The 72,089-nt window shown below is 35.9% G+C and overlaps 5 protein-coding genes across 8 annotated transcripts; 4 read left to right on the top strand and 1 right to left on the bottom strand.

Annotated features, from left to right (window-relative positions):
- The first annotated feature begins 13,345 nt into the window (after positions 1 to 13,345).
- On the top strand, positions 13,346 to 15,149 carry LOC121243901 (myb-related protein 308-like). Its single transcript, XM_041141962.1, has 3 exons — positions 13,346 to 13,768; positions 14,202 to 14,331; positions 14,421 to 15,149. Exons 1-3 carry the CDS (start codon positions 13,633 to 13,635, stop codon positions 15,100 to 15,102), a joined length of 948 nt encoding a protein of 315 aa, XP_040997896.1. The 5' UTR covers positions 13,346 to 13,632; the 3' UTR covers positions 15,103 to 15,149.
- Positions 15,150 to 26,615: 11,466 nt separating this feature from the next.
- On the top strand, positions 26,616 to 27,140 carry LOC121244832. The gene has a single exon (XM_041143046.1). The coding sequence runs from the start codon at positions 26,616 to 26,618 to the stop codon at positions 27,138 to 27,140; it is 525 nt and encodes a 174-aa protein (XP_040998980.1).
- A 733-nt stretch (positions 27,141 to 27,873) lies between these two features.
- Positions 27,874 to 34,347, top strand: LOC121244706 (phosphoribosylaminoimidazole-succinocarboxamide synthase, chloroplastic). 2 transcript variants are annotated; one of them, XM_041142883.1, is made up of 12 exons: positions 27,874 to 28,272; positions 28,382 to 28,483; positions 28,619 to 28,748; positions 30,007 to 30,099; positions 30,179 to 30,267; positions 30,856 to 30,936; positions 31,652 to 31,741; positions 31,861 to 31,950; positions 32,290 to 32,340; positions 32,431 to 32,477; positions 33,828 to 33,885; positions 33,955 to 34,347. In XM_041142883.1, the coding sequence occupies exons 1-12, from the start codon at positions 27,952 to 27,954 to the stop codon at positions 34,012 to 34,014; spliced, it is 1,212 nt and encodes a 403-aa protein (XP_040998817.1). In that variant the 5' UTR covers positions 27,874 to 27,951; the 3' UTR covers positions 34,015 to 34,347. The 2 variants fall into 2 exon arrangements, with proteins under 2 accessions (XP_040998817.1, XP_040998818.1); XM_041142884.1 differs by having other exon boundaries at positions 27,877 to 28,272; positions 30,007 to 30,063.
- Positions 34,348 to 37,097: 2,750 nt separating this feature from the next.
- Positions 37,098 to 49,858, top strand: LOC121244631 (clathrin interactor EPSIN 1-like). Of its 3 annotated transcripts, XM_041142792.1 has the most exons (12): positions 37,144 to 37,204; positions 37,305 to 37,356; positions 37,621 to 37,648; positions 38,098 to 38,177; positions 38,346 to 38,424; positions 38,560 to 38,643; positions 38,738 to 38,883; positions 38,999 to 39,250; positions 46,424 to 46,566; positions 47,705 to 47,901; positions 48,769 to 49,147; positions 49,387 to 49,858. In XM_041142792.1, exons 5-12 carry the CDS (start codon positions 38,359 to 38,361, stop codon positions 49,611 to 49,613), a joined length of 1,494 nt encoding a protein of 497 aa, XP_040998726.1. In that variant the 5' UTR covers positions 37,144 to 37,204; positions 37,305 to 37,356; positions 37,621 to 37,648; positions 38,098 to 38,177; positions 38,346 to 38,358; the 3' UTR covers positions 49,614 to 49,858. The 3 variants fall into 3 exon arrangements, with proteins under 3 accessions (XP_040998724.1, XP_040998726.1, XP_040998725.1); XM_041142790.1 differs by lacking the exon at positions 37,621 to 37,648 and having other exon boundaries at positions 37,098 to 37,204; XM_041142791.1 differs by lacking the exons at positions 37,144 to 37,204; positions 37,305 to 37,356 and having other exon boundaries at positions 37,455 to 37,648.
- A 3,836-nt stretch (positions 49,859 to 53,694) lies between these two features.
- LOC121244830 (protein EARLY FLOWERING 3-like) lies at positions 53,695 to 64,881 on the bottom strand. Its single transcript, XM_041143045.1, is given in 8 exon segments — positions 53,695 to 54,336; positions 54,338 to 54,705; positions 54,807 to 54,883; positions 57,154 to 57,189; positions 57,191 to 57,253; positions 57,255 to 57,684; positions 57,886 to 58,009; positions 64,648 to 64,881. Coding segments are annotated over 8 exon segments (1,974 nt in total).
- Between the last annotated feature and the right edge of the window lie 7,208 nt (positions 64,882 to 72,089).

Below are 72,089 nucleotides of genomic sequence, written 5' to 3'. Positions count from 1 at the left end.
GTAGAGGGGAGGGAGCTGAGAGAATGAGATAAAAAGAATGAGGGTTTATTTGTAGGGGTGGGCGGCGGGGCTCCACCACCCTGCCCACCATGTCCGGCCCTTGCTTGACTGAGGCAGTGGCCCCCGTCTGTAGATGGGGGCGTGCTAGTAGATGCTTGCACACATCTGTTAGGCACTGGGGGACAGGGCCCTAGCCCATTTACCTCATCCTCCCGTTTGAGTATATATATATAATATATATACATACATATATATATATATATTAAAACGATATCGTTCTATATTAAGTTGGTTTTTTTTTTTTTTAAATAAAACAACTCCCCAAAATGTTGTCTTGGTTAAAAATCTATTCCTACTGGCGGTCTCTCTCTCTCCCTAAGTTAGATTTTTATTTTTATTTTTATTTTTTGGTTGGTTGCTGGTGGTGGTTTGAGCAGTGGAGGGTTTCAAGTGGGCTAGAAGTACGGTCATGGGGCCAATCTAGCCCTCGGTGTGTGAACGGGGGCACCCGCTCATGGAGGTTGAGGTCGAGCTTGGTGCCCAACTCCACCCCCTATGCATTGGCGGAGCCGGCGGCCCTCGTCTGAGGGGTGCAGGTAGCAACCCTAGTTGTTTGTTTGGCTAAAAGGTCAACCACGAACTAGTTCCAAAAATCTTAATAAATAGTCCATGTAGTTTGATCTTTAGATGAGTTATTGTCTAATTTTAAGAGAAAAATGTCTATTAAGGAATTTCATAAAAATAAATTTGCAATCAATAAGGTGATAAAAGATGTTAAATTTACTATATAATTTAATGCGTTACATCAAGCTAAATAATATGCACCGAACATTTCTTGTTTTAAAAATGAAATGTTTAATCATTGTAGTCTTAACTATGATTTTTTTTATTCTTCTATTACATACGTGGCCAGGGTTTCGTTAAGGAGAGGTTAGGATAGTGAGTTGAGATGAAAGTTAAAAATTAATTAATACAATATTAATAAAATATTATTTTTTAATATTATTATTGTTTTGAAATTTTAAAAAAATTAAATTATTTATTATATTTTATATAAAAATTTTAAAAAAATTATAATGATTAGATAAGATGAGTTAAAACCTCATCTAAGCCCAGCTTTAATTATAATGATAAGAAAGTCTGCTTTTAAAAATTAGGAAGTATCTCTTTGAAAGTCAAATCACATGGCTTATTTTAACATCCAAATGAAGAAAGGTAAATAATTTAAGTATTATACTGTGTATTAATCTATTGTCTGACTCTCATCTTACTGTGTACACATTGCATTATATAAATATAAATATATATATATATATATATATATATATATCAACTGTGAAATAAGTTTTTATTTTTCAAAATAATGAATTTAAGGATTGATGGATGATATCATATAACACAATAATATAAGAATGAAATCATGAATGTGTACTATAAAGTAATGTTTTTCAGAACGTAATATTGCATCAATATCTAAGATCACGGAACGAGTTTCTAGTCTTTGTAAACAACAGTGTTAATGCATGTAGACTTCACCTCACATTGCAGGTTTGCGTAAACTTTTCTTTTCAGGTAATTCAACATGAGATATGTCGATGCAGCTACCACAATTTAATGTAATTGGTGTGCATGCATGCATGTATGTATGTATGCGTGCATATATATATATAATATAATATTTATATATATGTATATAAGAAATTACCTCCTTCTAGTAGTTTTTTTTTTTTTTAAACAGATAATATTATCTAGAAGAAACCATTACGTGATGTCAACTTCTCCTGTAAAACATGATATGCAACATATAATATCGTTAATCGGAGAATTATTTTGTTGAGAAAAATTCTATTTTCAAGCCGTTGTGTCGATCATAGCTAGTAAAATATTTATGTAATATAATTTGATTTGAAAGATAAATTTTAAAATCTTATAATTTAAATAATGTAAATGGTATCACTACAAGAAAAATAGATATTTATGATTTTTTTTTTGCGACGAAAACAAATTTATTTTAACTGAAAATAATCATTTTATTAAAAATAATTGATCGTAAATATATAATTTTCTTGTAATATATACGCTACACAATGACTTAATAATAGAATAACTCTTTTCTTCAAGCTGGTTCTCGTTTGTGGATTTTTCTCGTTCATAGTACAAATTAGAGCTTATCCCAACATTATCAAAAATGGATTAGTGTTGTTTGTCTACACGCGCACGTGTTATATAGACAGCATTGTGGAAATCTTCAATGTCTTTGCAAGGGAACAGACGGGCTTTGTAAGGGATCGAAATCCTTTTCATGGGACCAAACATTAATTGGTGTCGTTAATAAGTGTTGATTTTTCTTTTGGATGCCATCTTCGGCTCCACTTATCCTTTAGTCATGTTATGAGATGGCCAATGCTTATATGCGACGACATGAATATTGTATTTGGATAAAGATCGTTTAGGTTGTTGGATCAACATGTTTCCCCCTTTTTTTTTTTTTTTTCCTCTTGATCTTGTGATCCTGTCAAGGCTGGTGTAGCAAAATTAATCAAAGTCGCCATCAATGGGAGGACAGCCAGACCTTGTAGGGGACCTAACTTCCTTTCAACTTGGATAAAACATCATTGTTGTTATCCTCTCTAATGGTCAATCATACCCTACATTATTGAAACAAGTGGTTCACATCTCGATCAACAAATATCAAGAATATAATTTCTGAAGTTCTAAGATAAAAAGGTCAATTATCAAAGCGTAACGTATAAAGTAGAGGCGAGAAAATGGAAACCAACCCGTTTCGCTACTCTTCAACAATTGACCATTAGACATTTTCTCATTTCATATAAAATGATAATAAATTAGAGATCATGCATGGTATGTGAGAAGGTTTGAGTGAAACCATAACACGTCAAACATGGTGAGTATTCTGCTATATATGCAATATTTACAGATCATGGACATAACGTCTAATTACATAAAAAGGAAACTAGAATCAAGCATAAAAAGGAAACTAGAATCAATCTGTATAATGAATGTCCAAGTATTAAGGTGAAATATATGATGTCGAGAATTAAGGGATTGTTTTCTTAATGGCCCCGCAAGCTGAGTGTCGGATTGGAACAGACTTGAAGCTTGGTTCGAAAGAATTCAAAGAGACGGCGAGGAACACTCTTGGTGAAGAGATCAGCAACCTGTAGATGAGAAGGCACATACTGCGTCCGAAGTTTTCCAGCAACAACAAATTCTCGAAGGAAATGATAATATAATTCAACATGCTTAGCCCGTTTGTGAGAGACGGGGTTAGAACTTAAGAAGAGAGCACTTTTGTTGTCATATAAGAGAAGTGGCTTCTGTGAGAGGGGGATCTTGAGGTCCTGAAGAAGGTGCATAAGCCAAAGAAGTTTAGCTGCAGTGATTGCAAGGGCACGATATTCAGATTCACAGCTGAACGGGAGACAGTAGGTTGCTTCTTGGCACTCTAGGAGACCAAATTATCTCCAAGATAAATAAAGTAGCCAGAGGTAGAACGACGAGTGTTGGGACAGCCAGCCCAGTCAGCATCAGAGTAAGGAACGAGAGCACCGGAAGCAGCAGATGAGCGAAAGGTAAGACCAAAGTGAAGGGTGCCCTTGACAAAGCGAAGAATGCGCTTGACAACAAGAAAGTGATCTGTAGTAGGAGCATGTAAAAACTGACTGACAGAGTTGACAGCATGAGCAATGTCAGGTCGTGTGATGGTCAAGTATTGAAGAGCTCCAACAAGAGATCTGTAGAGAGTGGGGTCCGAGAAAGGGGAACCATTTCCAGTCAGGTGGTGAGAGACAACCGTGGGAGTGTGAACGGGCTTGCTATCAAGTAACTGCGCCCGAGTAAGGATATCCCGTGCATATTTTAGCTGGCTGATAAAAAGACTATCGGTAGTGGAAGTAGCTTCCAAACCAAGAAAATAACTTAGAGAACCCAAATCTTTAGTGGCAAACTCTGAATTAAACTTGCGAGTGAAGCTGTCAAGAAGAGAAGGATTGTTGCCAGTAATGATAATATCATCAACATAAAAAAGCAGATAGATAATGTCAGAATGCTGATGAAACACAAAGAGAGAGGTATCAGCACGGCTGCAAGAAAAACCAAGTGTTATGAGAAATGAACTGAAGCGCTGAAACCATGCTCGAGGAGCTTGCTTGTGGCCATAGAGAGCTTTTTTCAACTGACAAACATGGTTAGGGTAGCGAGGATCAACATACCCAGGAGGTTGCTCCATATAAACAGTTTCAGTGAGAGTACCATTGAGAAAGGCATTCTTGACGTCCAGTTGGCTAAGAGGCCAGTTGTTAGTAATAGCAAGAGAAAGCACAACACGAACAACAGTGGCCTTGATAACAAGACTAAAAGTGTTGGTGTAGTCAAGTCCACGTACCTGAGTGTAACATTTGGCAACAAGACGGGCTTTGAGGCGCTCAATGGATCCGTCAGGTAGATATTTGGTCCGAAACACCCATTTGGAACCCACAATGTTGGTGTTGGCAGGTCGAGGGACCAAGATCCAGGTGCGATTGTTTTGTAGAGCATGAACCTCGTCATCCATGGCAGCAAGCCAGGTAGGATTCTTAGCAGCAGATTTGAATCCTTTGGGCTCAGTGGATGCAAGAAGAGTAGAAAGAAGTCCAGAGGGTCCCAAAACACTGAGGTTTGCCGGATGACGAGTCTTGAAGATACCAGCTTTTGCTCGTGTGAGCATCGGGTGAGAACCCATCGGAAATGCTGGAACATGAGTGTGATCAAGAACATGAGGATCTATGGCAGTCTCAATAGAAGGAGGTCTAGAATCCAAGACCAGTGATGAAGGACCTGCAAGAAAATGGGGAACCTGCAAAGACTGATCCACTGGATCAGTACAAATAGCACACGTGATGGATCCGGATGGAGTAATATGTGAGGAATGGTGCATAGTGGAAGTGGAAAGGAGGTCGGTATGGAGAGGATGTGGTTTAAGAAAATTGGAAAAGTTAAGAGAGGATATGGGCTGAGCATGGGAGCTAGAATGAGAGGGAAAATAGGTTTCATCAAACTGAGCATGTCGGGTGATATAGAGCCTAGAAGTAATGGGATCAAGACAGCAAAACCCTTTATGAGAAAGACTGTAACCCAAAAAAATGCAAGGGATGCTGTGAGGAGAAAAATTGTTAGGCATATAATCACGTAGACAAGGGTAAACACGACAACCAAATGGATGAAAATTTTCATAATTAGGAGAAGAACCATAGAGAAGCTCGAAAGGGGACTTACCTCCAAGAAGCGGTGTGAGCAAGCGGTTGATAATGTAAGCTGCAGTGCTGAAGGCGTCGACCCAGAAACGAGGAGAAAGATGGGAGTGGAAAAGAAGGGCTAGACTAGTCTCGGTTACATGGCGATGTTTTCTTTCGGCGCGACCATTTTGGGCGGGTGTATATGGGCATGAGAGTTGGTGGTGAATACCCAAGGTACGAAGGTGTGCTGTGAAGCGATTACTGGTAAATTCGGCACCACCATCACTTTGAAAAATTTTGATACGGGTGGAATGTTGATTTTCAACAAATTTTTGAAATTGAATAAAAACATTATAAAAATCAGATTTTAATTTCAAAGGGTAGAGCTAAGTGAATCGAGAATGGTCATCAATGAAAATGACATAATAAATAAAACCCAAATTTGATTTGACGGGTGAAGGGCCCCAAATGTCGCAATGAATAAAATCCAACACATTAGAGGACCTATGTTCATTACGAGCATAAGGTAAGCGATGATTTTTTGCAAGTTGACATGTACTACACAACGCTGGAGAAGGCAATAATGACGTAAGATGAAGACAACATTTTTTATTCAAAAAAGAGATAATGGAATGGTTTACATGTCCAAGGCGAGCATGCCATAAATCATAAAAAGCATGCAAAGCTTTATTCTTAAGAATAGAAATAAAAGCGGAGTGTCCGTGCTCCAGCACATATAGGCCACCATCTCGTTTACCGGTTACCACCACCCTTCCCGTTTGACGATTCTGGACAGTAAAAAAATTATTAGTAAATGTAATAGAGAGAGGAAAATCAAATGTTAATTTACTAATGGACAAGAGATTTTTGGTAAGACGGGGAACAACTAAAACATCCAATAAATGAAGATTTGGGATGGGAGAGATGGCACCGGTGTGGGTAATGGGTAGGGAAGCACCATTCCCTACAATTACACTATCCTTACCCGTGTAGTTACTTGAGTGGTCCAAAGTAGAGGGGTTTGTGGTCATGTGGGCTGAAGCCCCAGTATCCAAATACCAGTATCGTTGAAGGCCTCGGCAAGGTGAGTAGCAGAGTCACCCCGAGCATACCTCTGGTTGCAGCGATCGGCATAGTGGCCCTCCTGCCGGCAAATCTGGCAACGGGGCTGACGGCGTCCCTGACCAGAACGATGGCGCTGGTTCGTTGGTCCATTGCTGCGATTAGAGGCTGAGTTGCCATGGCCACTGCGAGGACCCTGTTGTGTGCGAGAGGAGGAGTTCCTCTGGTTTGACCGAAAGTTGCCATGGTTGGTGGCTGTGAAAGCAGCGGTGGGAGGAGCCGATTGTTCAAGAGATTTCTGGAAAAGTTCAAAGCTCTCAGCTTTGGAGACTAGATCGGCGAAATAAGGCAGGGGGTTTGAGCCATTTGTACTGTTGAAAAGCTTGTGAAATCAGACCCAAGGCCTCGAAGGAACCAATGAGATTTGTCAGTGCCATTGACGGGCCGTCCGATGGCGTGAAGTTGATCACATAGAGATTTGAAGCTGCGGGCATACTCAGAGACAGTGCGTGTGCCGCGCTTCATCAACTGGAGATTGTCTTTGAGACGAAGTTCTCTGGCTTTGGAGCGATGACTGAAGGAGTTTTCGAGAGCAAGCCAAACCTCACGTGAGGTGGAGAGACCCACAACCTCAGCCATAGCTTCTTCGGTGAGGGAGGAGAGCAAAAGACTTAGAAGGCGTTGGTCAGTTTGCTTCCATGCCAGATGTTTGGGATTTGGTGTCTGAGAGGTGAGGGGATGAAAACGTGGGGGAGGTTCAAGGGTGCCATCCACATGACCTAATAACTCTTGGCTCTCAAGTAGGGGAAGTAATTGGCTCTTCCACATGAGGTAATTGGAGGATGAAAGCTTGATGGTGACCATGTGGATCATGGTGTTGAAGGGGAGAAGGATGTGGTTGGGTTCGGCAGCCATGAATAAAAGGGATCGAAGGATGCTAATCCGATATGGCTCGTGATACCATGAGAAGGTTTGAGTGAAACCACAACACGTCAAACGTGGTGAGTATTCTGCTATATATGCAATATTTACAGATCATGGACATAACGTCTAATTACATAAAAAGGAAACTAGAATCAAGCATAAAAAGGAAACTAGAATCAATCTGTACAATGAATGTCCTAGAATTAAGGTGAAATATATGATGCCGAGAATTAAGGGATTGTTTCCTTAATAGTATGATAGGAATATGATCGTCTCATAAGGGTGTAAGCTTGCTCGAGTTAATCCGGTGATAACTCCAGCAAACACCCAGTTATAAAAATTTGGATATCCAATCACCTATTAGTAACCGGATACTCGAATTTGTAGAAGAAAAAAAAATTAAATATGAGGACTATATATAAACACAAAATGGCATCGTTTTAAATATCAAAACGACATCATTTTATCTATAAAATAATTTTTTAAATATAAAATTTGATTACGGTTATCTAAATACTTGCTCGAATGAATTCGATTTTTCTAGACCAAATCGGAAAAAAAAAAAAAAATTTCTTCTAATCAGGTACTATATATTCACCACCCCACACTTTACATCTTATGAAAAATATTCTGAAAAATATTTTACACTCTATAAAAAAATTATAAATATAAAGTGTGAGAGTGAATAGTAATTATTACATAATAAATTTTTTTAAAAAAAGAAAAGGTTAAATCATCTCCATTTTACTTGAAATGTGGAGGATCCTTATCCGATGATGTGTGATAAGGGTATATTGAGAATTTTCTGAATTTTTATCCTTGTCGATTTGTCCTTTTTGTGTTTCACGTAAATCTTAACCTAGCTTGCTGGCTTTCTCGTGACCTATTACTAGATATTGACAAAGTTATAATCAGTTCCTCGTTAAATAATAATAATAATAATAATAATAATAATAATATTGATTTGAGTTTGTAATTAGTTGACCGATGGAGTTAGCTGCATGCGTAAAGGCAACATTGGACATCAGTCTACTCTACTACATGTTTGGATAAGGTTCATGTAATGCCATATCGCTATCACCGTTTCCATCCATCCAAATTTGTCGTTTCAAACGTCATCTATATAATATTTTACCTTCTTTTTTGGATAAGTTTTTTCCAACTCGTAAGACTAATTGGAGATATCCTTTGCCATTTGGTCGTTTTGTTTGGCGGGGTTGGTGAGATTTTGCTGTAGGATTTGACTTAATTCTGACCCACCCTCCAACCCTTGATCTTCTTGTACTACTACTACTCATGTATATATTTTTCATAAAAATAAAATACATCTGTAATTGTAAGTCGTTTTATAAAAATATTTTTAATTTAAAATATAATTATAAAAAAATTTATATATATCATTACTCTATGTGATATCGACTAGCAATTTCAGTGATATGATACCATATAGAATAAGAATTATCTTGAGGGCTAGTTAATTAATAACAGTTAAGGATTGAGATCGAGAAAATATATAATATAGAGAGAAAATTTTGAGAATAAGATTTATTCATAAAAGTTTAAAGCTGGTTCTAAAGCCTACAAAGCAAGCTCAAATAGTTAAGGAAATCTTAGATTTTGAAAATTTTGTTCGAAAATGCAAAATTCTAATTAAAAATAAAATAAGTAATAAAATAATTATCTTGACATAAAATAATTGTCTCTAAAAAGGTCCGCAAAACATTATTATAAAAGAAAGAAAAAACTTAAAATGATGATTCAGAGTTGAAAACGGCTTATTTAAGGATTGAAACAAGGGCTACTAAACATGGTACGATAATCATGACGTGCGCACCAAAAAGAGTTTTTTGAATTAGGATCATATTGTTGATTCTGATAGGCCCAAAATTATGATAAAAATACTAACGCATTCACAATATTATCACAATCTGAACAATCTTCACTTTTTTTTTTTTTTATAATATTTGCTTTGGTATACATTCTCAAAATAGTTCAGCGCTATCAATATAGAATTTGTCAACTCAACATCATTAGATTCGGATACCTCACACCGGCACAAGTTTTAATATCTTTTTTAATGTCATGTAAACTCTTAAAAAAACATTATTCATAACTTTTTTTAATTATTATTTTTATATAATTTCTCGACGTTTATTAAATAAGTAAAAGATAATAAATAGAATAGATAGTACTTTCTTGGTGAGGTAAATTTGATATTACTTTGTTGGGGGGCACACCTCCTGTTTGGTAAATGGCCCCCAAGGCAATAGACACATGAACAAGGTGGTCCATGGAATAGATATAGCATTAATGGCATTTAGTGTTGATTATTGTCTCTTCAATTTAGAACCATTCAGTGAACTAGACAGAGATGAAAGACCATTCATTTCCCCCTCCTCCCCCTCGCATTGCATCGGATTCCATAATGCACGCACTCGAGTATCCTCAGCATCAACAACAACGACAACATATGGGCTCGGCTCACCCCACATTATTTCAATCACCAACCAGCACACGTGGTACGGACACAAAATGGTCGGTCCCCTCTTTTATTATATGAAAAATGTTATTATACCACTTCATTTTGTTCTCAAATTTTAACCACTCATATATTTAATTTTTTTACATTTTTTTTACTTATTGATTCAGAAAGTAACTATTAATGTACTGATATTTTTTTTATATTTTATTAAAAATGTTTAAAGATATTAAAAAATATATGAATAAGAAAAATGAAAAAGACGGTCTTATTATATTTTATTTTTATTTGTGATATGAATAAGAAAAATGAAAATAGGAATTCACCCCTACTTGTGAGTATAAAAATCTACATATTAACGTGATTTAATATAATACATCAATATTTTTATCTTATAATAAATATATTTTATAATTTGACATATTACATTAAGCATATGTTTGGACACTTCGGAGTATTTTCAGAATATTTGGAATATGAAATGGTTTGAATAAAAATATTTTATTAAGTTTTAGAAAATGAGAGAAAAAATTGAGTATAAATATTATAAATTTAAAAAATTGTTAGAATATAATTTTTATTTTAAAGTTTGTAAAAGTTGTATTAATTTTTGTTGAATAATAATCATATGAAAAAGTTAAAAATTTAAAATTTAAAAAATATTTAATATTTGAGTAATGTTTAATTTCTGTCAAATAAAACGGAAGTCAAGGTGTTTCTTAACTTAACAAATTCAAAATTTATAAATATCTAAACTCTGAATATTTTTTTAACTGAAAACTGCATGCAATTTAAGTAAATGCGTATAATAACAAAAAGAATATTATATATATATTCATATAAAATTAAGATTTTGATTTTTCTTTCTTTATGTTTTATTTTGCAATTTCTTTAAACTTTTTGAATTTTTAAGACCAATCAACACATGTGAGGTTGTCATGATTAGTCTTACGGCTGGATGAGGATGTTGGTTCGTACCATTATGTTCTAAGATATTTTCGTTTTGTTCTAGTTCGTGAAAATTGAGATCGATGAAAATATGGCTTGAGAATAAAAAATTTGGTAATAGAAAAAAAAATTTATACAAAATCTTGCACTACACTTTTTTTTTTTTTTAAATAATTTTAATCTATTCATCATTCATACTCTATACGTTTAATAAGAAAATATATATATATATATATATATATATATATATATATAATATATTGTGAGAACGATGAGCAGAAATTTTCTTATCAAAAACTTCGTTAGACAACTATTGGGAGTTGATCTGAACAGTTAAGGAAGCCAAGCCCAATAAACAGTTCAGGCTAGAAGAAAGATTGGCTGATTAGGTAAGGTTGTAGAAGTAGATCCAAGGCCTTGAGCCCAACAGCAACCCAATCCAACAACCACTCCATCCCTCCCACACCAAAATAACTAAATTTTATGTCTCTTTTGTAATCAATTTGCCTTTTATATAATTTTTCTCAAAAAAAAAAATGAAATTGGGTTTTTATTTTTATAGAATCATATAGTTGACTTGTGATACCTCAGATTAATTAGTATGAGAAAATGATAAACACGAACTCATACTGTATATATGAGATGGAAAAGTTCTTAAAGTTAATAATTGTTTTAAGGAATTTAATTGTAATATTAATTCACTACAAGAAAACTGCCTATTTGTGACCAGTTATTTCTAACGAAATGACTAGCTAAAATGAGTATGTTTTCGTCGCAAACAAAGTTACAAATATCTATTTTTCTTGTAGTGTAACCAGATTCTTTTGGAGGTAAGCCTAAAGATAACTTGTGAAGTGTTATGGTATTTCTAATCATATCTATTAGTAATGCATGCACATGAGATAGAACTTAAAATATGAAGTTTAAAACAACAGAACTTGGTACTATGATGATAAGCAGTATAGGGTGAATAGGTTTGTTTCGAATTCAAATAGGATTGCATCAATATATGTTTTTGAATTAAGGGTGTTGGTTATTCGTCGACACGGGTTTAAGTTTTCCTTCTAGTTGGAAGATACCCAAGACCAAAGCATGTCGTGAAAGAAGCACACTGGGTGGGTGGGCGGGCGGGCGGGCTTCGGGTACAATCTAAATTTTGAAAAATGACTAACTAAAGTTAATATTTATTATTATTATTATGAATAAATAGATGTATGAGTAGCATCAGAGTATAAAATTGGTGAATGAGACTCCAAGATTAATGGTCAAATAGTACTCTTTCAAGGATAAATCAATCTTGGCTGAACTATATATAATAATAAAGATGTTCACCCTATTCTTGTAAGTAGATATATAGGAATTAAGTACACAATTAGGAGAGTATTGAACAATATTGATCATGTTATTAACTTATGTGATAATTAAGAAGAAATTTAATTTTAAGCTATAATATTTAGAAAAGAAAAAAAGAAGTCAAATAAGAACCCAGATTAAGATTATCCTTCCATGCACCGTCGGTGCATGCATGCATGCATGGTTCAACCATTTCCTGTGACTATATACTATATAGCAGCTTTATATTTTGTGATGGAAGCCAGCCAGCGCATGCATGCATGCCGCCCTTGCCGCCATGGTCCATGTCTCTGATCTGCCTGTATATTATATATATTAATCCGTGCAGGGTTCTTGAATATATTAATTAATTGTCTTCTTTGACGCAGACGATATATTATTAATTAAGGAGCTAGTTGAGGAACTGGGTTAGAAAATAGAGGCAGGATCAGGGCAAGGGGGTCAAGGTTCCCCATCTCTAGCACACGAAACTGGACTATAGTACTCATGAGAGCCGGCGGTGCTTGGCAGGCCATCCAGCTTGATCACAAAGGTCCATCTTTTCGACCACCAAAATCATGCCGATAGCTAATCCACACAAAAAGTCCGATTTGCATTCTGCAATATTTTCACAAAGCCATCGAAGGGTAACCGATCGGGTTTGTTTCGATTTTTGACATATTTTATAATCGAACTGATATATACTCATTTTGAAATTTGAAGAATCGATATTATACCAGTTATACATTTAAATTGATACTTCTGGTTTTACCGATTCCGGTCCGGTTTAGTCCGTTATATTATATAGTATATATATTATAGTATATAATAATATTATAATATATATTATAATTCATGTATTATAGACTATAATGATATATTATACTATATTATAATATATAATGATATAGTATTAGTATAACTACTAATACAATAGACTATATTAATTAGTAATTTATCATATAATAGAAAATTATTTTATTTATAATTATATATAAAAATTATATATAATGTAACAAATCATATAAAACATATTTTATATAATATAAAAAATTAAAATAAATATATATATATATACATATGAACCGGTCTGGTATTAATAAAAGGAAAATTAAAACTGGATTGATTTCAATCAGTTTTGAAAAAAATAAAACTGATATTGGACCGGACCCAACCTATCTGGTCCGGTTTACCAATTCACCCTTTTTTTTTTTTTTTTTCTTTCAACCTACCCATCATGATTCAGCTCATGAGAGTTAAATAAATGTGTTTAAATTTGACATGTGATAATATGTATGCATGCATGTCATGCTTGTGTGTTGTGACAATTGGTTGTTGGGTCCGGCCTTAATTAATCTCAAGAAACAAGAAATATGCCCAAGATGGTAACGTATATGGAAGCAGAAGAAAAAATGAAGAAAAGTAGAAAAGGGAAGTCATACAAAGTCAAGCTGCTAGCTCGCTGGCTACTTTTTAAGGCAGCTAGCTCGCTGATCCACCAATGCCATAACTTGGAAACTCTTCACCACATGAGCAAAAGTGTTATTTTATGTCTATATTGTTTGGATCAGAGTTGTTTGCGTATATGAGTTTTCCTTCTTGATCTGAGTCTCTATCGATCTGTCAGTCTTTACTTAGGTTTTTTGGGTAGCCATGGGAAGAGCTCCATGCTGTGACAAAGCTAACGTGAAGAGAGGATCTTGGTCTCCAGACGAAGATGCGACTCTCAAGGCCTACATCGACACTCATGGCACTGGTGGAAACTGGATGGCTTTGCCTGCAAAAGCTGGTCTCTCTCTCTCTCTCTCTCTCTTTCTGATCATTTTCATGGTACTCATTTCAATATAAAAATGAGGGGGGTGTTCTTCATTTCTCTCTTTCAACTCAGAAAAGAGGATCAATATCATGAAATAAATGACTTTCTTCGATGCTAGGCCAATAGGTTTGATAATATTTTACCTTAATTCCAACTCGTTATAGCAGCATGATAAAAATAAGGTTGTAATTAATTTGTATTTATCGTAATTTTAAAGGCCAATTCATCAATGAATAGGCCGGATTACACGTTCTTCATTTCCATAGAAAACGCCTTTCTGTTTTAAGACAAATTCTCCGATACCATTTCCCCAATTTTCATAATCATTTCCCCCAGTCACTTCTCTCACTCACGCACCAAATCTCATTCACCAGTCACTTACTACATGATCGCAATTTGATCTCAGGCCTGAGGCGATGTGGAAAAAGTTGCCGTTTACGATGGCTGAATTATCTCAGGCCAGATATCAAGCATGGAGGTTTTACTGAAGAAGATGACTACATTATTTGTACCCTCCACAGCCAAATTGGGAGCAGGTAATTAAAATATAATATTTCTTTCCCCACTTTCTTTCACATTAATGCTTTATTAATCAGTACTGTACTGTGATCATGTTGTTGGCTAGATGGTCTGTGATTGCCTCTCAGTTACCTGGAAGGACAGACAATGATGTGAAGAACTATTGGAACACCAAATTGAAGAAGAAGTTAGGAAATATTCTCAGTGTCGACATAACAAAAAGTCATGACAAAGTTGATCATGTTGGCTCAAAACCCAAATCCCTGCCCTGCGTCTCGGGAGCTGAAATCCATAGTTCTGTTAATGTTTCATCTTCCCAAAATCGAAACCCCAGTACTTCTTTTGGATTATCTGCTAATTTTCACAGCCTGAGTTCAGATCCAATTAACCAGACATATTCTCCAGAGCTCAATATGGATGTTCCAGATCAATTCATGAGTACTAGTGCAAGTACTTCAAGGAACAGTACTACTTCTACTCGCAATAATATTGTTTCAAGCATCTCAAATTCGTCTGCTACTTTTGGTCTGGACAGGTGTGTCTCATTGGCTGGAAATTCATGTGAGGTGGTCTATGGTTCTGGGGTTTTAATGGATTTTACTGGCTTCGGATCTCCTTATAATATTAATGTTCCTGACATTAATTATAGACTATCATGTTTTCAAGACAAAGCTGGTGAAGTTTCCCCCAGTATGCCTTGCTACCAAAATATGGGTGATTTTGCATTTGCTGATATTAGGCCTCAAGGTCATGTGCTTCATGATCCAAGTGTTAGAGATCGATATTGAAAGAGCAAATTATATGTAAATCCTATGTCCAGTATATGAGTAAAATATAAAAATTAACAAGTTATAACCTGTCTGTTTGTATACTCCATTTATACATGCATGTTTGTGTTTCTGTACATGTAAAGTTATGCCATTATAATATATCATATCAAAATACATCAGTTTGATAAATGTTTGTGTACATGCATGTACGTGAGACATATTAATATAAATATAGAAAGATTCTTTTAAAAAAACCTAGTATCTTATTTCTTTTTGCTAGCTGATCATGTGAATGTTTGAAATTGGCGTGACCTAGTGTGATACGTTAAATCTAATATTTTAGAATAAAAAAATCAGTTTTACAATATAATATACCAATATATCAAAATATATCAGTCTATAAATTTCTTTTTATGAAATAGTCTACACTTCTTTTTTCATGTCCGACCGCCGGAGAGAGAGGCCGGAGAGGTGAGTGGTCGGTTAAAGGACATTGTCATGGTGGGGTCTATGGAGATTTGGTTTATATTTAGTTTGTCTCACAGAGAAGATACATGCACATCAACGTACGTCAGTAGATTCCATCTGCATGTCTTCCTGTCTGCTCTTGCTTGCTGTTCAGTGAGTCATGATAACCACGAAAGTTGCATGGAGGGAGTTGTGGCTAATTCAAACGTCAACATTAAAAATGTGACCCTCATGCATTCTGGCCTCTTTGTCCACAATGACATTCTTTGAATTCATGATAATACAATTAGCAACATCATCATTTTCAGATATTCTGTCGATATTCAAGCAAAATGTATGTCATTTTGTAATGAGTAATGCTATATACAGTTTTCATTTGAAAACTGTATTGTAAGCCTAGTTAATTTTGTCTTTAAATTTTTTTAAAATTACAATAATATCCCTATCAAAATGATACTTTTTTTCATTTAATGAAGAGTTTGCACATGCAATTCCTAAATGGGGACTGCAAATAGAATTTCTCTTTTATAATATAGACCAAACATCTCATGCATCATTCTGAAGTTTTTTCATCAACTTCAATGTTGATCAAAAGCTATCATGCATGTATGAATGATGGATTATAGACGTCTATGTTTGCATAATTGAATCCCCCTTTATCCTTTTATTTCAACTTGATCTTTAAAGGATCCTTTGCTTCTCTTCTATACTACTATTTGTAATAGAATTAATTATATTTTCTCTTGTAAATCAAATATTATTATAGAGAAAATCTATTCATAAGCCTATTTTTTACACACCCAATACACCATTGATGTGAAAACAACTTTCCACGTCAGTTATGCTAAAAAATGATTGGCGTTTTAATTTTTTTTTTAAATTATAATGAGTCTCACTATAAATAGTGTGTTAAGACAATACTAGTTTGTGTGTAGCAAAACTCATTATTATATAAGGTCAAAAGTGTCTTGCACACCTACTTCTAAATAAAACAACTGAAAAATGACATTACTTTCATGGTTTTATAGTACATAACACCTTAATTACCTTCGCTTTCTTGTAGATCTCTCAGTGATACGGAGCACTAAAGAACGAGTCGTTGTCCTATGAAACTCGTGAGACATGTTCATGTGATGCGACATCAACTTCTTATTTTGTTAGCATGTGATTGATGCTTGCAGCAAAAAAGTCATAGCTTGGAAAGTAGGATTCGATTCCAAAACATTTTCATCAATGAAATTGATGTTCACTGTAGCTCGAGGTTGACTATTCAAGCAAAAATGAGAATCCCCCCTCTACCAACCAAACTCTTATATGGAACATATTGATTGTATAAATTATATGGCAAGATGTTTTACCCACAAAATCATATTTTACTTCTTTGGTGTAACACACCCCAAGGGGCCAAGCGTTTTGGCAAAATTACATAAAGAAAAGTTTATTTCGAGTGGAGTACCTCCATAAGAAAGAAGAAAAAGAAATTGAGAAAAGAAAAAAAAGAACTTTCATTCAATTTTTGCCAACATTACGAGTAATGCTACATACAGTCATAAAGTGCGTAAGCATCGTACAGTCACTTTGAAAGAGAGTAGAGTCTACTATTAAAAAATTAAATTTTTTTATGTAGGTCTCGTATTTATTCATTTTTTTAAAAATAATTACGTCACGCTTGCATTGTCACGACTACAACTATCCTTTCTCATAAAAGAAATAGCCACATCTCGACACTTAACCAACAGGACTCAACCCAAACTTCTAAACCTGTATTATCTCAAATCAAAGTCCCCAATGACGTATGTCCACTACTGTAGATGTATTGAGTTGTGACATTTGACATTTGATATTTAAAGTTTTAAACTTGAATACTAATATTAACCTTTACCCACAAAATCATAATTTGCTTCTTTGGTTACTTGAATTGCAAAATCATACCGATATCATATTTTTCAATCAATCTTTATGACTACTAGCGTCACACCACACTACAAGGAGAATCACCTTTCCCAGCGATTCATTTTCGCTGGGAATACTAATAAAATCGCCGCCTATAACCTTTCCAAACGATTTATAAATCGCTGGCGGTTCGCCGGTATTAAAGCCCCACTTTTGATCTACTTCAACGGAAGCCAAAAATCGCCGGGAAAGATTTTCTTTACCGGCGATTTATATTCGCCTTGGAACTACTTAGTTTAAACCTTAAAATCAAATTGAGACCTAAATACTAACATTATCGGACATTAACCAACATAGAGATTCACAACTGTATGTGTTTACAAAGTGTCTTACACAAAAAATAAAAGCATGTAAATCTCTTAAACAAAAAATCAAAGCATTTTAAAAGTGATATTGAATCTCAAATAAACAAAAAATAGTTTGAACTGGTTGCATAGAAAATATCTCAAGGAAAAAGAATCGGTTTCTGTAGTAACTTATTCACGAGATCCCAAGATAGGTATCCCTCAAATGTTTCAATCTTCAAATTGAACAAAGACCTCAGTAAAAGCTGAAAAAAAAAAACAACAAAATGATGGGTACAAGGAGAAAACAACGCATCCCTGAACGAGAACCCACAACTTTTCCAGAGACATTACATACAAAAATCTATGGGAAGAAAAAACAGAAGAAAAGAAGAATCAAAGCTCACAAGGGAGTGGCAGATCAGTAGCAAACCGTGTGGGGGCCGTGGGTTGTGAACAGAGCAAGGGAGAGAGGGAGGGTCTCGGGCTGCTGGGCTAGACGTGGAGGAGAAGGGGGCTTCGACGGAGGACTGGCGATGGCGTCGAGGTGTGAGTGGTGGCGAACGGTGCCCCTAGCGGCGGTGACATAGAGAAATCCGAGAGAGAGAGAGAGAGAGAGAGGCCAGATTCGGGGGAAATGATATTTCCACCGTGGGGGCTGGGGGAGAAGGAGGGGGTGGCCGTCGAGTTAAGGTGGCCGTGGCATGGTGGGGTTGCTGGTATCGGGCTGTGCGCAGCGGCGTGGGTTGAGGGAGAAGAGGGATTGGAGAGGCAGAGCGGGGAGGGAAAGAAATGAAGGGAAAAACGTAACGCGGGTGGTTTAAATTTAATTTAACTTTTTCGGCGATTTGGATTCGCCGCTAATAACATTTAATTTACTAGATATGCCCTTGCGTCGAAAAATACGGCGAACATTTTTGCCGTGAATACTAGATATTTTCGCCACAAGCGGCGATCTAGAAATCGTTGGAAATAATGTCTATTAGTGGTTTTTTTCTTGCGACGATATTAAAATCGTTGGTAAAGGCCTAAATTTCCTAGAAAGCTATTTGCAGTGCTTTTTATTCACCGCAAAACTAGCTATTATGGCGGATTTCCCATTCGTCGCACGTAAAATACTGCTATAGTTACTAATATTATTTGCGGCGACACAAACGCGCCGCAAAAAGTCAAATTATTGCCGCAAATGAGTGAACAGTAATTTCAACATCAAATTTTAGTATACATTGCTTTGGATTTCAGCAGCGATAAGAAAATCGCCGCAAATAAGGGACAATTGCAGCGATTTTTTTTGCGGCGATAAATAAATCACTGGAAAATGTGTTATTTCTTGTAGTGCCAACGCGATCGCACAGAAAAAAATTTATTAGTTTTTTTTAATTTTGTTCAAAATTAACTAATTTTAGACTTGTTTGACGTGATATTCTTTCATTCATTTTAATATATTTTATATAGAGGAAAGAAGAAGAATCGTTCTCTTTCAAGTTATTTTAAATTTATGGTCATTTATTGTAGGATTAATAGATCATGACTTGGCTTAAAAGGAATAGAGTTTTCACTAAAAAAACTATATGTGTTAAATATATATAAATATATATATAAAATATATATAAATATATATTTACGATGTGATCAAATCATGTCAACTTTAATTTGGTAATTTTTTGGAGTAAATGACAGAAATCAAAGCTCAAGCAGAACTTAAGAACAAACTAAGAAGATTGAACAAAAGCATGATCTCCAGAATGGCTCAAATCATATTGTTCATGTCATTAATGTTTCTGCTCTACTTCGTTCCTTTATAATTTAGTACCTACATATATATATGGAAAAAAATCTATTTAACCCTCGGTTTACTAACACACACCACACACACGTGGTAAACCCGGTTCCCCCATCCACCGGTTTTTCGACTCAATTCTCTCCCCCGGCCTCTTTCATTTCTCAAACCCTGCTCCCTTTTTCTTCTTCTTCTCATACTCGATGCCCTCAACCCTTCTCCCATTGAGTTCCCAGACTCGACGCCCATACCTCTCTCTTTTCATACTCGACACCCTCGCCAACCCTTCTTCTTCTTCTCTTCTTCTTCTTAGACTCGGGACTCTAGTGGCTTCGCCCAGGCCTCTCTGCAAAATCGCCCAACCAAACCTCGCCCATTCTCTCACTCGAACCTCTCCCTCAACCCTTATTCTTCTCTCTCACCCACTGCCTCTCTCCTTCAACCCATGTCGCCCAGCTTGCACCCCTAAAACCTATCACCCCTGAAACTCTATACATCGCAAACACAGATTTGGTGCTACGGTGAGTCCCTCCCCGTCTATCTCAATCTCTCGCCCTCTCTATTGATTTTCGTTATTTTTTATCTGCATTTCTCTTTTTTTTTTTGTTACATTTTGGTGTCTGATTGAGAAAATGATGGAGAAAATTATCAGTTAAGGTAAGTTTTTTGTAGGTTTTTTGTGTGCAAGTGTTCGCTATTTTTGTAGATTTTGTCTAAGCTTATTGTAGTACACTAATTGTGAAGTTGTTATGAACCTGGCTGGAACATTGTTGTAATGTGAAAAATGTAATGAATGAATGCTGTGTTGAATGGATGGATGAAATGGAGTTGCTGAGTTGAATGGAATTGCTGAGTTGAATGGAGTTGCTGTATTGAATACTGTTTTTTTGTAGATTTTGTCTAAGTTTATTGCAGTACACTAATTGTGAAGTTGTTATGAATCTGGTTGGAAAATTGTTGTAATGTGGAAAATGCAATGAACGAATGATGTGTTGAATGGAGGATGGAATGATGTGTTGAATGGAGGATGGAATGGAGTTGCTGAGTTGAATGGAGTTGCTGCATTGAATGAACCTTCTTTTGTTTCCATTGTGATGTTGGCAGTACTGTATTGGCAGTAGTGTTTGGTTGTGTATTGTTTCTTTTGTTTCTGTTTGTAATAGGATTAGTATTGGCAGCAGTGTTTGGTTATGTATTGTAAGGAAATGCTCATAAGGGCAATTTGGTTGTATAGATTTTGGCTAAGTGTTTTTTTTTTTTTTTTTTTGTGCGCTTAAGTTGTGTGGATGTGTAGAAATAGAATGTATCAGAATTTTTTAGCATATTGTTGGCAGTTTTGTTAGCATATTATTAGGCAAGGCATTGTGTACAAGATTGACATATTTGTTAGCATATTTGTTAGTCATTTTTGTGGCTGTTTATTAGGCAAGGCATTATATTTGAAACTTGAGATTTTTGAATTTTATGCAAGGAGACGCAAGATGTAAATTTTTTATATGGGCAGATATATTGCACTTGGTAGAGGGAAATATTTTAACAAGAGAGAATGTTGTTTGGAAGAGGGAGGATGATTTATTGTTGCGTGAGTATGAAGTTAAAAAAACCAAAGATAAACTAATAGAGAGAGATTCACAAGCAAGGACAGAAACTTCAAAGGCAGATCGTAGAGAATATGAGAGCTTGAAAATTGTTATATTTGTACTGGATCATATCTCTTGTAATAGTTTTTTGTTGGATCGGATTGAAGAATGTATGATGATAGTTTTAAATGTAATCTGATCTGTACTAAAAATGTAGCTATGGATAGTTCTATGGATGGTATTAAATGTAATCTAATCTATTTTGAAAATGTAGTTGTGGATGGCAAATGGATCATTTTGAAGTACATGAAGGATGATGTTGTTAAAATTAGCCTTGCATAAATCTATGAAAATATAGTTCCGTTCAATCTTCTCAATCTGTTCATTACTGTTTTGTTCAATCTTCTGAATCTGTTTATTACTGTTCATAGTGCAAAAAAATGCGCTAAATACTTGTAGAAATCTTGGCTTTACTGCACTAAACATGGCAGCAAAATCTACACATGCAAAATACTACTAGACTCAAAGAATAATTGAGTTCTTCATTTCAGAGTTTTATTTACATCACCCTCTCATGTCAAACCCATACTAGATGGAAACATAGGGGTTACAACAACAGATCCCACAATATTAGATATTTTTTGAGGCTCCACTTTGCTAACAAAAATATTAAGGTGTAAGAGAAAATGTAATAAAAACTACAACAAAAAAATCACCACTGCATCATAACTTGGAGGAATTCCATTACACTTTACCAGTGCACCATTTCACACACTACCACTGCACCATAACCTGTATTTACGATTTACGTTATATCGAACGTGATCACATCTCCAAAATACTCATATGCCACTTGGCTTTGTGCGTCAGCCCAAAACACATTCCTGACTCTGCATTCATCATCCACACCCATGACTGACACAAAGTCATCATTCATCGCCCTCATTCTCTTAAAGTAATCATTCAATATTTCACCACCTCCTTTGCCTAGTCTCAAATGTCTAACTTTTTCAATAAAATTTTGACAATTTTTTTTCTTGAAATTCTAACTTCTTAAATCCCCTGCATCAGTCATAAGTGCTTGAAAATTCTTATTCATCCTAATACTCGTTCTGTCATTCAAGTCGAGCATTCTCTGACTATATTCATCTAAATATTTGTGAGATTTAAAAACTCTAGACTTTTGTGGGCTTACAGTACCGTGATTATGTACAAGATCAACAATGGTCAAGATCCATACCCCATTCACTAAGTGAGCATTTATTTTCGCCTTATAATTCGTTTTAATTGCTGGTCGTGGCTTTAATAAATTGTTGTGGCTAGGATAGTACCTACCACCACATGCACATCTAATCGTTACATACTTTGCACTTCCATCTACCTCTTTCCTCATCCTTTTTGTGATAACATCGAAGCCCTCTTATTTGGCATATTGTTTGTAATAGGCTAAAACATCTTTATCAATTGTAAACACCATCCCTGATTTTGGAGGCTCAACTCTTTCATCATATTTTGATACTTCATTTGTCCCCTCCGCATCCAGCTCGATGTTAACATCAGATGAAGTTTCTAAAAATAATATTTATGTTCAGGTTAGCATTTTTGTTATATGTAATGAGCTAAAATAATATGACAAAAATATTGATCGTTCAGTTGTGATGTACCTCAAACATGCTTCTCACTTTCAGCACTAATTGGCATAGTTGATGAATGACTTAGGCAGTGTGGGTAGGGGCATAGTTGGTCCGCATGGTGGCATTGCTGGATGCTGCAAATACCCACTGGTTTAGAACGAATCGGATGCACGGACGTACGAGAAAACATTTCTCAAACATAAAAACATACTACTTTTATCATATCTTCAACGGGTCTCAAATCCTCCGGATTACTTGAAGGAGGGTCAGATATAGTTGGTCAAGATGATGGAATTGTCGGTTGCTGCAATTACCAATTGTGTTAGAAAGACTCCATTATAGAGCATGCAACTAAAAAGATTTAATTAAAAAAAGATATGTCAACCTGGCTACCCCAATAATACGAATATGAATTTGGATATGTATTTGATGGCAGCATATATGGCGGCCGGTATGGAATTAGTGGATCATGATATCGCTATAACAAAATGTAAAAAATGCATTAACTTAATGTTGCAATATAAAACATTAACAACATTTTCAACTAACAATGTATATCATATCTGATTTGGTGAAATCGATGTCGAAAGCATTAGTGACATTTTATCTTCTCCATTACCCATCACGCTATTTAACTCAGATTTGATTACAGGTGACTAATACTCACCCCTTCAATTGCACACGCAAACATAAAGTGTAGGAAGATGTTAAAATCATAGAGGCCACAACACTGAAATGATAGATGGATCAATCAAAATCATGATCGTCATTCATTTTCTCATGAAAAGTAACCAAAGAGAAAATTCAAAAAATATATCATCAACCTATTTTGTACAAACAACAAACACTTGTCCCCACCCCACCCCATGCATCCAAGGTCAACCAAACTTCATGAGGTTTGTTTTCTTTTTATTTATTATTTGTCTTTTATAGTGTATTATACTTTTTTCTCCATCCCTTATAATTGATAAACCAACCAACAGGTGATTCCTAGCAATTTTCCAAAAAAAAAACTCTTTTTTTGTTCCAACACAATGGCTTTTAAGATCCTATTTAGATTTACATTTATATGTAGACTTAACAAGCTTTCACCAATTAAAGACATAAGCTCAATTAAAGACATAAGCTAGGTAGCCTCGTGCCTTTCTCTATGTAAAAAAAAACACAAAACAAAACAAATAAACCCCACAAACCTCCAAAATAAAATACAATACTTCCACAAAACAAAACAAAAAGTCCTACAAAACCCCACAAAACTCCCACAGAACAAAAAAAATCTCACAAAACAGAATAAAATGCCCCACAAAATAGAATAAAATACCCCACAAAACCACACAAACCTCCCAAAACATAACACAATACCCCCCACAAAACTCCACAAAAATACATATAAAAAAAAAAAAAACAAACTTACAGATTTATTAAACATAAAAACACACAAAATGATAAAAATGGAGAGACAAAACTAAAAGAGAAAATAAAAATTTTTTCTTTCATTTCTTACCTTTGTGAAAAAACAAAACAATGCAGAACGAGTAACGAGTGGTGAGGAAGGACGACGCAGAATCCGGCTTGAAATTTGAAACAAAACGAGTAACATGTTGTGTTGGGGGGAGAAATTGGGACGTAATATGGGGGGAAGGGGAAGACGTAATATGGGGGGAAGGGTGAAGACGTAAATTGGGGGGGTGATTCAAACGAAATGTTTTGATTAAAAAAAAATAATCGATGTGTGGTGGTTGTTGAACAGTATGTGGTTGAGTAGCAATACTCTATATATATGGTCCAAGATGTCCAGAAAATGAAGATGCCAAAACAAGGGATATATATTTTTATTGCTCATCGTGTTTTACAGCTGATATCAGAAAGTCTATTTTGTCCAAACTAGACAAAAGGATAAAGAATAGCATTCTTCTTTCGAGTAACTAGTATGACATAGCCCACTATTTATTTTTAGATTTATGAGATTATCCAGTTGGTGTTTTAGCAATTGCCAAACTAACATATGATATTTTATGGAATTTGAAACCAGAATAAACTTGAATTTTATACAAAGTATTTTGTTACATTCGTAATGTTTTCAGCCTCAAATTTCAATTATGTGGAAACTTTAAAGGCTTCGATTGAGAAGTACTATTAAATGATTCATTTTATTTTTCATTTCTTATTCAATTATGTTGGAATTTAAGGGGTTCATTATCTGTGCTGAAGCATTAACTGCTAAACTGATCTAAGCAGAACAAAAATGTATAATTTTAGGAGTTCCATTGGCTAGGAGGAAGATAATGATGAACCATGTATGTTTTGCAAATGACAGTTTACTGTTTTGTAGGACTTCTATACAATAATGGGCAAGATTGAATCAAATTCTACATGGTTATGAATTGGCTTCTGGATAGCAACTCAATAGACATAAAACATCATTGTTTTTCAACACAAATACTAAGCAATTGACCAAGAATTATCTCATGGAAGTTACTGGTTTAGGAGTTTCTACTAATTTGAAAAAGTACTTGGGACTGCCATCTTTCATTGGAAGGTCTAAACTTAGGGAATTCCAAGGCATTGTTGAAAGAGTCAACAAGAGAATTGAGAATTGGAAGAACAAGTTTCTATCACAGGTGGCAAGGAGATTTTAATCAAGGTTGTCATTCAGGCTATTCCTACATATAGTATGAGTGTTTTTTCATGATCTAATACACTATGCTATAAACTTAATGCTTTGATGGCAAATTTTTAGTGGGGTTCTCATGAAAATAATTCCAAAGTTCATTGGAAAAGCTAGCCCAATTTGAGTTTGAGCAAAATAGAAGGAGGAATGAGATTTAGAGAGATTTAATGAGTTTCAATCAAGCCCTTCTAGCTAAACAAGTTTGGAGACTTGTCACTCAGTCATCATCACTGGCAGCCAGAATAATGAAGGCAATCTATTTCTCTAGTTCATCCATTATACAGGCCAAACTTGGATCAAGACTCTCATTTGTTTGGAGGAGCTTATACTCAGCAATCGAGATAGTAAAAACATGTTGCACATGGAGAGTAGGAGATGAAGAAAAAATAAAAGTGTGGACTGATAAATGGATTCCAACAACTGGACTATGCAACATTCAATCTCCAACGAGAGTTCTGCCAGTAAATGTAAAGGTTGTAGATTTAATTGATCACAACAAGAGACGGTGGGATATGCAATTGCTGAGAGGTTTTCAATGAGGAAGAGCTCAAAGAAATACTTAAGATATCTGTGTCACAGTGTGTTAGGGAAGATAAGCTGGTATGGAAAGCCACAGCAAAAGGAGACTTCTCTGTGAGAAATGCATATCATCTGTATAGGCAGCAACAACAAAATCAGATGAGGGAATCCTCAACTAAAAGGGATTAGAGAGAATTATGGAAACAAATATGGCAGCTACAAACAAAAGATTCTATTAAAGTATTCATTTGGTGTGCAATTACTGATGCTTTACCAACAAAACAGAACTTATACAAACAAAAAATTACAGCTAATTCATTATGTCCCATCTGTCAGAATGCAACTAAAACACCTGCTCATATTCTTTGGTCATGCCCATCTACACAAGATGTTTAGGGGTTAGGAAGCAGGAAAATACAGAAAGCTTCTATTATAGGTGCAGACTTTGGTTCCACTTTTCTTCGCATGCTTCACAGAACAGATCAGGAGGAAATCAATTTATTTACAGAAATAGCAATGGTAATATGGCACATGAGGAGTGAATGGATTTTTGAAGGTCGTTTCCTATCCCCAGAAGCACTAATCAACAGAGCTAAACAAGCACAATAGGATTTCAAATAGGCATAATATCAACAAGAAGGTATGCACAAGAGGATGCAGCAACATGCCAATATACAATGGATTGTACCACCATTTACCTGGCTCAAACTTAACTGGGATGTAGCTTTTAGAGAGGAAGACTACAGAATTGGAGTTGGAGTGGTGATTCAAGACAGTGAGGTTGAAGTTTTAGCTACCTTAATGCAACCACTTACCTTCTATTTACAGCCAGATATTGCAGAAGCTAGGGGATTACTCACATCTACAAGAATGTGTAAGGAATTGAACGTGCAAGATGTCATCTTCGAATGGGACTCAAATCATGTAGTAACTACTATGAGACAAAGCACAATGCAAAATGGGATACTAAGCTGTTTCGTGGAGGATACTAAAGCCACATTTCTAGATACAAACTGGAAAATTCACCATGTGAGAAGAGATGCTAACAAAGTGGCATATCAACTAGCTAAAACAGCAGTTTCATTTAGTCAAGAAACTTTTGATATAGGCTATGTAGATCCTTGTATTATATCTCTTGTAATGGCTAAAGGCCATAACACTGGTTGAAGTAATGAAGATCTTTTCTTTAAAAAAAAAGTATGAAATTTTAATTTTTTGTTTATTTGATGACTTTACTTTTTGTTTTTAATTGAGAGATGGTAATTTATTGTTTTTGTATATATACACATACATAATTACACATTGGCGAGTATATCAAAACAGTGCACCGGTATACACTAGTACTATAATAATCTATTCTAATTTTTAAATCGAAATAGTTATCGAAACAGAATTTAAAACTTTGGTTATTAGTTTTTCGATGCAAAAAGACAATTTGGAATGATATAGGCACAAAATATAAATTATTATTAACATTTAAGGCCATAAAGTTATAAACAATGTCTTTCTCTTTAAATTATAAGAAGCATTTGAATGCAAAAATTGTAGGGAACCTAAATACATTGAAAAAATAACAAATACAAGCATTATCTAGAATTGTGATATTTCACATATTAAAAAAAAAAGGTTGAGTTCTTATTGTTCGTTGAAGATATTAGATATGGTAAGATCTAAACTTTATTTCTATATTCTATTAATATGATAGAGTTTTATTCTTTACAAATTGTTAAATACACAATTTATTGCGAATCCATTATAAGTATAAAAAAATTCAAAATATTAATACCTGTCCTTTTAAAGTTAGTTGATGCAATATATTTATATATGAATAACATTAAATGTTAAAAATAATTATTTAATATCTTATTAAATAATTGAGTAAAAATGGTAAAATAACGTCCTTTGATACACTTCCTTAACCCCCACAACCCAATGAGCCGACCGGCCGGCCACAAGTAGACATTGATAGAGCGTAAGAATGGCGGAGAGTATACGCTTAAACCCTACCAAAACATTCAACCCCAGAATTCCATTCACAAACCACACTCTCCCTTCAATCTATTCCTTCAAAACGAAATCAAAATCCAAGAAGTTCGCATCAATCTCTGCGTCGGTGAGTTCGAGCCAGAGCCAGAGCCAGAGCCAGGACCAGCAACGACTGTCTTTGGACTCTCTGATCGGTAATAGCAGTCGCAAAGACGAGCTTTTTGGCTCTATCAGAAGCTCCTTGCCCCACTGTCTCTCCGAAACGAACCTCCACCTCACTGTCCCTGGCCTCAAATCCAAAACCAGGGGAAAGGTAAATCCTAAGCAAGGCAAAAGATCAAAACTTCATTGGTCTTGGATGAGGAATTGACTTACTGCTCTGTTTCCCACCTTTTCTTTTGTTTTTGTTTTGTTTCTCACAGGTTAGAGATATTTACGAAAGTGGGGATTATCTCGTTCTCGTCACTACTGACCGACAAAGTGCTTTCGACAGAATTCTTGCCTCCATTCCCTTCAAGGGCCAGGTCTACTTCTCTCAATCTGCTTCTTCTTACCCAAAAGATCTTTTATTTTTCTGGATTTAGTTGGATTAGTTCTGGGAAAGGATAATTGTGGTTGCAAAACGTATTACTAGTCCATTCATATTTATCGATTTTCAGGTTCTTAATGAGACAAGTTTGTGGTGGTTTGACAAAACCCGACACATAACTGCAAATGCGATCATCTCGTCCCCGGATAAAAATGTTACAATTGCGAAAAAATGTTCGGTTTTTCCCGTCGAATTTGTCGGTGAGTTATTGTAGGCATACCGAGTTGGAGTTTCCTTTGGCTAATTATTTTTGCACTCAACAACTCACAACCTTTCCTCATCTTCCGAGTAATCTTGTGGAATGTTGTTTGTGTAGAGGCAGATGAAAATTTTAGTTAAGGGTAATGAGAAGGATTCTGGATGTTTCGTCCTGGCTGTCTAAATTATATGAGTTCAAGATATGACGAATAATGGGTTTTTTCAATGATCAATGATTGAAAACTATCGTGTAGTCACCTATCAAAAGAAAACTATCGTTGTAGTTGGTATCTTAAAGCTATCCTTTTAGACATGGTGGCAAATCTTTTGTACTTTTTCTTGTTTGTATTGCAAGAACTTTTTTTTCGAAGTATCATGTTTTTCATAACTTATACCGATAAAAAAAATGTTTTCTATAACTTATATTGATAGAAAAAGAAGTCATGTATATATAATAAAGGGGATATAGAAACGATGATATCATGATGCAAAATGAACGGTTTATTGAGGGCAAACCATACAAGGGTATTTCATTTTACTTCTTAAATATTTCTCATCATACATTTCCAGATCTTCTTTTCTTCTATTCAGGAAAGGATAGTTCCCCCTACCAGTATCTTCTTTACCATATACCAAATTTAATGGTTTCGATAAATCCCCTAAAATAGTTCGTCTGGAGTTTTTTTTTTTCATATGTGGGAACTGTGCAGTACGGCCTATCAGTGACTTTTATAACTTTTATATTTGGATAAAACCTGAGTGAAAGCAGTTGCAGCATGATTTGGTTAAGCCATATATATGTTTTCTGTTACTTATATTAGAATTTCAAAACCCATGAAGTGTGTGGTTTAGGGTGTGAGAGAGACAAATGAAGTGTATTCCATATCATGTATTGATGTCCCTATGAATCTCCTAGACAGCGTTAAATAGTCACTTAAAACAGTCATAATGAGCTTCTAAAGGTCAATCTACTGTCAAATGGTCTTAAGTCAATAAATCTGTCCTTTGCAATCAATCTTCTAGCTAGTTGGTTGGCTCTTTGTCATCTTTTTTAGTCCGAGTTTATTTTCCTAACCTTGGGTGCATGGGAAGGATTTTGTTTTTGAGATCCTTAAATATCATGACCTTCTTTTTATTTTGATTGCAACATAATGTTAATTTCATACTTTTGAAGATGAGGGTTCTGTAGCAATCTTTTTCCCATTTGTTTGTTAGACCGCCAACTCTTCAATTGACACCAAATATGTTGCTAATTTTTAGTTAGAAGTTATGTGACTGGAAGTACCGACACATCATTATGGACAGTCTACAACAAAGGTGTTCGAAAGTATTGTGGCAATGTCCTCCCGGATGGTGTGATTTCAATCTTTGGTATTGCTTTCATTTTAATCTAATTTTCCCCTTACCTGATGGTCTCTTAATATGTAATAAGGTTTGGTTAAAAACCAAAAGCTTCCTGCAAACATACTCACGCCAACATCTAAGGCAGCAGATCATGATGTGCCAGTAACTCCGGATGAGGTTTGATCTCTTGCTTCTGTTATGACTAGATTTTTATTTACAATCTACCCTTCTTTTGGAGGGGAAGGGAAGAAGAAAACTGAGTGAAATAATTTATGAAGAAAGAGAGAAAGAAAGAAATAAATAAAAAATAAAAGAGCTTCTCACTTTTAGGGTAATAAATTAATTAATGCGTGAAAGTCAAATATCAAAAGATTGAGACTTGCACCAAAAGTTAACAGTGAACTGTTTTCTGATGTCATTAGAAACCTTCACTACTTTTTTAAAATACTTCTTTTAGGTGCATTCTAATAGTTTATAGTCAATTTTATTTTCCACCAATGAAGAAGAGGATCTCTTTATTATTGGTTCTCTTGATGTCATTCAAAAGTTCAGAAAAGAACTGCTGAAGATAGATTTGTTTTACAGACCTTAGTGCCAAAAAATACATTAGATCAGATGGTTAATGATCTCAATAAACCAGCTCAGATCTGTCCCTTATTTTATGTGTGTGTATAACCAACAAGCAATTAGCCAATGATTTGTAAGGTACTGTTATTTCGAGTTCCAGCTTGGTTATTTGACTTATATGATGCATGTGCCTCACAGATAGTTCAACGTGGACTGATGACTCAAGCTGATTATGATGAAGCAAGTAGGAAAGCATTAAGCTTATTTGAATATGGACAGGTAAATTAGCTTTTGTTGGTTTGCTTTTATTGCTAAGATCTCATGTTCAGATCTCATTGAGCTGGAATGGTTGGGCTTGTGTGCATGTGTGCGTAGAAGCACCATCATGCGTAACATAATGTAATTAGCTCTGTTATTTCTGCTACAAACAGGCAGCCCAAGTACACAAGATGTGTTATTAGGAATAGATTATTTGGCATCCAAATTGGTGTTTGTGCTTCTGCTTATAACTTTGCATTCTTGGTGATGCCCTTCACCAACATTTTCCAATTGATTTCATTAGGAATTTGCTTGAAAGATGAACAGTTGGGCATATTGTCTGGTGGTAATTTGTGTCGTAGCTCTAGTCTTCCATGAAGCTTGAACTCTTTTTTTGCCTGAAAACAACTAAGAGCTACTGACTGATAGTGCACAGAAAAAAGAGTTATGTTTTCCTTGTCATAAGCGTTGATATAGACAATAAATCAAATAGGAATAAGTGATAATGCATGAGTTTCTGAAGGTAGTTAACAGATACTTTCGCTGCTGAAAATTGTGTTATATGAACCTTTTATTTAACTCTGTTGCTCTCATATTGATATGACATGACGTCACTTCTTCAAGCAGTTGCTACTTTTAAATCTTAATTTTCTGTATCCTGCCTTACAATGTGATTGGTATATGATAATCCTTACACTGTTGAATTTGACTAGCTTACGTTTGGTTAATATTGCAGTCTGTTGCTCTGGAACATGGCCTGATATTGGTGGACACTAAATATGAATTTGGAAAGGCAGATGACGGTTCAGTTCTTTTAATTGATGAGGTTTATGATCTTCTTTGAAGCATTCATATCTCTGTGTCTCTGAATTCCCTTCTATTCACCCAATTTATAAAAAGTTTTGCTATTGTAATTGGAGTACATATCTTGTTTTGGAATTCTAGGTGCATACTCCCGATTCCAGCAGATATTGGATTGCCCATTCTTATGAGGAACGCTTTCATAGTTCTCTTGAACCTGAAAATGTTGATAAGGTGTGTTATTTGTGCTGCAATGTTTGCTAGTTACCTCTATAGCATGGATGTGTAGATGAACCTGAAAAAGCTGATAAGGTTTATGGATCATGGATGTTTGTTGTTCTAGTTACTTATGTTCTCTATGTCGATTTCAAATAATCTTTAGGAAAAGCTTTTTGTTTCCACCGAGCTAAAATGATATATTGATGTTCTCATAAGCCAAAGTCATTCTTTAATAGCTATCTTGCTTCAATATCTCTTATAGAACTCATAAAATTGACGATTTAGTTACGATATATGTACCATGTTCGATATGTTTTATAAACTACTAAAGCTGACTCAACCTTTTCTCTATAGGAGTTCTTGAGGTTGTGGTTCAAAGATCACTGCAATCCATATGAAGATGAGGTAATTCATATTATTGACTGATGCCAATTTCCTTTTAGAGTTGGTCCATATCCATACGCATCTATCTCACATTGGTAATACAATGTCCAGGTCCTCCCTGATGCTCCAGAAGATCTTGTTTGTGAACTAGCTTGGCGGTATGTCTTTTATGTTATTTAATCAGGTGTCAGGTTGTAGACTTCTTTCTTATAAGCAAGGATAAAATGAGCAGAGAATGTATGGTTATGTCTGTAGGTCTACTTAAATAAAAAAAAGGTTGTCTGTAGGTCTGAAGCCATCGTGGCCATTATCACAGCTCTTCTAGAGTCGGTCTTCAGTGTTTATACTCTGACATCTTGGGGTTCAATTTTGGAGAAAATGTTTGGAAACAGCCAATTGTCTCAATGAGCCACATCTACTGCATATTGTCTCCCATTGGTTTTATAATAATTATTAGCTAGTTCCAGAGTATAGATGCATGATTTTCTCATCCTGTGATTCTCTCACCCTATCACAGGATGCCACATCGTTAACATTATAGCTTAGGTAAGAAATACTCTAGGAGTAACTAATAGTTTTCCTTGGTTTAAGCGTATTTGTGTTGATTGTTTTGGTTCTTGACAGCTTTAAACTGTCAGCATTTCATTTCATATAAACTTCCCCCTTTACTACAAGCGACTGATGCCCTGGTTGCTAGCTGTCTGTGAAGGGAATGGTAGGCCTGTGAGAATAAGAAGGCATTTAAAGTCAAAGAGATTCTGAGTAAACGCAAAGGAGTAAATCACAAGTTTACTTCCAAGAGTAATGATATACCTACAACTACTTTACAACTTATTTTATGACCAGCCAATGTAATTTTGCCATTCATTGAAAATAATTTCAATTTTAATAACTATCTTCCATTTATAATACAGTTGTAAAATAATTGTAAGTTTATCATTTTCCTACTTGTAAAACGTTTCGCCTGGAAGCTATCTAGGGCAGCCATGTGTGCAGGCCTGGTCTTCCATTGATGATGAACCTGTGACTCTGTCAAAAAGGCTCTCAATATCATTTTGATAGAGTTGATCATCATGGTCATGGTCGGGTCTTTTGTCCAATAATGCTTAGGTAGATTCACTCTCTTGGATTGTATGCACCAAGTATCAAACTTTTTATATTTAGATGGTTTGCCTCTCATTCATTTATTTTAAAACCCCTAGGGTTTGCTTGAGTTGTAAAGGTCTTCGTCTTGGTAGTATGCTCCTTCCACGTCTAAGGTTCGAATTCTCTTGAGTGCAAACAATTTCTAGGGGCCATTGGACTTAGAGGAACTTCTCCTTGAATTACCCAAGGTACATTTGTGGGAAACTTCTAACCAAGGGCCTGTGCACTCCCGGGATTAGTTGGGACTTTGTTCTCAGGCACCCGGTGACAATAAAAAAAAAATAATTTATGTTAAGATAACTAACATTTTCCTATATATTTAGTTTTTGGTATAAGTAACGAAATTTTTTTTGTAATGACAGATACATATTTTTGTACGAGAAGATAACAAATTCGAAGTTTGAGATGCCAAGGATGGAGGTAAATCAACCTCATATTTTTATTTCCATATTAAGTAGATAGTAAACATAACTTTGTTTTTTGTTGCAGGAGCCAATTCATGATCGAATTTCTCGGAATGTTGCACAGGCGTTGTCATCACTACAGTAATTTTAAGCTTTTGAATTATTGGTCTGATGTATTTGTTGCTAAATAAGCTTGAAAAGAAAGCGCAAATCTTGTCCTTGAAAAGCGATGGGCATTTTGTTCACGGGAAGCACTGTGAGTTGCTAATCTTGAACGCAATTCTCCATCTGGGGAGCCTTCCTGATGCTTGTTATCTAACTCACTAGCTATTTCAAACTTATTTTACATAAGAGTGAGTCTCTCCTTTTTGCGTCGTTTTATGGGAAGGTAGATTTAGGGTGTGTAATCTCTTCACAGACCTTTCGAAAGAAGGGAGAATTCACATGAATTTTCAATGTGGATACACTTTTTTGCTGAGGGTCTGAACAAAAAACTTGCATACTTCATGAGTTATTTTATTCTCAAGCCGGTGTGTAGAGCACACAATCTATATCACTTAAATGGTAATATTTTATTTGTAAGATTTGAATTTAAAAATTTATCTTTCAAATTAAATTATGTCACGTAAACAGAATACTAGATGTTACTAGATGTGCTCGACACACTGTAAGTGGTGAATGGTGTGTTACACATATGATGATAACAAGAAGGATTGCTTATAACTACTCAGATTTTAGTCAGTTAATGCAGTTCCAGTGAAATAGCACTAGTTTGCAAAACATTTGCTTCTAGCCGTTTGCAGTTTAGATTTTGTTTTTTTTTTTTTTTTTTTTTTTTTGTAAGTGATAGTACATGTTTTTTTTTTGGATAAGTAGTAGTTCTACATGTATTGCATACAATATCTATTTTATCAGTTTTCTTTTTAAATTTCAGATTTTATAATCTTCTGCTGATATCTGAAATGTCAGCTCGTATTGTTATGGAAGTAAAAATTATAAGTAAAAATAACATTTATTTTGATGTATTTGTGGTTTGTGGTGTGACTGTTGAGATGGGGATTGAATATATCTTTCCAATTTTAAAAAAGGTAAAATAATAATAATAATAATAAAAGAAATTGATGCGGACTATCCTAGATTTATTAAAGGCAAATGTGTTAGTTTTTGTTTAAATTATTAGTCTATTTTTAATTAAATAATTTGTGTTAAATATTTAAATTAAAAATGGACGAGTGATTCGAGTTTTACCCTCTATTTGTTCTTTTAAGAGAAAAATAGAATCCATCCAACCGGATTAATAGATGAATTGAATTTGTTTATATATATAAATATATATATATATATAAATATATATATATATATAAATATATATATATATATATTATTGGAACCATTTCGTCCCGTTTAAATTTAGAAATGAGTTGAAATGGTTTTAGATGAGTTGAATAAAATTTTGTTAGAATATTATTTTTAATATTATTATTATTTTGGGATATGAAAAAGTTGAATTGTTTATTATATTTTGTGTGAAAATTTAAAAAAAATTGTAATAATAATAAGAGATGAGTTTGGGTGAATTTCGAATCCAAACAAGGCCGAAGAAATGGACGGATTGACAAATTGAATTTGACCCAAAAAAATCATTAGACGTTTCTTCTTATTATATGCAAATGAAAAGCAAGATCGAACAGCCCTTTCTAATATTTCTTCATGTTTCAATAATTATAAAATAATATGTAAATAATAATAAAATAATTTAAATAGGATATTTTATTTACAAAAATAAAAATAAAAATATTATAATCGCCAGGCGTTACTCCAGGGAGTCGTTATTGGTTTGGACAGTTCGTATCTAGATATCTATTTATTTTTTAGGTTATCCTGACTCATATTTAGGAGAAAACAATATTGAGATATTCAATAACTTTGAAATAGATGATGGATAATAATAGATTTATTACTTTTTACCACTCATTTACTACTTTATAGTGTATTTAAAATTTTTATTGTATTATTATTTTTTTAGTATTTTTTTAACATCATTAATCAATAAGAAAAAATTAAAAAAATATACAACTTTACAAATAGTACTTTCTTAACCATTGAATAAAAAAATAAAAGAAGCAGTAAATATGTGATAGGAGGTAATAAACCTATCATTATCTATAGATGATTGTGTAATTTCTTTTTCATATACCAATTACAACTCTATATCACAAACCCACCAATTTGATTATAAAAATGTTATTTTAGCAGTCCAATCTTTGGATAATGGCTTGGAACAATAACAGAAGATTCAATTAGATCCATTACCGGTTTATTTTTAGGGTTTTTCTAGAAAGCCTCCTACATTACACACCATATATGCTTTAATTTTTTTTTTAAAAAATTTATTCTTATTAAACTAATTGAGTTATTCTACTCATCATCCATACTTTGCATATTTGTTAAGGAAAAAAATAAAAAAAAATAAAAAATAAAATAGATGTGTGGTGTAAGTATGATGAGTATAATTTTTCTTATTTTTATTTAACTCCATCTTTGTTGCATATTTTATTTTATTTTTAAGTTAGTGGGTATAGTACACCATTTATATTTCGTGAGTTACTATAGCTAAAGTTAAGTAATTTAGCTAGGGGTGGGTGGTGGGTGACGAAATATTTAGACATGGAAGACCCCTAGTGGGTAGCACCCTTAACTTTAGCTATAGTAACTCACGAAATATGTGGGTGAACAACAACTTAGCCAAATATTATAATATTTATTTCTCACTTCTCTCATCAAATATATAGGTGTTTTTTTGTAATTAAAAAATTTGGTTTGATTTATTATTATTAAATATAAAATGTGATAAATATAAATTAATTAGTTAATACTAATTAGAATATTAATATTAATTTAATTAGAATATAATTATTATTAACATTTAATTTTAATTGATAGATAAAAATAAATTAAATAAAAAAATTATTAAATTGATAATATTTTATTATTATATAGGGAATAAATAGTAATCTAATGTAGATATTAGTTTTGAAGAGAATAGAAAAATGTAAATTTATGTAATATTAGCTAAAATTTGAATTTATATTTAGTCAAGTTTTCCTTTTTTTTTTTTTTTTTTTTTTTTTTTTCCAATTAGTTATTAGTTAATACTTAATACCCTCCGCCCGGATGTACTTTCACGCTCACCTTGTTACCCCGACAACTATATATCAAACTTCGTCCATTCCTTCTGATAAACATTTTCGCATTCTCTCTTTTGATTCCCGGAGTTCTGCAGATCCCTCAGCCATGGATTTCATGAAGGTCTTCGATCAAACAGTTCGGGAAATGTGAGCTTTTCTCGGTTCGATACGTTTTCATTACTATTAAGCTTTTCGAAATCGTATTTTCATTTACTTCCTTCGTTGTTTTCTTTCTCTTTTGGCGCAGAAAGAGGGAGGTGAATTTGAAGGTCCTGATGGTTCCGGAGATTGAACAGAAGGTAAGAACACTAATTCTTTTCTTTTCAGCGAAGAATCTCGATTGTCTGCTTCTGTTACGAATCAATCTTTTGTTTTTTTGTAACTCAAAAAAAGAAAAAAAAAATCTTCTCGTTTTATTTTAACACAATCATTTTTGCTTGCATTTGGAATTTTCTTATTTGTCTTGGTGATTTTTATAACATTTCCCATTCTGTAATCTTCTCTTTCTTCTTGATGAAATATACGATGCGACTGCAATGTGTAATATTCGGCACAATTTCAAGGAACCAGACGCGAGTTAAATGAACACAAGTGAGGAAGCTGATTCGATATTCTGATTCCTTGTGTAATATTGACTTTTTGATCGATTTCGTTTGCTGCCAGTGCTGCTATGTATTGTTGTAGATATTTTCTTTAGGTTCCAGAATATTGAACTTTTACCGAATCTAGTTGTACATTTTGTGGTTTATACAAAAATTCTATGTTGTGCTATTTACGGAGGACTCTACACTTCCATTTTTTTCATGTTTTGTTCAATGCTGTTTAATTTTTTTATTTAATTTTTTATTTTATAAGTAAACATTGTTTTCCAAGAATAGGCATAGTCCAAGTAGACAAGAATCATTAATGTTGTTTATATATTTGGTGGCAAGTGAATAAATTTGAGATTAATTTTGGGCTTATTAGACCTCTTTTCAAGTGATTAGAATTCTTATTTTTTGGTTGGTTTTAAATTTGAGATTCTACCTTTATTAATTCAGGTACTGGATGCGACAGATAATGAACCTTGGGGTCCTCATGGCACTGCATTAGCGGAGATAGCACAGGCCACAAAAAAATTGTAATTTAAAACTTTCGTCTCTCTCTCTCTCTCTCTCTCTTAAGTAAAAAAGTACACTAATAATTTTAAAATTTTCGTATCTCTTTTAAATCTTTAGAAAGCAACTAATTTATGAAATAAAGGTGTCTCTTCACTCTAAAGCTTACATTACTACTTTTTATGTGTCAGTGCTGAATGCCAGATGGTTATGGATGTTCTGTGGACAAGATTGGCTGAGACTGGCAAGGACTGGCGACATGTCTATAAGGTAAAAATTCCTTTATTATTTTCTTTTCGATTCAAGGAAATTCTACAAGGCAAGTAGGATTGTCCATTCCCTGAACCTTGGTGGCTCATGGGATTCTTTCATGCCTTACAACTCTTGAAATTGATCGTATATCAGGCATTGGCTGTGATAGAGTATTTGGTGGCACATGGATCTGAACGCGCGGTTGATGAGATTATAGAACATACTTTCCAAATTTCTGTAAGGACTAGACTCTGCGTAGGCCATGCCATTCTCTACAATTTAGTATGAGTGAATGTTCTCTCATATCCTCTTTGGTTTTGTTCTGGTGAAGTCACTCTCAAGTTTTGAATATGTCGAGCCAAGCGGGAAGGATATGGGAATAAATGTGAGGAAGAAGGTGGAAAACATTGTGGCCCTTTTGAATAATAAGGATAAAATACAAGAAGTGAGAAATAAAGCTGCTGCAAACCATGATAAGTAAGAAGTGCTTCAAGAACTGAAATTATACAGTCCTGGTCTTCAAGGAATTCTTCTTTATTCTTCAAATATTTTTTTCCCAGTGAATGAACTGTGTGAATATCACTTCTTTTAGGTACATTGGACTTTCTTCTACTGGAATAACCTACAAATCAGGTTCTGCATCATATAGTAGTAGTGGCTACCAGAGTAGTGATGGGTATGGAAGTGGTGCAAGAGATGGTGATAGGTTCAGTGATGGTTATAGAGACAGGGATCAATATAAAGAAGAGAAATATGAGAAGGCTAGTTCTGGAAAGTCACCTTTTGGGGTTACAAGCGAGAATCAGGGGAATTCTTTGAAGAAGGGTTCTACCCACAATGGCAGGTAGAAAATCTGCATTTTCCTGATTTATTGGCATTTTTATATAAATTTTTCATGTATATTCCAAATTGGACCTTGCTATCATAAAGTTGAATAAGCATTTTAATGAGATTTGTTCGTGAGCTATCAATTTTTTGTCAGCTTCTGTTGTATCCTTCTATGGGTTTCATGTTACTAGAAAGCAATTCTTGTCACCACATACCATTTTTTGTATTCTAGTATTATGGTTACAAAGAACTGGGTTGCTGCATTTTTTCTTGTGGATATTATCCTTACAGAGGAAGTTTTGGGAGGACCTATTAGATCATCTTGTATATTAATATGCGTCCATTATAATTAGGTCTTGGTTTTTCAGAGTCTTACCAGTGTATATGTCAAATTCAACACGCTTGAGGACTTTGATGTTTCCAACAAGATTTGATCTGATAGTTTTCAAGACTCAAAATTCTTTGTATAGAAGATGGTTTTGATTGCCAAGAGAAAGCTACCACTACATCTCTCTCTCTCTCTCTCTCTCTCTCTCTCTCTCTCTGTGATACATTTGCATGTTTTGCTGTCAAACCATGCTACAATGATTTTGGAAAGGAATTCCTAAGATCCTAAATGGTCCTTGTATTGTTTCCAAAACTTTAGTCATTCTTTTCTTCCATATGCGCCGCATGATCCCTATGCTCATCCAAATGGGTTTTGATGGAAAGATAGTGTTGTTGTGGGGCAGGAATACATTATATAATGACTTAACCTCGTACTGTCTTGGATAAACTCCAGCACATCTTGTCTTCACTGCAATGTCTCGTTCTAAAATAAAACAATTGATCGTAGAAAGAGGAAGAGAGGTCCACCTCCCAATCTTGTGCTTCTAAAAAAATCTTGAGCTGTAAGTTGTCCCATTGATATATCCTTTGCCCGAGCAATGTTGAACAACTCCGGGAAGGATCTTTTTCTTTTTTTGATAAGTAAAATAAGTATATATTCATCCAATCAATTGTCAATTACAAAGTCAGAATATGCCCTATTTATGTAGGAGCATTAGAAACTAAGAAGTCATGAAAATCAATGCCATTAAAGTCCACAACAATGGCCCAAGTACAAAGAGTCCTAAAAAATAACATTTTTAGCTCCGCCATAGATCTCTCTGTCTTAAAAAATCCTCTCATTGCGTTCCTGCCCCAAGCACCACATAATATAGATAGGAATCATCTTCCAAACTGCTTTGATCTGTCGCATACCTCGGATTGAGGCCCAGCAAGCCAAAACATCCAACACGATTTTCGGCATAACCCATGCTATGTCCAATCTGTTAAACACTTCATCCCATATAGTCCTGGTTATCTTGAAATGTAAAAGTAAATGATTCACCGACTCACCTCCTCTTTTACACATGCAACACCAGTCTGCAATAATTATCCTTCTCTTTCTCAGATTATCTGTAGTGAGAATATTGCCTAAAGACGCTGTCCACACAAAGAAAGAAGCTTTGGGAGGAGCCTTATTGCGCCAAAACTTTCTCTAGGGAAACTATATCTCAGGAACTTGTGTGAGTACCTTGTAGAAGGAACGAACAATGAACACCCCTTTCCTTGCTGGACTCCACCGCAGATCATCTTCATGCTGGAAATTTAGACGACAAGAATACAAGAGACTATAAAAATCTACAAAACTCTCCATCTCCCAATTCTGTGCCGCCCGGTTGAAGTTGATATTCCAGTGAATGTTCCTTCCTGCGACTTCCATAACCTTCGCCACCATGGCATCTTGAGCATTTGCAATAAAAAATTAGTGTAGGAAACAAGTCTTGTAGAGCACTATTAGTACACCATACATCCTTCCAAAATCTGATCTTGGAACCCGTACCCAATTGCAGTCTAGTGTGTTGATGGAAGACCTTCCACCCTCTTCTAATGTGTTTCCATAGCCCCATTCTAGAGGCCCCTCTAACTTCTCTAGTACACCATCCCTCCCATAAATCACCATATTTATTCTCGATCATAGTCTTCCATAAGGCTTTTGGTTCCTTGATATATCGCCACAACCATTTGCCAAGTAATGCACGATTGAAACACCTCAAATTTTTGATACCCAAACCGCCATTAGAGATAGGACGGCACACCATCTCCCAATTGACTAGATGGAATTTAAACTCTTCTCCTAAACTCCCCCACAGAAAATCTCTCTTTAGCTTCTCAAGTCGACCCGCCACACTTGTCGGTATAGGGAATAAGGATAAGAAGTTCGTGGGTAGATTAGAAATTGTACTTTTAAATAGCGTAATCCGGCCCCCTTTGACAAATACAATCTCTTCCAACCTGCCAATCTTCTCTCTACTTTTTCAATCACTGTATCCCAAATAGAGTGCGCCATCAAGGCTATACCCAATGGTAATCCCAAATAACTCATAGGGAGAGACGCTATCTTACAACCCAGTGTGCCAGCCAACTCCCTTATATTCTGAACTTCTCTAAGAGGCATCAACTCGGATTTATCATAATTCACTTTTAAACCAGACACTGCTTCAAAAGAAAGTAGCTACGCCTTCACAGCCCTCAACTGATCTTGATTGGCTTCATACATAATAAGCGTATCGTCTGCAAACAGCAAATGCGAAATAGTAGTGATACTCCTACTCAATGATCCAATTTGGAAACCACTAATAAAATCATTAGTTACTAAAGCCGAGATCATCCTGCTTAGTGCCTCCATAACAATAACAAAAAGTAAAGGAGATAACGGATCCTCTTGTCTCAAACCACGAGAGCTCGAGAAGAAACCCTCTGGACTGCCGTTGATTAACACAGAGAATCTTACCGTGGATATACACCAGTTGATCCAAAACCTCCACCTTTCTCCAAAACCGCACCTACCCGGTAGATATAGTAGAAAATCCCAATTAACATGATCATACGTCTTTTCCATGTCTAACTTACACATAAGCCCTGAGCTGCGAGCTTTCAATCTACTGTCCAGACATTCATTAGCAATTAGAGCCGCATCAAGGATCTGTCTACCCTTCACAAAGGCATTTTGAGGCTTAGTAACAATCTTCCCCAAGACCCCGCTTAAACAATTAGCAAGCACTTTTGCAATAATCTTGTATGTACCAATCACTAGGCTAATAGGCCGAAAATTTGTAATCTCAATGGCCCCTACCTTTTTTGGTATTAAAGTAAGAAAAGTGGTGTTGAGGCTTTTCTAAAATTTTCCAAACGAGAAAAACTCCTGAAACACTTTCAGAAGATCTTCTTTAATCACCTACCAACATTCTCGGAAAAAACCCATAGAGAACCCATCAGGGCCGGGGGGCCTTATCTTTTGCCATTTTCCTTACTACATCATAAACCTCTTACTCTTCAAAAGCTCTCTCCATGCTAGCAACATCCCCCGGCTCAATAGTGTCAAAAACCAATCCATTCAAAGTAGGCCTCCACCCCACCTACTCAGTGAGAAGCTTTCCAAAGAAATCGACCACGTGATCTTGTATTACCTCTTCTTCTCTGCACTCAACCCCCTCAATTTTCAACACCTCAATGGTATTATTTCTTCTATGAGAGTTTGCAATTTTATGGAAAAACTTCGTGCTCCGGTCCCCTTCCTTTAATCAAAGAGCTCTTGATTTCTGGCGTCATGACATTTCTTCTTTTAGAATTATCCTCTCAAGATCTGCAACTAGCAAAGTTTTCTGTGCTTGCTCCTCCTCAATAAGTGGTCTCCCTTCATGTATTCTATCTAAATCCTGTATTTCCCTCCACTTAGTATTTTTGTTTTTCTCTACATTGCCGAAAGACTCTTGATTCCACTCATTTAAGTCTCTTTTTAAGGCTTTCAGTTTATTTGCAAAAATGAAACTGGGGGTACCCTCAAAATGATACAAAATCCACCATTGTTTGACCATTTCCACAAAGCCTTCAGACTTCAACCACATGTTTTCAAACTTAAAATATCTTCTACCACTACGAATACCTCCAAAATCAAGCAAAATAGGCCAATGATCCGAGGCTAGGCGTACCAAACGCGTTTTCCATACGTCCGGAAAATGACTTTCCAACTCTAGTGAAATTAAGAAACGATCTAAGCAGGACCAGGTCAGATTATTCGCCCATGTGGCTAAACCCCCTGCAAGTGGAAGGTCGATCAAATTCAAGTAAAAAATACACTTTGAGAACTCCAAACTTGCTGGCCTCAATCTTCTACTTCTAAAACATTCACTTTGGAAATGAACCACATTGAAATCCTCCCAATACACCAATGGAGCTCCCACCAGCTATGTATCCCTACAAGCTCATCCCACAGCAATCTTCTGTCGACATCTTGATTAGGACTATACACAACTGCAAATGCCCACAAAAAACCATCTTATACACATTTAAACGAACATGCTATCATATATCTCCCTATGTATTCCTCCACTTTCTCCACCACCCGCCTATCCCACATCACCACAATTCCTTCCGATGCCCCTGAAGAGGCCAAGTATACCCAATCTACCTAAATACTGCTCCATAAACTCCGCACAGTCTTCCTACTAATCATCTTCAGCTTTGTCTCCTGTAAGCAAACAATGTCCGCTTTCCACTCACGAATTAAATGCCGAATCCGAAGACGCTTCTCTACCTCGTTTAGACCCCGGACATTCCAAGATACAATTTTGGGTTTCATTGGGAAAAAGTCAGCCCCTTTCCTTTTGCCCTATTCCTAGTAGAGCTACCCTCCGAGTTCATCGACCACATCAATCTTTTCAGTTCCCGACTTTTCTTCGAGTCCTCCTTCTTTTTTTGATGATGTCTAGCTTCCATAGCAGTTAACAAAGCTATGAACTGCTCCTCATACCCATCACATTCAATCCCCACCACATGTTGAATTTCTTTTGCTTTATGTAATACCCAATCTGAGGCTTGATCTGGAAAATAATAGTTTAATGGGATAGGATTCCCCATCTTGTTATTTAAGTTCTGAAAACCTCTCCCCACTGAAAGCTCCCCCAAACCGCAAGCCTCAGAGATGAAAAGTTCATCCTCCACTAAATGCATCAAATCATCCGAGTCCTCCTCTTCCTCAGCCACCTCAAATTCCTCAAAATGTTTTACAGACAAGTCTGCCGGAGCCAAGAACAGCCCATCACCCTTCATCGGCGAGTTCTGCACCTCCTTAGGTGGAGAAAACCGAGTATCGAAACCCACCAAAGCCTGTTGCGCATAGAATGCCGGTGACACCTCATCGGCATCCTCCTCTACCACCATCGGCGGTGTCTGTGCCACAGTCGGCTGACCATTCGCCATCGACTGGCTGTCCGGCACAAAGCCGATACTTTGCAACTCGGGTGGGAAACATGAGCTAGGGCTTTCGACGGGCGTAACGGGCTGGGCTTCCCCATGCTCTTTCCTGCCACTTTGAGCCCTGGGTTGAGAAGGCCCAGCCCTGTTTGAGTTTTGCATGTTAGGCCTAGACGGGCCAGCCCCACTAGAAAGAATTAAGATATTGGACCAAGACGGCCCACCCCTCTTTTGCCACAGCGCCCTTCCCATGCGCCTTTTAAATTTCTGATGGGCCTCATTTTGGGCTTTGCTAGGCCCATGGCCTGTAACTTGTGCCCTTTTGAATCCCCCGTGTTTTTCTTTGCCTTAATTGAACCAACAAATGCCACTATTGTAGCCATGTCCCTCTGCAGAGACCGCAACTGCCCTTGCATTTCTAGCAACCTCCTTCTAACTTCCCACGTCTCCTGACACGCCGTAGAGCCCCTGCCATGGAAATAGCTCAACGCACCATTCGACGTGCCTTCCCGACGCCACTGCCCTTGCCCTCTATCAGTGACTCTCTCGCCACCATCACGCAAGTTTTCTTTTGGCATCGACGTAGATAGGGCCTCCTTATACAACCGAGCATGGTGCCTCAGTGCCCCTTTACCATGATTCCGATAACCTCCACCAGTCAAACCACCCACTTTAGTGACCTCCTTCCCTTGCTCTAATACCACCTCCCTCATCTTCCTCCATCCCCATCCATTTTCTCCTTCAGGAATACATAAAACATTCCTCCTCCCCCTGGTTATACTCTGAAATTTCAAGATATCTCCCTCTCCTATTTGAACAACGTTGAGCAATAATACTACATAAACCATCTCACATTGCCGGATACACCTCCTTCTTCCACCTGCTTAGGCTCTCCTCTAAAACCTTCCCAAGCCACTGGGTTGAAGAGTGCCCCAACATCACCGTTTGTTTTGTTTTCCAGCTTCTCTTAGGCTCGGTTTGTATTCGCAAGTCATCTCAACTCATTTCAACTCATCTCACTACTATTCATTATTATTCACCAACTTTAACTCATAAATCTCACTACTATTCACAACTCATCTCACTATTATTCACAACCTATCTCAACTCATCTCAACTCATTTTCGAATCCAAACGATACCTTAGTGACTCGCAAACCATCAGCACCAAGTTTTGACAAAATAAAGCATTTGGATTCAATCACCACTTCTATAGAACAACCCATCATAATCATCAAAACTTCAGAAAACAATTAACGAAACATTGACGATGAAGAAAACGTTACAGGAAGCAACGAGAAGAAAAAAGTGTGCATGTGTACGGAGAGAAAATTTCTAGGAGAGAGAAAATTGCGACCTTAAGGATATATATGTCAGCTCCTCCAGGAAGGCCCTTTTAAGAGGTCAATTGTTGCACCATTCATCATACCATAATTTTGTCTTGGCTCTACCCCACCTTATATCAGATGTGTCAAGAAAATTCTCTCCAGACACTTCAAATGTGCTTCCATAACCCGACCACATAGCTCTTATTCACCTCATTTGAATTACACCCACTCCATTCACTGTCATGCTTCATATCTACCATCGCTCTCCAAAGAATGTTTCTCTTGTTAGCATAGAGCCTTCTCCAAAAGAGCTTCATTGAATGTAACCAACCTTCTGATACCCACTCATGCCTTCTGACATTGAGGAGCACAACTTGGGCAGATTCATAAAGCAGATTCCAGGAATTTCTTGTTCTCTTCTCTTTCTGTAACTTGGTCTATTTGATCGTTTTTTGATCGTTTACTTCCTATCTTGATCCTTTTTTTAGGTAACTTCCTTTCTTGATTGTTACTAGAATTTATCATAAATATTTATTGTTAAATCTTTTACTATATGCTGATTTTAGATTGTATATCTTGCAGTAAGGATGATAATAAGTCATCCAAAGCATCAACTAAATTATATGGCTCGGATAAGTACGGTTCAATTCGTTCTCAAAGTTCAAGTGTCCCTTCAAATAATTATGAGGATGAGTTCGATGATTTTGATCCCCGTGGAACTGCTAGTAAGTGTTCTGAAATGATGTTTACTGTGGTAGAACTGTTAATTTTATATAAATAATAAAGAATTCACGAGTTTCTCATGTTTGCTAGTGTTATTTGGTGCTAGAGCCTGCAATCAGCGAGCGTCTTTTCACATTGAATGTTTGATTACTCATGTTAAATGCGGGCCTTCTATTTCCCCAGACTCACCGACTAAGAGCCTTTTCTGATGAGATCTCAACTGAAATACCAAAAAAAAAAAAGATTGCTTTTGAGGCCTATTTGAGATGGTACTTTATGATTGATCATAAAAAAAGAATGAATAGATTTGTTGTGGAAATAAAATTCCATAGAGTCAGCTGATGGTTTAATACTCATGTTAAGTAGATATTTGAAGGTGCTTATAATAAAAAAGCGCTAGGTCTACAAAGAGATCTTACAAAAGGAAGTTTACAAACTGACATGGTTTTTTGTGATACATTAGATTTACTTTACAATAAAGAGTTTTACAATATAACAAATCACACCAAACCATGTCAGTTTGTAAATTTTCTTTTGTAAGAACTCTTTGTAGACCAAGCATTTCTCTGTGTCAAAATCTTGCATGTGTGGCCATTGAAAACCAGTGTGGTGCCTCTTGCCTCATTAGTGTAGCACATCATCAATGTTTGAATTTTAGATTTTTTATTTTTGTGATGAGGGGCCGAGGTAGACCATGCAAATGCAGTGTCTTTTAATACTATTTTTTTTATCACTAAATAAGAATTTTATTCAAAATAGGTGAAGCCAAGTACACGCAACGCAATGTCTTTTAATAATTAAGTCCCGATCAAGCAAATCATCGGCTTTTTGACCAATGGGACATTGGCCCTTAGAAATTGTTTGCACTCAAGGATTTGAACCTTGGACCTTGGAGAAGTATAACCCCAAGACCAAGGTCCTTACCACTTGAGACAACCCCTAGTAATTTGAGTTTGATAATTATTGTGTCATGAGCTCCATCTCACACATTCTACATGGATTTCAACTGTTGCATTAGATTACTATTTCAACAGGATGCTCTAATTTCATTGAACTAGTTCCCTTCATATGTTAACAATCTATTTTATAGGATGTATTTTATAGTTTTGTTGTGGATTATGCAATTTATGCTTTTAACAGAGGCTGCTGCTGGAAGCTCTAACCAGGTGGATCTGTTTGGACAAAGTTTGGTTGGTGACCTCTTGGATGCTCCAACGCCTGTTCCTGCAGACAAGCCTGTCATGAACAGTAGTTCATCAGATTTTGATCTGTTTGCAGATGCAACTTTTGTATCAGCATCTCTACATGTAGATAAGGGACTGGGTTCTCAAACCCAGGTCAGATATGCTTTCATCTCTGTTTATATCTTTAATTTAGAGTTTAGTACTTTTGTTGTACTACTTTCATGAGATGAATTATGTGGGATAGTCTTAATACTGCACTAGGATTTTCAGTCCCCTGCTCCACCAGCTGAGCTATCCCAACTGGGAAAAGCATGAAAATAAGAGGATTATTTACCTTCCATGACAGTGTAAATATCCAGTAGTTGGTGAGACTCTGTCTTTTCATTTGGTGTGCTTGAAATAGATTTTGCAGATTTGAAAGCAAAGTAAAGGTGTTCTTTTGCTAATAGATTTATATGGAACAAGTTGACTGGGATTGGGTTTTTGGACAATATTTCTTGGAGCTTCACGAGTTAAATAACACAAAGTATAATTTTTCTTTACTCGTGAGAGGTTGGTTCTGATTTTACTTCACCCTAGAATTCTTCCCCATCAAAGGCTCTATTCTCATGTTTCAAAAGAGTGGGGATATAACCTCCTGCACTGACCTGTAGTTAGAAAAAGTAGCCGGAGAAGGTCCCATGTGGCTTCTGTCCCTATCTCTATCAACTAATGCTTGGTAAACGTGTATATCTTCCATTAATTGGTAGAAGCATAAAAATGGCCTTCTATAACATAAGGACCGTGATTGTGGAAATGCTACTAAAATATCTTATGATACTTACAGATTATTTTTTTAGGGGATTACATGTAATTTATTATAAATTAAAAGAATGTTGGTGCAAGTATGTAGATAAAATATTTTTAATTTTCATTTATGAATCCATTAATTATCCCAGGAAGGATAAAGGGTGTATTTTTTCTCCTTTAGGTTCTATTGACCCGATTCTCCTGCACTAACTGTTAGTACCATTTGTGCAGACTGAGGTTGATCTATTTGCTTCCCAACCTGCCATATCTGCTTCAGCTTCTTCAATAGTTGATCCTTTTGCAATCCCGAATCCCGTCATGCATCCAGAAATTAAAGCTCCAAACTCCGCACCGGAAGATGCTAACATTGTCGATCCCTTTGCTGCTGTTCCACTTAACAATTTCAATGGATCTGATTTCTTTGGCGCATTCACTCATTCTGATTCAGCATCTTCAGAAACCTCACATAATGGTATCAATGTTGGAAGTCATAATAATTTATCTTCAGAAGACTCGAGCACTCCACCAAAGAAGGATGCTTTCCAGGTGAAGTCAGGAATTTGGGCAGATTCACTGAGCCGTGGATTGATTGACCTTAATATATCTGCTCGTAAGTATAATATCTCAATTCCTAAATAACCTTTCCCACAGCATATTTTGTTTGCATGATTTGATGTTTAACATAATATTTTGCACGTTTTGGTTTCCTCTAACTCCTGCACTGTATTGTCATAAAACTAGATAATCACACTCAATGGTTGTGATGGAGTTCTACACAACTCTATACCTTTAATAATCAAATGGGTTGCCTCTCATAATAATTGCCTTCTCATTTGAATTTACTTGCAGCCAAGAAGGTATCCCTGGCAGATGTTGGCGTTGTGGGTGGATTGAGTGAAGGATTAGGTGAAAGAGAGAAACGACCCCTGACTTCATATTACACAGGAAGAGCAATGGGTGCCGGCTCTGGTCTTGGCAGATCCGGTTTCTCATCTTCACCGTCTATAGGTGGTAACGAATTCTTCTCCGACTTTGGTGGCCAACAACACCAATATGGTGGTGGTTTCCAGAAGTAAATTATTCTTTCCCATTTCTGCTCTTCCTCCTCTTTTGTCTTTCAATATTCTTTTGCACAATTAGCTAGTATTATTGGAAATCTTTGAGCATTTCAGCTTGCTCGGTTTGACTCTAATATACAGCAAGCAATATTATTGTTTGAGAATGTACGAGTCATGAGTGGGTTACCTTTCTAGACTTTTTGGTACATTTTGAAATGTATTGCGACATATTACTGTGTAAAGTCCGAGTGTGGTGCCTGTCCTTTGCCGGGTTAAGAGAGCTAAAAAAATTCTATTTATAAATTTGATAAGAAAAATTCTATAAATTAAATTACGTCATATAGATAGTGTTTAGTGTAGAGGTAGGTCTTAAAATGAGCACTAGTTTACATGGACCAAAGGCATGAACAGTAACACTGTTTATAAACAGTAATACTGTTAACAAACGCCCTTTTTCTATGAATTTATGGAGTGACTTTAGCATTATTGTTATGAAATTTCTTGTGCATACTTTTGACAACCCATTTTTACCGGATAACGTGTTACCATCGAGTCATTGAAAATTCCAATTTCCTTCAAGACTTTGTAAATGACATGTCATTTTAAATAATTATTTTTTTTTTTCACTTTATTTTCCTACATTACAACCGTGTGGCACGTCAGCAAAAGCGAGGTCAACAGCGTTCTTAATTCCTAATTCCCAAGTCACGGCTACCACTGCCAAGAACACAACGTATGACCCATTCAAGTCTTCAACCCCTCACGTCCTTTATAAAACATTCTTCCAACCCAACTCTCTTCCATTCAACACGCCTCTCTCTCCCTCTCTCTCTCTCTTTTGGTACATCAAGTTTACTCTCTTTGAAAAAGGCAAAACCCTAGCAACATGCTGATCAACATCAATGAACTTGAAGAACAAATCTGTGGGCTTCCATGGCCTCCGCTCGATGAAGAGACCCTTTTCATCATTCCAATGAAATTTGACCTTTCCTATTTCTTTGAAGATTTTGGAGATAACAACAACACAAAGAAGAAAAGGCGAAACCCAACTCAACATGGAGTTGGTAAACAGATGAAGAGGCTCAAGCAAGTTCTGAAGCCAGACCAAACATGTTGGACTGAATTCAAACCTAAGGAGACGGAAGAAAAGTTGAAGGGCATTTTAGAATTGAGACTAGAGTCAGGGAAGAGAAAACTTTCATCAAGCAGATCGATAGTTTGAGAAATGCCAATAGATCAGCTTAAAAGCATACAGCCTTTTGTAGCTGTTTCCTCGCCTGCAACATATATTTGTACCCAACACCAATAAATCAGCTTAAAAGCATACAGTATACACTACAGGTTTCCTTTTGTTTCCTCCTTAAGAATTCTTTTATTTGAGATAGTTTGCTATTTTCTCATTCTATATTTTTGTACACAATATCTCATTTTCTACACCAAAAAATGAAATGAAATGTTTACAAGTTAGGGGGCTAAGATGAGACACAAAATTTTTATTTGATCTGATCTTATTTCATTTCATCCCATCGTATATCCAAACATAATTCAAATACAAAAATTTCAAATTAATCATTATAACTTTTCAAACTTTCAAATAAAAAATAAAAAACAAAAAACAATTTCAACTTTTTCAAATCTCTAAATAAAATTAATATTATTTTAACTTTATAATATTTTTTATTCAACTTTTTCTTCCTTTCTTAAAACTCAAAAAATACTCAACTTAAACTATCTCATTACTATTCACAAAATTTTTATCTCGCCTCACTTCCCATTCCAACCCAAAAATATTATTCTAAGAGTTTTGGCTGTAATTTGGAGGGAGGATTCATTTAATTTTTAATCGGTATTTGTTTGTAAATGGTGATTGGTGATGTTACCTAGCTGCATGTTTCATGTCAACAGAAAATAATATTCTTCTCGGCTTTGCGGGCATCTCAATTCATTTTATCTAATCATTACAACTTTCTCACATTTTAATATAAAATATAATAAATAATTCAATTTTTTTAAATCTCAAAATAATAATAATATTAAAAATTAATATTCTAATAATATTTTATTCAACTTTCATCTCAATTCATTTCAATATTTAAAGGCAGCAATAGACTTCGTTTTTAGACACTTTTTTTATTGAATAAGGATGTTATGGACAAAAAGAATGGTTTTCACAGATTGCAGAATAAAAAAGCATTTTTTAAGGTTACCTTTTGTAGAGAGTCGGTAAGTTGCATTTTGGATAGGATGTGCTGCTTTGTGGATTGCCAATCTCTCAATTGCATCCCACTAACCCTTTTCTTTCTTAGGAAATTAATTTGTGTAGGTCTAGAGTGTCCACACCCTGTGTAACCTTTTTGGAAGAAGAAAAAAAATGAAACCACTTGAAAAAATTATTTCTAAGTAATTATTAGGTAATTTTGCATTACTCCCAACCTATTGTAAAATGTCATGTCATTAAATATGAATACTTACATAAACAATTTTAATATCATACCATATTGTGATAGGTTATGAGTATTACTTCATCGGGCTACCTAATAGACTTTCCTTTTTATTATAGATTTCATTTTTTCAAAAAAAAATTTTAGACATAAGTCTCACATCCTGCACACCACTTAAAAATATATAATTTTATTTTTTTACCTTCAAATTTCATATTGAATTGAAATATAAAATATAAGGATAAAAAAATAAAATCACATATTTTTAAATGGTGTGTAAGGATTTAGAGTTTCTGTGTAGCACAACTCTTTTTTAAAAGAATAATACTAGATACAAGTCTCAAATAGACAAGCCTCATACAAGCCTTTTATAAAACAATAGGTCCTACTAATAAATAATAGTTTTTTTTACACTTTTTTAAAATAAAATCTACTTTTTTACAAAGACTTGTATGAGACTTGTCTATTTAAAACTTATACAAATCATTTCTCTTTTCAAAATATTTGTACGCTTTAAACTTATATTTAGTATTACTCCTTTTATTTATCTTGGCAACCGGTTTGGATTGCATTTAAGGCGGGTTTGGTGATGGATATTTGTTTTCGCTATCCATGCACAATTATTTACAACTTTTACATGATTCTTTAATTAAATTATTATTTTTTAATCCAAACCTATCAACATAAAAAATCAAATAAATTAAAAAATAATAATATTTTATTGAATAGTTGTATAATTGCGTTTAGGCATTTGTGTTATTTAATTGGCAGCCATGCATCAACTGTTAATATAATGTTACAGTACGTGTTATTCTCTTATTTGGAATAGAAGTTTACTTGATTTATTTCATCTTCGTTATATTAAAGCATAAATGAAAAAACTATATAATCTCATCTAGTATAATTATTACAAATTTCTCAAACTTCCATATAAAATATAATAAACAATTCAACTTTTTTAAATTTTAAAACAAAAATAATATTAAAATATTATAAAATATTTTATTTACCTTTCAATTTTTATCACATCTCATCTCATCTCATCGGTACATCGGTATAACTAAAGGAGGCCTTAATTTCCATAAATAAATAAATAAAGAGCCATGGTTAATCATTTGGACCCAACATGTACATAACAGCAACATTTTGCAGCCTTCATCCTTTTAACCTTTTTTCCTTCAAGATCTCGAGGAGATGGGAATTTTTACCCAAAATCCTCTCAAAATGATAGCATAAATAGTATTTCCTGTATAATAATATTAGAAATGGATCCATATCCTATACAGGGGAAGAATTCATTCAAATTTTTGTTGAGATGATTAGATGCGCACACTGAAGAAAATCATTTTGGACGTGAAAAAAATCCAACCATTAAAAGTGTAATTGAGTACAACAAATAAACCAAACAGTAGGGTCAAGTTACAAGTTCCTCTCTATATCACATTCATGAGTGAAAGCCCATCCTCCTCTCCATAGAACAATGCCACCCCTACCCAAATGTCATACCAACACAAAAATTAAAGAGACAACATATATATTCAAGGTAGCAATCATCCAGAAGCATATCAACATTGTGTGGGCTACAATACTGAAATAAAGAAAAGGTCATTACATATATCAACAGGATAAGGTCAGATCATGTGATTGCCAAAACTGATCTAAACTGAGTCGTACTGCTTTCTCTCTACTTGAATGGATTGGAAAATCCGAGCTGCTGATTTAGATGTAGATCTAGAATTATGTGGCACAACTTTGATCACTCGTGTCGACTGGTCAACTTCATGTGGCCGAGGAGCTGCCTCTGGGACTACTGAAGCAATAGGAAAAAGTGGAAGTGCATCTCTCCCCTCAGAAGTGAAACTTGTCCCAACACCTCGAGGTCTCTCACAGCGACTACTAGCTGTACTTCCTTGCAACTCCCTGTCTTTAGTAGCCTGAAACTTAGCAACTTGTGAAATAACTCCGTTCTTTTTATTTGGCTTATGTGAGGTCTGATGCTGCATGTTTAAGTTGGCTCCAGCTCCTGATAACTGACTTTGACCATGTGAGCCAAGTCCAGCAGATTGGTTAACTTGTTCAACAACTGAACCTGACATGGTCGAATGCATGACCGGCATGCCATGTGTAGGGAAGTAGGTATGACCAACTAGAGGAGTACCAAGAGGATTTCCAATCCCCTGATGACAAGGATGACCTGGAAACCAATAAGCTAAATTCATTAAGTTACCTGTCAAGGGAACCTGGCTGAAAGGTCCACATCCTCCATAAGCAGTTCCCATAAACCCAGGTCTAGGATAGGGTCTTGTATACGAGTCCTTCAGAAGGAGAGACTATGGGAATCAACCACTGATGCCCAGGTGACTGATTAATACACCAAGAACCCATTTTATCATCAGTAGCCACAGGAGCTGGCAGTGAGTTTCCAATATAAGCTTCATAACTTGAAGGCTGACTGCCATTTTTCACAGAACTCTTCCCAACTGCATTTTCTGCAGAATGTTCGATTTTATGGTTTGGCTTCTCGGAATCATCTTTGCACTTCGCAATGTGTGATGGTGGTTTTACAATATACTTGGATGAAAGTTTCTTTGCAGGCAGACCCTTCAATGAAGGTTTTCCTAGAAAAGCACCATGTTCAAGCAGAAGATGTGGTGATCCAGAAATCAATTCTTGGAGTTGTTCACATATTAATAATTAAGCTACATGCTTTTTATGTGAATGAAAAAATATGAAATAAATATGCAAAGGAGTTAAGATCACAAGTAGCTACTTAACAAGGTCAAAGACCACATCACCTTTATCAGTCTATGCAACTCAAATACTTGCACCGCAAACACTCCTTGTTGACTGTAGAGAGCAACAAGAGTTTGATCAAGAACTAAATTGAACGATATTCTTCAAATGAAGCTTCCATAAACATATAAGCAACCAAAGGTAATACAAGAAAATCAAATGGGCACTAAAGCAGCATTAACCAACAGATAACATTTTCTGAAGAACCATCACATAGACCAAAGCAACCCACACAAGTGGATGTACAATTACAGACTAATTAAGTAACCTGTTTAATGGGTTGAAATGACGTTTAAGAAGTCCCTTACTTATCCTCCCTCCAAATACAAAGCTTACTGGGCATCTATTTTAGGTGAATGCATTTTCACATCCGTACATGCATATGTGAACACCACTCTATTCCATTTATTTGTATTTTCGAAGGAAGAAGAGACACAAGGATCTCCGCATACAACTATGTGTTATCCTACTGAGTTCACCAATGATGAGAACCTATTTCTAACGTTACACACCAGTGTCATCTGCTATAATCATTAGAGTGGATACAACTTTACCAAATCACATCTTCATCAGAAATATGATTGTACGTGTTAAACTTTCAAATTGAGATACTAGCACAGCCATGCTTCTACAGGTTTCCCCATAAGAATCACTTCGCCAAATCTTAATACCCAATAATCAGTGGAAACAAAGGAAACAACATAACCCAATTTGCAATTCAAACAATGTACATGATATACACTTCTTTATTCTGAGTATACAATCTTAATCCTGAAACTAAATGAGAAATGCCAGATGGAGAGGTCTGCAATTTGCATGTACTCATGTACAATTTTTTTTTTTTTTTCTTTGAATGGACAGAACATCAGAACATTATGCTTAGGGAGCAGATAAAAAGAATATGAATCCCAACCCCACAAGAACCACTAATGCAGAACACCAAAATACTACGTATCAGAAATTATATGTCTGTAGCCATATGCACCAACAATTCCACAACGTCAATACTATCCAAGATCCATCCAACAACGGCTCCAAAGATCCTACAAAGTCACATTCTCCTCTTCTTGCTCCATGCCCTCGATTGTCATGGTACGAGAAGTTCCCCAGTGGTCAGTCGGATTAAGCAACAATAAACCGAGACAGGTTGATTGAAAAATGCAGATGGAATGAACAATACATAATGAGAAGATCCACTGTCTCGGGGGTTGCCTTGTGCAAAGTACCTCTATTAGGATAGCACATCTCCCTGTTGTAAGATGATCCAGTACCCACTGTTAAAATATTATCGAGGGCATTTGTATGTACAAAAATACCACTTTAGAAGGGATCTTGGAACTGAACACTGGGCTCTCTCTCCCTCAAAGCCAGAATTGCAACTCTTCAGTAAAAGCAAAAAGCAAATGGATTTGTGTACTCTCATTATAGTATGTCATACTGCAAACAAAATCTAATGAAGATTTAAATCGACAGAACCTGACAAAATATAACTTCATAATGTTGAATGGTAGAAGCTTCCAAGATAGCAGTACACACTTTCCAGTATAATGATCACTTTAGTTCTCCAATGAAGTAAAAATAAGATATTCTTCGATTCATATCACATACACAAACAGAGGAAATCAATTTCCTAACATCTTTTCAGTCATCATCAATAATCAATCACAAATTTCCTAGCCCAAGAACAGTGACGACCTATACAAATTGTTTAATCAGCACGTGACTTGTATAAATGGAAAATAAGAAAAAAATAGAGTGGTAATGGATACAGGAAAACTGAAAGATAGTTCCTTTAATTTTAGAATCCTAAACGTAAAAGCTTTGAAATAAAAATTGAAGTTGCCCTTATGGGAGCGCAAGTTGTGAGAGCAAAATCCTTTTTTTTTTATAAGTCGTTAAAAATTTATTAATAAGAAATAATAGGCATTGCCCAAATAAACAGGACATAAAGAGAAGCACCTAAAAAGTCGAGAGTAAAACCTAGAGTTAATCAGTGTTAATTTATAATTTACAAGGAACAAATTTCATAATATTCTCAAAACTTGTTGTTCTTGACCATCACCCAAGAGAGAGAGAGAGAGAGAGAGATGGAAAGGGAGAAAGTGATGTCTTTGAACCCTCTAACATCATCTCTTGGCGGTTGTTTCTCCGTATCAACTGAGATAGCATGGGATGCTACATTCATTAGTTACCGATATTCTTTCAACTTTAATGTTAAAAAAAAAAAAAAAAGGACAGAAGTTTCACATGGCATTATATACTTGGATTTAAGACCACCATGAGGCAACGTATTCGAGTAGATATCAATATAAATGTAGACTTACTTGACAATCGCTCTTCTAGATTTCCAAAAATGTTTGACCTGTTATTCCTACAACATCATCCGGAGAGATATCAAATCCTGGTATAGGATCCACTATGGATCTCAAAAACATAATCAGTTTTGTCTACATTTCCCATTTGTAGTGACATGGTCTGGTCTCCACAATATTCACTGCCATTATCACGCTCACAGGGACTGCCATCATTTCCCCCCGAGTGAGTGATGCTTCTTGGGCGAGGAACATTTCCCTTGTCTATATCCCTTACAGGCTCAACAAATCTAGTCTCTTGCTGTAAACAAGCATCATCATCTGAACTGTTAATATTAGTTATAGGACAATCTTGATACTCTTGATCTGGAGCTGCATTGGATTCCTTCAGGAGCCCTTCAATATTTTCTCGGGTCGACATACCTGTTGTGGATTTTACAGAATGACTTGGAACCCTCAAGTTTGGTACCTCTTCATTCTCACATCTCACTTCTTGACTTCTTGTCTCAAATTCAGGCCAGGGCACGTAATCAAATTTGGATCCTAATCACAAACATTTTGGTGTTTTATGGAACAACTAGAATATGTAGGGCAGAAGGGACTGAATTTTTCAGTATCAATAACGTTCTAAGTTTCACTACAGTATTGCTCTGTCTCTGATTGAACAAATAACAGGAACAATAAAATCATCTTCATCTCCAACCTTCTTTCTTTGCTCGAGTTGCACCAATGAATTATTCAAACTTGATCCTTCAGGCCGGTGAGTAAGAATCTTCTCACCCTGATGAATGGGCATTGAGGGAGGTATGTGAAGTGGAAAGTGAAAGTTTCTTTCAAGGCCATTCCCCTTAAACATAATTGGTTGCTCCTAGTAGTCAGAATTATGAGAACTAAGTGCAGTACCCTAGAGTTGGCACATGCAGATATGTTGCTCCCTTCACACATGCAGATATACAATGCGTTCAAAATGCAAGAGGAAGGACTTCAAATTAGCATCCACGTACAATTTTAAGGCCATTCCCTTAAACATAATAGGTTGCTCCTAGTAGTCAGAAATATGAGAACTAAGTGCAGTACCCTAGAGTTGGCACATACAGATATGCTGCTCCCTTCACACATGATGCAGATATACAATGCGTTCAAAATGCAAGAGGAAGGATTTCGAACTAGCATCCACGTACAAATATACATACTGCCCCAGGGAGCAGCATATCTGCATGTGCCAACTCTAGGGTACTGCACTTAGTAGGTATTCCTCCGCATATGAAAACCCGTGCAAATCATCCGCATATAACATTGGGAAATTGTGAAGCAAGACCTGCTTGATATGGCCATGAAGTTTTTGAATGTATTCCTCTATCACTACTTTTTTCGGGGCTATTAACATTGTTTTGATTCCGAAAGTAGATGCACCAGAGGAATTTGGTCATTTTTGGCCTATCAGTTTGTGTTCAGTGGCTTATAAAATTATGGCTAAAATTATGGTTTTTAGATTGGCACCGATTATTGGAAAAATTGTGTCTGCAGAGCAGGCTACGTTTGTTCGGGGTCAAAGTATTTTTGACAATGTCTATTGCTCAAGAACTTGTGAATGGCATGAATCAGAAGACTGGAGGGGGAAATGTCATGCTGAAAATTGATATGACTAAAGCGTATGACTGTGTGAATTGGAGTTTTTTGTTGGAAGGTTTACGTCATTTGGGTTTCTCGAAAAAATGGAGGTCTTTAACTTTTAATTCTATTTCCTCTTCGAGTTTTTCAGTCATGCTGATGAAGAGACATATCAGCTATAACTCCATAACCCCATGATTTTCTCCTCAGATCTCTCTTGTAACAGCTGCTGATTTCTTTCTTATTTTAAGCATACTTTAGTCTCGCATTACTGTAAATAGCACTGACATAGGATTCTTTCACAGTTGTATAGTTTCCATCTTTATTTCTTATACAACTGTAAACCTCTATTTTGGTATCTTGTAAATTCTATATAAATCAAATACGAGCCATGCATACAAGCAGGCCAGTTTTACTCATTCTTACATGGTATCAGAGTTAGGTTATACCTCACCATGTTACCCACTCCTATTCTTCATGGCAAATCTTCCTATGAGCTCGTTTTTAAATCCCCACCATGTTATACCTCTTTACGAATTTTTGATTGTGCATGTTACCCATATTTAACTCCTTTTGGCAGTTCTAAATTTGATTTCAAAACCACTAGATGTGTTTTTCTTGGCTACTCTTCAAACTACAAAGGGTATTGTTGTCTAAATCTGATCACAGACCGTGTGTTCATCTCCAAACATGTTATTTTTTATGAGACAACTTTTCCTTTCTCCACAAAACAAAATTCCTATGATTCCCCTGTCCAGTTTTTCAAACTTCGACATCTACCCAAAATTCTTCACACAATACCTGACCAATATTCTCGTGTAAATACCAACTCAGAAGATGTGCCATTGCCAATTGCACTAGAACCTCCTATTTTGGACTCCTCTCCTTCTTCACCTCAAGTTCACATGCCTGCAGTACCAATTCATACTCATCCAATGGTTACACAGATCAAGATGGTACTCGAAGACCCAAGGTATTTCTAGCTACAAGGCATCTCATTCCTACTTGTTTTATGACAGATCTGGTCAGTCAACCGAAGGAGCCCCAAAGCTACAAACATGCCCTCAAAGATACTCTTTGGAAGTAGGCCATGCAGTCCGAATTTGATGCTCTCCAAGCCAATCACACATGGACTTTAGTTCCCAAGCCAGATGATATGAACTTGGTCAGTAGTAAGTGGGTATTTAAAAGCAAGACCAAGGCCGATGGATCTATTGAAAGGTATAAAGCTCGTCTTGTAGCACGAGGCTTTACTCAACAACCGGGTCTTGATTACGATGAGACCTTCAACCCTGTTGTAAAACCGGCAACAATTCGCTTGATTTTGATCATGGAACTTTCTCAAGATTGGCCTTTGAAACAACTTGATGTGAGTAATGCATTTTTGCACGGTGACTTACAAGAGAGAGTATATCTTACTCAGCCACCTGGCTTTACGGATCCTAAATATCCAAACTATGTTTTTCATCTGCACAAGGCACTTTATGGTCTTAAGCAAGCTCCCCGAGCATGGTATATGAAATTCAGCTCCTATATCCAGAAAATGGGCTTTCAACGATGTCCATATGATAATTCACTATTTTTTCGTCGTCAAGCTAAGGATATTATTATTCTCTTAATTTATGTTGATGAAATTGTTATAACTGGCTCTTCCATTTCTTCTATCAATACATTTTTATCTCATATGTCTAAAGTGTTTCACATGAAGGATCTTGGAGACTTGCACTATTTTCTTGGACTTCAGGTCACACGGGATAGAACCAACGTTACTCTCAGTCAGACACGGTATCTACTCTCTTTATTACAGAAATTCGGACTTGATGGTGCTAAATCAGTTTCAACCCCTCTTGCCTCTGGTGTGCAACTCTTTACAAATGATGGCATTCCTCTCAAAGACCCCACTATTTATCGGCAAATGGTTGGCTCACTACAATATCTCACCCTCACAAGGCCAGACATCGCCTTTATTGTTCATTATGTCTGCCAGTTTATGCAAGCTCTTTGTGAACCTCATCTTATTGTGGCCAAAAGAATTTTTCACTACTTAAAAGGAACTATCAATGTTGGTCTGCATTATGTTAACAGTCCACTTGCAACTAGCTAATGTGGAGAGACCATTAGCTAATGTCCATAAACCGTAGACAAGACCTTCTCAGCTAATGTGGCTTTCAACCATGCCACAATGAATTGATCCTTTTTCTGCCATAGTAAATAGGTAGGATTGAGATCAGATGTTGTCTTCCAAGTATCATCAACAAGAAACTGAGAATGACAAGGTTCTGAGCCATCAACAATGCTCAGGAGATCATGGCTACGCAGTACGGGAATGAACTGAATAGTCCAGTTGAGATAATTGGTTCCATCGAGTTTGACAGATACCAATGAGGTGATATTAGGAATAACAAAAGTAGGGGAGGAAGTACTTGAAGAGGCCATATAGGATTGGGTGGGATGAGCCAGAGGGGCTCTGATACCAAGCTAGAAGAATTGAGATGGCTGATTCAATTGAATTCAGCTCTACGTATGTCTTTGTATTTATAATGATATATGAGAATATATAGATAAGGTAAAACATTTGAAATACAGAATTTTAAATGTTACAACAACTGGATAAACATCAACTAGATAAAATGACAGCTATTTCTCCTAAACTTTCTACAATACTTTCGGAACTGCTCTAGACTCCTCAGAGTCTGTTACGTGATGTATATCTTGTCTAACACAACTATCGCAGGATATTGCGATGCGGATTGGGCAGGTTATCGAGATGATCGTAGATCGACTACTGGTTTCGCAATTTTTATTGGTCTTAATCTCATATCTTGGGGGGCAAAGAAGCAAGCCACAGTATCAAGATCAACTGCTGAAGCCGAATACAAATCCCTTGCTTCCACCACAGTTGAGCTCATGTGGTATGTCAATTTGTTCAAGAGTCTTGGCCACTCCGTTCCTTTTCCTACGCTGAATTGTGATAATAAGAGTGCTATTAATATTGCAAAGAATTCCATTTTTCACCATCGGACCAAGCACATCGAAATTGATGTTCACTTCGTCCGTGAACAAGTAGCTCGTGGCGTGATCAAACTTGCACATGTCTCAGGTGAGAGGACCAGGTTGCCAACATTTTCACAAAGTCCTTATACAGTCCCAAGTTCCTACGAAACCGTTGTAAGCTCTGCGTAAGACCAATCCCTCCTTGAGCTTGAGGGGGAATAAAGAAACATATCAGCTATAACTCCATAACCCCATGATTTTCTCCTCAGATCTCTCATGTAACAGCTGCTGATTTCTTTCTTATTTTAAGCATACGTTAGTCTCGCATTACTGTAAATAGCATTGACATAGGATTCTTTCATAGCTGTATAGTTTCCATCTTTATTTCTTGTACAACTGTAAACCTTTGTTTTGGTATCTTGTAAATTCTATATAAATAAAATACGAGCCAAGCATACAAGCAGGCCAGTTTTACTCATTCTTACAGCTGAATGGTAATTGCAAAGGTTTTTCTAAGCCTTCTCGTGGACTTCGCCAAGGTGACCCACTCTCTCTGTATTTGTTCATATTGTCAGAATAGTTGCTCTCTCGCCTACTTAATCATGCATTTCAGTCGGGGCGAGTTAAATACTTTAACTCAAATGGTGGCGCACGGGTTTCGCATTTGTTATATGCTGATGATTTGCTGATTTTTTCAAATGGTGGAAAGGGTTCTATTCGGAATTTGATGGGAGTGATTCACAAAATCACAAGTATGAAAGCTTATCGGGACAACTGGTCAATCCAAGAAAGTCTTCTATTTTTTTTCTCCTCAAATATTCCTTATGATCAGAGAATACAACTGAAACATATTTCGGGGTTTGCTAAAGGCGCATGGCCTTGTGTGTATTTGGGGATGCCGATACATGTAGGAAGAAAGAGGTTGCATATATTTGAACCATTATTACAGAAAGTGCAAAAGAAATTGGCAGGATGGAAGTGTAAGTTACTCTCTTTTGGCGGTAAACTCATCCTTATTAAGCATGTTCTTAATAGCATGCCCATCCACTTGTTGTCTTTGTTGTCTTTGTCAAAAGGAATTGTTGCAAAGTTGAAGAAAACTTTTTCTAATTTCCTTTGGGGTTCAAGCGGGGATGTCAATAAAAGGAAATGGGTGTCTTGGCGACGTATTTGTTTGACGGTAGAGGAAGGTGGGTTGGGGATTTGGGACCTCTTGGAGGTTCGAAAATCTTTGTTTATAAAGTTTACTTGGAAGCTACTTATAGGTGGTTCTCTTTGGTCTGATTTCTTCCGAAAAAAAATATGTGGGTGAGGAGCTGCTTGCCTTAATTGGGGCGGGGTCAAGGGGATCTTGCTTTTGGAAAGAAATTCTACACGTGCTGCCTTTGCTCATACGAAAGTCACAATGGATAGTTCGGGAGGGTGTCTTAAGTTTTTGATATGACAATTGGCTTGGTGAGGGACCTATTGTGGATTTTCTATCAGTTGTGGGAAATCATAAATTGCTTGTCTAGGATTTATGGGCTGGGGTGGGTTGGAAGTATCATAAGGTTCGGCCATTGGTTAATGATTATATGTTCTAGAGAATCATTCAATCTAATGTTCGTGTTCGGGAGGGAAAGGATATGCTGGTTTGGAAGCACACGGTGGATGGGGTTTTTACTATAAAGTCGGCTTGACAAATTATTCGTTCACACGGTAGTATTTGTCCCTGGAAGAAATGGCTTTGGCAAGATCATGTTCCTAAGAAAATGTCTTTTTTATGTTGGCGAGCACGTCAAAAGGCTATCCACGTTGATGCCATTATCCAATAGCTTGGGATTTCAGTAGTTTCTAAATGTCATTGCTGTGTTGCTAATAAGGTTGAGACATTGGGTCATGTGCTTTGTGATGGGGAGGGACCAAGGATGGTTTGGGACTTTTTTGCTGCTTTTTTTGGCATTCGACTACCTCAAGCTCGAGTATGGACAAATGTTTTGAATATATGGTGGTGTCAGGCTTCTCTAGTCTTGCAAGTTCATTGGTTTCGTGGTATTATTCCTATATTGATTTCTTAGGCTCTTTTGAAAGCTTGATGTGCAGCACGGATGGAATGTACTAAACTTGAATAAAATTACATTATTCTGATAATAAAAGGTTTTCTTGTAGATTTCTCGGGGTCCATGAAAACGTTTAAAGTAGTGGGGGATCATGATTTGAGAGTGTTAAGGGAGCTTAATTGTCTTGTTGTGCCGACTAAAGTTAAAAATTTGAAGTTGATTGCTTGGGCTCCTCTGACAGGGGAGTTCTCAAGGCTCAATGTAGATGGTGGGTCCCTTGGAAATCCTAGGATGGCCGGTGGGGGAGGTGTTGTTCAGGATGCGAATGGGTGGGTTCTTGGGTGTTTTGCTCATTCGTATGGTTAGGCTACAAATAATATTGCTGAGTATAGAGCAATGCTTGATGGGCTTTATTTGTGTCAACAGTTGGGTTTGCAAACTGTTTTAGTAGAGTTGGACTCAAGTGTAATGATGAGATGGTTTATTTCAAGGACTTGTAAATATTGGTATTTGTGGGATTTTTGGGACGAAGCGCTTTCTCTTATATCCTCAATGAATATTGTTTAAGCGTGTGTTTAGAGAAGCTAATATGGTAGCGAAACTTTTTAGCTAAATATGGGGCAAGTGGTGGAAATTGAGATTTTTTTTGCAAGGACTTTGGTTCAAGTAGATTGAAGGGTCTTATACGTACAGACAGGTTGGATATTCCTTATGTTAGATATTAGTGGAGACGTTTTGAGTATGGGTGTTTTTTGTTACCACGATTTTTCTTTGCCATAAGTGAAAGTTTTTGTTTAATTAAATTGGGAGGGGGTCACTCATGGATAAATGACCTTTGTCTCTTTAAAAAAAAAAAAAATACCCGCTGAGATGGAATACTTAGTTGTTCATAGAGAGCCATCTTATTCCTTGGAGGTGCTTTTGGCCCTCCTTTCTCTATATCATTAACATGAAGCCTTGGGAACATGAGTTCCGTGATCTTCTCGTCATCTCTCCCTCTTTCATTTTCTCTATTTTTATCATTCAACAAAACCCCACCCCTTCCATAACAGAAGTTCGGCCTTCCATTCCCTACAGCTCTAATTCCAAAACCCATTAGCAAAGATCCAATATTAACCAAGCCTAGGAACTACCAACCTTTACTTTCTCAAAAATTGACCGACTCTCCTGGAAAACCCACAATCCAATCAGACTATCGAAATCAAAACCAACCTGCAGAAAATTTAAAGCCCAAAGTCAACCAACGGTTCCAGATTGCCAAAGTGGGAATTTTCCTTCAAAACACGAAGCGATTCCTGAAAAACCAAAAATCTTTCTAGGAAGTTTAGGGATATCTGAGAACTCCAGGTTCAGAGAAAAAGGTGCTTTAAGGGTTGAAAGTGATGGAGGAAAGAACAACAAAGCGTGAATAGTGGAACAAGTGTAGGACTGAAGGTCTAAATTGAAAAATATCAAGTATGTTGTCTTTTGCTTATCAAAGTGGCACATGCACTTGTAGGTTTACGTGTCGTTGATCTACAATCTACCAAAATGATAGAACTGTGTGTGAGTCCCATGCATTGATCAAATTCAAATATAACTTTATGCGTCGTTGCACATTTGTGCATGCAAACAGTACATGTGCCTATCGATTCAATCTTGCATGTCACTCGGGGGATATCAATGAATCTACCTCTTTGATTCTAGGTATCCTGCTATGTTCCTAATTTTCTTGAAATGAGGACATGGAAATAGTGGAAAATCTCCTACAAAAGCTTCAAAATGGTTAATAAACAGGGTTGGAGTTTCACCGGTTTCCAGCTCTCTCTCTCCAAGATGAGCTCTTCCCCTATCCCCAGTGAGCTTAACCCTCCTTAGTGAAATTAACCCAGGAGTCCATCTTCTAAAAATCAAGCCTTTAGAATTTCACTCTTCTCAAAAATTTCCTCTCAGAAAACCTGTACCCACCTTTCTTAGTTAACCTCTACTCAGAAAGCTACCGAAACCCATTCTCACTTCAACACAAGCCTTCTCATGCAAATAGCCTTTTGTCATTCCCCTTCCTAAACCCCAACATATCCAGAAATGGCTACCCAACCAAAAATTGAAAGTCTCATCTCAAAAGCACAAGCTCTAGAATGGAAAGATCTCAACTTGGATGTGAAAAGACCCAGAAGTCCTGTCCACTGAGGAACAATAGAAACCTTTTATGTTAAAAGGGACTCAGCACCACACTATGAGAACAAAGAAGATCCAAAAGCAAGAAACATAAATGAGAGTGGAGGACAAGAGGACTCAAGCCAGCTAGAGGACACCCTTGTTAAAGACTTGGCACGATGGATATTAAAAGAAAAGGAGATAGGCAGCAATAGAATAGAAGAAATGCCTATAGCAAAACTGGTACAACAAACAAAGAACAGAAAGACAGAAGCACTAATCAGACGCACCTAGAAGCCTAGATACTCACCTTACTAGAAAGTGGAACAGATCAAAATTGGTATTTTACCTCAATATCAGTCTTTACAACTGTTTTCAAATGATGATGAGGCTAGAATGGCAGGGTCAATACTGCCACCAAACTAGAAATGAGATTCAACTCGTGGAATTTCAGGGGCATTGCCCGGCCTCTTGCAATCAGAAGCTTAAGGGCAAACATCAGGACGCACCAACCTGATGTAGTCTTCCTCTCGGAGACTCTTGGCAGATGTGAATACTGTTGGTGTTGTTAATAGGCTTGGTTTCTTTAAGTATGTAAATATTCCACCAGTAGGTAGATGGGGTGGCCTTTTGTGTGTGTGAAAGAATGAACTGGATGTGGAACTTGTTTATATGGATGCTAATATAATAGCTCTTTTGGTGTCCTCAAGCCCTTCTCATAATTGCCAAGATCCTTTGGATCAATTGGCAGCACATTGGTTTCCCACTAAGATAATCAAAGATCGAATCCCCCTCCTCCATGTATAAAAAAAAAAAAGGTGCCCTTCTCATAATCCATGGTTAGTTAACTTAGTTTACTGCTCTGCGCAAAACAATATGAAATGGGAATTTTGGGATAACATGCACAACATTGTTAATAATTTTCAAGGTCTATTTCTAGGTTTAGGAGATTTTAATGCCATTCTAGGACAGTATGAGAAATATGGAGGAAAACCATATGCTAATGCTTCCTATTATACTAGGCTAATAAAGTTTATGGAGGAAAATAGGATGGTAGATGTAGGCTACTTTGGTCCAAAATACACTTAATCTAACAATAGGCAGGCATGGGAAACATTAGAAAAAAGACTAGATCGTGGCATTTCTAACCACTATTGGATTGTACTCTTCCAAATGTAACTATCCAACACCTCCCAATTTTTGTATCTGATCATGCTTCTATCCTGTTAGACACCTTGGGCCATAGGGATAATCATTCCAGCTTCAAATTTGAGGAATTCTGGATAAGAGATCCAACAAACTAACTCGTCATACAAAAAACTTGGAATACTCCATTTAAAGGAACTCCAGGTTTCATCCTGTTTAAGAAATTAAAGGAGGTGAAGAAAGCCTTAAAATCTTGGAACAAAGATTGCTTTGAGCATATTCAAACCTCAATCAGATATATGACTCATTATCTCACTCTCATACAGTCTAAAAAACCCACTAATAAATCGATTCTTAGGGAAGAGGAGCTGAAAAACAATCTTCCTGGGCAATTAAAAAGAGAAGAAATACTTTGGCGCCAAAAATCTAGACTTCAGTGGCTAACAACGGCGGACTTGAATACTAAGTTTTTTCATATGTCGACCACCATGAGGAGAAGAAGAAATTCTATTGAGAGTCTGAAAATAAGCCCAAATCATTGGACTTCTAACACAAATGATATTCAAAACAGATTCCTGGAACATTTCAAAAACATTTACACATCCACCAAGCCTACTTTCTCTCTTGAACTTATGACATTTTTCCTTAAAAAATTTCTATGTCTGATAACTTTTCCCCTATGAGAGTCCAAATGAAGAAGAAATTCTTGTTACTCTTAGGAAAACTCCTTCATCAAAAGCCCCTAGACCTGATGGATTTACTGGGTTGTTTTATAAGCACTTTTGGGACATAGTGAATCAAGATGTGATTTCAGTTGTGAGGAATTTTTTCACACATGGAAAATTCCTTAAGGAACTAAACCACACCCATATAGCTCTTATTCTAAAAACAGAGAACCCAAACACTGTCCATCAATCTAGGCCCATAAGTATTTCAAATGTTTGTTACAAAATTATTTCAAAAATCTTAGCAAACAGACTCAAGACTATTTTTCCAAAGATCATAACTCCACACCAAACAACCTTTGTTCTAGGTTGAGTTATTCAAGAGAATACCATCATTGCCCAAAACAATTTTCACCATCTCAAAAGGAAAAAAGGAAAACGAAGGTCTTATGGCTATAAAGATTAACATGGAGAAAGCTTTTGGTTTTATGGAATGAGACTTCTTAATCAAAATACTCACATGTTTAGGATTTTAGACTTCTTGGATCAGCTGGATAAAAGAGTTCATTTCTATTGTTACATTCTCTATGATCATGAAGAGTTCCTAAATGTTTCTTTCATCCCTCAAGAGGTCTAAGACAATGAGAGCCTCTATCTCCATTCTTTTTTATCCTTTGAATTGGAGTTCTTTCTAGGTTAATTGTTAGAAAAGAAAACCTGAACCTTCTAAATGGCATTAAACATCAGTAGAACAGGTCCTCCTCTTACACATCCACTCATTGCTAATGATTTTATCCTTTTTGGCAAGGCCATCACACAAAATGTCCAAATTTTCCAAAATTGTCTTGAGATATATTCAGACTAGTCTGGACAAAAATTTCACACTGGAAAGTTCTCAATCCAATTCAACCAAAACACTCTACCTCAAGAAAAAAGAAACATAAAGGAGCTTCCAGGATTCAAGCTTGCCTCCTCAAGGATTAAATATGTTGGAATCCCACTTTCCTTCTCTACCTCAAAGAAAATCCATTTTGACAACATTCAAGAAAACATTTCTCAAAAGCTGGTTGGTTGGAAAGCAAAACTCATTTCTCAAGCGGGTAGAACCACCATAATAAGATCACTTGCAAGCTTCATCCCTTCTTACATCATGTCAAATATCCTAATCCCCAAGTCTATCTCAAAAAATATTGATAGATCTTTTATGAGATTTTGGTGGGGACATAACCCAAATAAGCCTCATAATTTTACACCAAAATCATATAAGTCTATTTGTCAACCTAAAGCTATTAGAGGGCTGGGACTAAGATTAACATCAAACTTTAATAAAGCTCTTATTTGTAAGTTGAGTTGGCAAATGGTTAATGGGAGCAAACCCAAATAGAAGACAATAATTGAGCACAAATATATCAAAAACTCATCATTCCTACAAATCACACCAAAGAGGTCAGACTCTTGGTTTTGGAAATGTATTTTACAACAAAGAGATTTACTGAAGATAAATGCTTGTCACTAGATTAAGAATGGCATTCACACTGGAGTCTGGAGAAACCCATGGATACCAACTTAGAATACCTTTATTCCCATCCCTCAATCAAAATCCACTCACAAATATCCAAATTTACTGGTTTCTAAACTGACTTTAAAGGAACCCAAAAGATGGAACATCCTTTTACTTCAGACTCTTTTCCATCAAAACACAATGAATGAGATACAAAAAATTCCATTAGCCCAGAATAATTTCCATCTGAGGAGGGACAAGGTGGTATGGAATTTAAATGGCTCAGGGAACTTTTCGATGAAATCTGCCCACAAAGCTATTAGTCAGACCTCTAACCAGCACCAATCAACAATAACTCTTGTTATTTGGAAAAAAAGTTTGGAGACTAAGCATTTAGGATCAATATTTTGAATACTGTACCGGTTAAGGCACTGGAACGAAATATTTCTGTACCAGTACAGTTTCGGGATAGCGTTTCGAGATAGTCAATATATAAATAAATTATATATATAAATATATATAAAATTATATTCCAAAATAATAGTCTATATATAAATAAATTATATATAAATACATATATATAAAAAAATTATAAATAGTCTAGTCTGAATTAGGGTTAAAAAATATGTTTGTAGTTTAAAAAAAGGGAAAAAAAAAAAAAAAAAAACATTGGCCGGTACCAGCCAAAATTGAGGCAGGTACAGCTGGTATTTTGGCTGGTACGAAACGGGTATAGTACCTGTACCGGCCAGACGGCCGGTACGAAAAATTTCGATCGTATCGGCTGGTACGGTACGAAATTTAAAACACTGTTTAGGATAGATTAAAGATGCTCACCTGGAAAATACTGAACAATATCCTACCTACAAAATCCCTGCTGAAAAATCGTCTTCCACTGAGTGATAGCCAATTAGTCTGCCCCATATGTGAGTTTGAAGAAGAAAGTCACACTCACATGTTCCTAAAATGCACGTTTTCTAGAGTTTTATGGAGATGTTGTCTATAGAGATGTCTATAGAGATGTTTATAGATGTTGTCTATAGAGATGTTCCTAAAATAGCCCATTTGTTTTGCTCCAAATGGGATTACAAACTGGATAGAGTGCATTCTTAACCCATCAAATTCTCTCAGCATTCCTACACCAGAAGAACACCAGTTTTAAATCTTTGCAATCCTATCTATGGACAACATATGGTTTTTAAGAAACAAAGTTATGCATGAATCCTTTAATCCTACAATAGACAAATTTGTTGATGGGGTTTTAAAGAATTTTAAAGAACATTGTAATGCTTAGGGTAATAAACATCTGAACGATCCTAAGAATTGGAAGGCAATACTAAAAGGCCACTATTTGCTAACATTTGATATAACGGTGAGGAATACTGGAAGCACTACTGCTGCAGTCTGCAAATCAGAAAATGGCTCGTTGGTATTTGTAATAATCAGCTTCACAAATAGCCAAAATCCTAATCAAGGAGAAGCCGCGACATTATACACAGGCATTAAAGAAGCTCAGGATCATCCTATTAAGAAGATAACAATTGGTGGAAACTCTCAAGTGGTTATAAGTGCAATAGAGGAACTAGAAAGAGCTATGGATTGAATAATTGAGCCTATAATCAAAGACACCAGAATACTCCTTCAATCATTTGATAGTTGGAGCATTCGAAAAATACATCGGGATTACAACTGAAGTGCACATTCTATTGCGCAGTGGGCAGCTTCCAATTGCTTATATGGAAATATGCCCCTCATATCAATCCCTTCTTGTCTTTTAGACTTTCATAATGAAAAAGATCCACCTTAGATGTATGTAGTAACGCATCTAAACTGCAATTGATATTATTTCCTTTCAATGCAAGATCTTGATTAAAAGCAAAAAAAGTGTTGCTTGCACAGCCCTAGTTGTGACCTTTGAATCTTTGATCACAACCTTTTAGTCCACTCATCGGACAATAGAAAACCACTTCAAGCAGCCCCTCTCCTTGATTTTTCCAATGAACCAAGGCCTTGGACCATAAAAAATGTCTTGGGGATACAATATTTGGAAATGGCAACTGAATCATTAAACACAGGTCAACAACATGATAAGAATTTTAGGATCGTGTTTCATGATAAACTCAACAAAAGGGGCACTCAATTCTCAAGGGTTTGCATATTCAAGTGACCTCTCTCTCTCTCTTGTCACGAGAAGAATACTTCATCAGTCTAATAAATCCCATGTACATGTGAAAATTTGAGTTTTTCTTTTTTTTTTTTTTTTTTTGTGAAAATTTGAGTTGGAGTCCATTCAGTCCAGCAACATCTACAACTAATTTCTCAGTTCAAGCACCAGCTTGGGAACATAGCATATGAATACAAGAAGAAAGAAGCTTCAATTGGTATGTTAGGACATAGAGAAATGAAAAAGATGTACTTGACCTCGATTCAGAGGTTGTTGCTAAAGCTATATATAGTCTATAGAATGTTAGCATTTCTTTGATGGAGATCTTGAGGACACTGCAAATTTTCGAGTTCTTGGGAAGAAAACTGTTCCTTCTGTTTATAGTATGGTATTGGTTGGCATGTGCTGTATATAAAATATACATATGGTTTGCTCTAATTTTGGATTGGATATTACTAAATATTGGGATATTACACAAGAGAGTGAGAAGAAGATGAGAGTGAAAAGTGGGATTTTTTTGTTGGGACTTAAGAGTGCTTTACATTATGTCTTATATTATGTGTTATACACCGACTTGAGAATATAATTTTTCTAAATTTAACGTATTGCTCGTGGCTGCGTTGTTCTTAACCTTTAACCTCAATTGTTTGCACAATCCTCTCATAAAGGCAGCTTGGACCATGATCAGTCCA

This window comes from Juglans microcarpa x Juglans regia, chromosome 8S (assembly GCF_004785595.1).
Source record: "Juglans microcarpa x Juglans regia isolate MS1-56 chromosome 8S, Jm3101_v1.0, whole genome shotgun sequence".
NCBI lineage: Eukaryota > Viridiplantae > Streptophyta > Magnoliopsida > Fagales > Juglandaceae > Juglans > Juglans microcarpa x Juglans regia.
The sequence above is the reverse complement of the archived record's forward strand: the minus strand, read 5'-3'. Positions and strand labels throughout refer to the sequence as shown.

Coding starts and splice junctions, on each gene's coding strand:
- LOC121243901 (XM_041141962.1), top strand. CDS start 13,633: ATGGGAAGAGCTCCATGCTGTGACAAAGCTAACGTGAAGAGAGGATCT. Junction 13,769..14,201: donor GGCTTTGCCTGCAAAAGCTG/GTCTCTCTCTCT, acceptor ATTTGATCTCAG/GCCTGAGGCGATGTGGAAAA. Junction 14,332..14,420: donor CACAGCCAAATTGGGAGCAG/GTAATTAAAATA, acceptor GTTGTTGGCTAG/ATGGTCTGTGATTGCCTCTC.
- LOC121244832 (XM_041143046.1), top strand. CDS start 26,616: ATGCACAAGAGGATGCAGCAACATGCCAATATACAATGGATTGTACCA.
- LOC121244706 (XM_041142883.1), top strand. CDS start 27,952: ATGGCGGAGAGTATACGCTTAAACCCTACCAAAACATTCAACCCCAGA. Junction 30,100..30,178: donor TGGCAATGTCCTCCCGGATG/GTGTGATTTCAA, acceptor ATATGTAATAAG/GTTTGGTTAAAAACCAAAAG. Junction 32,478..33,827: donor GTTTGTGAACTAGCTTGGCG/GTATGTCTTTTA, acceptor TTGTAATGACAG/ATACATATTTTTGTACGAGA.
- LOC121244631 (XM_041142790.1), top strand. CDS start 37,164: ATGGATTTCATGAAGGTCTTCGATCAAACAGTTCGGGAAAT. Junction 47,902..48,768: donor GACTGGGTTCTCAAACCCAG/GTCAGATATGCT, acceptor CCATTTGTGCAG/ACTGAGGTTGATCTATTTGC. Junction 49,148..49,386: donor TGACCTTAATATATCTGCTC/GTAAGTATAATA, acceptor ATTTACTTGCAG/CCAAGAAGGTATCCCTGGCA.